This window comes from Natator depressus, chromosome 6 (assembly GCF_965152275.1).
Source record: "Natator depressus isolate rNatDep1 chromosome 6, rNatDep2.hap1, whole genome shotgun sequence".
Lineage (NCBI taxonomy): Eukaryota > Metazoa > Chordata > Testudines > Cheloniidae > Natator > Natator depressus.
The window spans coordinates 86,349,764-86,421,852 of NC_134239.1; the positions used below are offsets into that span (position 1 = coordinate 86,349,764).

Sequence of the window (72,089 nt, forward strand, 5' to 3'; positions counted from 1 at the left end):
GCAGCATGGCTCCTGACTGGGAGTCTGTGTGCCATTTTATAGCCAATTGATAGTGCAGCTAAGGTAATGAACTGAGATGCTGACAGCAACCAAATCATACTCTTTGTATGCCTGCTAAAGAAAAACCTTCTCTAAGGTCAGTTAATATGACCGGCAGCTGATAAGGTATTGCGGGCATTGGTGCATAATATGTAGTGGATACTACAGAGTTATACATGTCACTAAAGTATGACATGTACCTCATGACATTTTGTCTACATTCTTGGATCTATGATTTAAAAACAACATGGCCACTTTCTTTCCTGGAAAAGAGAAGAACTTCACTAAATACAAATAAAGGTTGATTGACACAGCATCTGGTGCTCCAGTTGGCAACTGCATGTGGAGTGGAGGGATGTCATTAGCAACACCAAATTTGACAGCAATAGTGCACATGGTAAAAAGTCCATTGGAAACAGCTTGGAAGGCTTCAGATGCATTAGTAAACCCTAGAGCTTGAGGAATCTGCATGGAATCTTCTCGTCAAGACACCTCTGTTATGTCTGCCACATGAGAATGACTACTTTAATGACAGTTCAAGGGGGATTAAAGCCATAGACTATCACAAGTAGTCATGAATCATCTGAACAACTTGTTTTCAATTATCTATTACATGAATCTCTAAAGAAACTTAACATGCAGTTAGTTACACACAATATCTTTTAAAACAGCTAAAAAAGAAATAGTAAGAAAACAAGAAACATCCAAAAAGGAAATTGAGAGAGAGTAAAAATCAAGGAAAAAGAGAGAAGAAAAAGGTATCAACAATTAAAAAGCATTATATTGTCAACTGAACTTCATCATGTCTATGTTGTTGGTAGCGCTGCTTAGTTGAGACTTTTATTGATAAAGTATTTCAATTAACTATAAAGACTTCCACAGCTAATCAGTTATAACTGACGTACATTTTGACTAAATACCTATAATTACAGTTGTTTCGCACCTGAGTCCCTGTTACTGATGTTGTGTAACAAGCAGTCCTGATTGCTGACATCAGCCCACTTAATGTGCTTGCATTTATGTGATAATCAGATAAAATCAAATAAAGACTTACTGGTAACTTCATAAAATCCAGTAAATGTATTGATTGAGATGTGTGTGGTTCCAAAGTATTTCATTATTTGTGGTGTCATGTTTTTCTTTTTAACTGTTGAGCACAGCATGAAAATGCTCAAGAAGCTTGATCTAGGAGTGTTATAAAAGTAACAGTGCACAAGTCTTTAATGACAGCCTTAGAATTTACAAGTGATCAAAGAAAGGGGTGCTTATAAGTAAACGAGTATGAAAATGACTATTTATCTAAATATAATACCTCAAAGATATTCTAGGGGCACAGCTTCATAATAAAATGTTTCTAATGTGTCAAAAAGCAGAGGTAGAAAATATGTGTGAGATAAATCAAGTAACTTGGCTGTGAGACCAACAAGATTTGTATTCAGTTGTAGATTTTCCTCCTTAACTATAAAGGGTAAAAATATGCATTTTTCTATGTGTTGTAATGTACATTTCCAGATAGCATATGAAATATGGAGGGGATCACTTTTAACAGGAGAACTAGGACAAACACATTGATATGCTCTAACAGTGACATTCACTGGAGGGCACAACATTCTTCACCACTTAAACCTCACAATATGGATGTACAGTGAGTGTGGGCAGTGGCCACGTAGAGGAGTCTCTGTGGACCCTATGTAATAGATTAGAGTGCTCTCTTCCAGCTGTGGTTTGGCTGGCCTGGAAGGACCACTATGTCCATGTATACTTGGTGGAGGCTAGCAGCCACTATTTATCATAGGCTTGTGTGGCAACTACAGGAGACTAGTGCTGCAACCATCTAGCCTGCCTGCAAGTTGGCAGTTAAATTACATCCCTTCAAGCTTCCGTTGTCCCTTGCACAAATCCCACCTACTTTGGCTGTCTGCAGGGGGTCAGGATTTTCTCATATTGCCAGCCCCTGTGATTTTATCATGAGTCTCACAATATGTATGGGGAGGGGGGAGGTTTTAAACTCCAGCTGCTGGGATCGCATGGGATCACGAGACTATCAGCTTAAGTTTCTAACTCTCATGAATTACAGAGAAAAGTTTGCAAATGTGAACCCTAGAAATGCAACACCAGAAGACACACAAAAAGAACACCACATTAATTATTTTTAAATGTTCATGATCTTAAAGCCAGTCTTGTGATTTTGGGGGGCCTGACTCATGATTTTTGAATGCTTTGGGTTGACAATACGGTTAACTGCACTTATTGGCTAATAATGTAGGGACAACATGGTGTCTATGTAGCTACTAGCTTAAAGCTAGCTATGATTCAGTCTGGCAGGGAAAAGGGAGAAGATGCCTCATTTGAAGCCGATGCCAGTGGGCCACGTGCTATATTTGTTCCAGGCACACAAAACTTCCTTTGAAATCAGGAGGGAGTTTTATGTATTTAAAAACAAACAGCACAAATTTGACCTATTATCCAGTGCATGTTTATCAGACCTATGCTTACATAGGGCAAAATTCATCCCTGTGCAGAGGGCCAACACAAGGCGCATGCACTACTTAAATCACACTTATGCCTTATTTTGAGGTCTTAGGTGGGATTTAAGTGGTATATAGGTCTTGCACGGCCCTGTGCACAGTCATGAATGTCACCCACTCTAAGATGAAGTCATCTTCCCTGTGGAAGAAATGGGGTGATGAGCCTATAATTTAAATTGCTAATCAGCCAAGTAGATAAATGGGTAGTGAAAAGCTATAAAGATTATTTATAAATATAAAGGTCTTAATTGTAGCATTTAAGCCATAGTCAGTGAGAAGGGGCTTGGCAGTTACACTGCATCAGTGAGATTTCCTGAGACACTGTACCGCCAGGAGCCCCAAGGAAGCACAGCTACCCATGTGGGACTAGCTCTTCTGGTCCGGGGGAGACTACAGCTACGTTCTCTTCCCAGACCTCTATCTCTTCTCTTCCCTGGGGAGTCTAGCAGTGATGGCCAAGCTAGATCCAAGTAGTCCTTGTTCTCAGGGAAGCATGAGGATTGGGATTATTTTTGGTCCCTGCACAGGGCCACAAGTGGAGAGACTCCTCCTCATACCTTGTCTCTCACTCTTGCTGCAGATTAAGTCAAACCCCAAATATGCAAGCACTTATCTTAACATTATTTTAGTAAACAGAACTTCAGATGCAAGCTAGGAAATCCAACAGTTTTTAAAGGCAGTCCTGGAATCCCAGAACATAAACAATATATGGTTTCCTTCTCAGTGCCTATGTCCTCTCTTCTATTGCTTTTGTGTCATATTTTTGAAATACAAATATCAATACACCAGTGTAGCTAGCTACTCTGATAGAGAAATGTACTTGATTCCCTACAGTTATTACAATTGGAGGGGAATCTGATTAGGATGCTTTACTTAATTAAGTGATATCATCTAAAGAGAGTTCTACCCACCATTTTCTGTTTAACTACTCTATAAAAATGACAACAGATGAGAATCATTTGGTTATTTTATTTTCTTGATTTCAATGACATTCCTCATTCATATTTTATGGAATAAAATTCCATCTGAATTAAAGAATTATGGTCAGTTTCCTACCCAGCTAATTATACACTATTATATACCAGATATATTTAGGGCCCAGTTCTACTCCCCTTGAATTCAAAGGCAGCAAGATTGGGCTTTAAGTATATAACTAAGGGCCAGATTGTGCCTTCCTCCAACCAAGATTCACACATAGAGTGGATCATTTAAGCACTAAGGTTGGGAATCATCCACCTCTGTGGTAACACCTCATTATGGAACCTACAGAGGATCCTCCGTAGGGCTGAGGATCCACACATGGGGCAGGAAACATCATGGGGGAACATCATCCACCCAACCCAGTCTAATACTGTGTAGAGGCACTTCCCTGCAGATAACCTTTGTTGTCCAGCAGATTCCCTAACATCCATGGGTGTGGGGTGCTGAACCCCCTGTACATTCTGTGTGTGTGGAGGAGGGGGTGAAACTATCATTCCATAGGGCAATCTGGGGAAAACACCACAAGATTCTCCCCCTGGTGCCATTCTACAGGTTTTTCCATGGTGGGGCTGGGCCTGGCCCCACATTTGGTGAAAATGTTGCTCACCTTAGTGACAGAAGTAGTTCCATTGAAGCCAATTGGCCAAACAAGCAAGGGTTGGCTCATATTTCCATAGTCTTTTAACTAAAAAATATCAGTTGTTCAAGGAAGGCAAATGTGGCTCTATATTTTAACAGCCCTCTCTCTTTAGGTCCCCATCGTGTTAATACACACGTGTGCATGCACACACACACAGACACAGAGTTGCATAAAAAATCACACTTGTTTGTTTAGATCCTAATTGTTGTCAAAAGAGAGGGACCTAAAAGAGAGGCCTCTTCCTGAAAAGGAAATAATTTGTTATGACAAAATGGCTGCTGCACTTTAAGACGATACCCAAGGTGAGGTATTGCAGTTTGGCCTGAAGGAAGGACTTTCAGTTGTGAATTTCAGATAAAAATGTTGGACCGAATCCTGCAATCTTTACTTAGGCAAAACTCCCATTTACATTGATGGAAATTTTGCCTAGTGAAGACTGCTGGATCAGGCCCATGATTATATATGTTTTCTAAATATAATATTATGTCACAATTAAACTCATTCATTTATTGTTTGTTTACATAATGTTCAAATGCATGTTTTATTCATAGATGCTCAGGAGGAGATTTTTCTCTTGATAATCACATGCAGAATACTTAAAAACAATTCTCTTTCTACTTCAGCTTTCCCATTAATATAATGATTTCATAGTTCTCATTTATTTCATTCTAATTTGTATGATTCTGTGTGCCTTATTCCTCCCACCCTGCTGCCTTTTGTGTTTTAATGCGTGCATGCTTAGCCAATAATGGAAAAATAAACTTTCCTGCAACTCAGTCTTTTGTTTCTTGTACTTCAGCTCCTGTTTTGTGGCTTCTGTTGTTTTTACTAGTTCTGTTAAATTAAATAACACACAAAGGAGGCAAATAGAAGCATAAGGGAAAGAGATTTCACCAACCCATTGACAAATGTTAATAAGCTTTATTAACGGTAATATTTACTATGACATTTAAAATACGGAAATAAAATAAATAACACAGGAGATCTGATTCTTTACTCACACCATGGTATACAGGACAATTCATCTGAAGTCAATGGTATTACACTGACATAAAACTCATGTAAGTGAGAGGAAGATCAGGCTCAATATAATTGCCAATTCCTCTAGTTCAGTGATTCTCAGCCAGGGGAACATGTACCCCTGGGGGTATACAGAGGTCTTCCAGAGGGTACATCAACTCATCTAGATATTTGCCTAGTTTTACATCAGGCTATGTAAAAAGGACCAGCGAAGTCAATACAAACTAAAATTTTGTACAGACAATGACTTGTTTATACTGTTCTATATATTATATGCTGAAATGTAAGTACAATATTTATATTCCAATTGATTTATAATTATATGGTAAAAATGAGAAAATAAGCAGTTTTTCAGGAATACTGTGCTGGGACACTTTAGTATTTTTATGTCTGATTTTGTAAGCAAGCTATTTTTAAGTGAGGTGAAATTTGGGATATGCGAGACAAATCAGACTCCAGAAAGGGTTACAGTAGTTCGGAAAGGTTGAGAGTCTTTACTCAGGCAAAATGCTGGGGAGAGTCAGCAGTGAGAATTTTGCGTTTGTAAGTATTGTGCTATTTGGCCAAATAGCATTAGAATGGTTAAATTAAAGAGCAATACTTTCTGTATAGAAGTGTGATAGAATGCCTATCATCAGCTTGTGAATTTGTATACATTTTTCATAACATTTTTCCTTTGAAATTATACATATTTGACCAAATTATGCTGTCAGCTTTATTGGTATAGCTGAGAAGAAAATTGGCCAATAAAAAATAGCACACTTCTGCTTAAAAACTGACCATACAATATAGCCTACTGGGCCAGATTTTTATCTGTTACCTCATTTTAAGAAATTCAATGTATACCTCTATAACTTTAATTTGTCCATATGAAGATCAGAAATATTTTTTACCCAAAACAGTTTTCTTTTCTATCTAGAGCTCTAAGAAGCAATAGCTACAAAGACAATGTTTGTGACTATTTTAATATTCATAGTTGGCATTAGAGCGTTGACATTTATTTATTAAAAATAGTATCAACAATATAATTTGTAGCTAAGTGCTGTTAATAAAAACTGCGGTTAGTATTTTGAGTATTTGCATCATTCCAGGCAACCAATATAAATTCATAAATGTTTAATTTAAATAGGAACATGAGGGGCACAATTGTATTACAGTCTGTTTTTACTATCTCCGTTAATAGGAACATTCAATAATTTTCATCAAGGTATACATTCCATATTAACAGAGCAAGATATTAAAGAAAAACAGTGTTTCAACCTATTAACTATCATAGTTACTTATTTGTTTAAATACAAATTGAAGCATTAGAGGGGCTAAAGGGCAACCATTCAAAAATGTACTTTATTCTACTTTTGATTTTTATTGTGTTTTTCCCCCCAAACAAGCAGACTAATGAAACAAAGTACTTTGCCTCTTAAAGCAGAAGCCCTTACACTCTCTCCCCTAATTAATCCTATCCCCAAATTCCATTCACTTTTTGCAATAAAGTTGGCTCCATTCATAATGGTTAGATACATTTACAACTGAAGGGTAGAAATTTTCTTAACATTATTTATTTTATTGTCCCAGAAATGAAGAACAGTATACAGCAAGAAGATAATAAAGTATCACTTAGCTTAGACTGAAGTATACATATCAGGTTTTTGAAAGCTCAAGAAAAAAAAAGATACTCCCTTTAAGCATTTTTAGCACAAGATTTTTGTCTGATACATCCTGTAATGTTCCAGAGCAGTATACAGCAAGAAGATAATAAAGAATCACTTAGCTTAGACTGAAGTATACATGATATCAGATTGTTTAAAGTTCAAGAAAAAAAAGATACTCCCTTTAAGCATTTTTAGCACAAGATTTTTGTCTGATACATCCTGTAATGTTCCAATTTAAAAATAAATAAATCTGAAACTGGAAATCTGTGTTCTCAACATTTTACAAATTTAGAAATATGTTCAAATTATTTTCCCACAATGAATACTAAACGGACAGTCCAAAATTTTAAAACTAATACATTTTTAAAACAAATATATGTCTGAGAAGATTGTTAATAGTAAACTGGTGGCAAGCTTTGTTTTTGCTACAAAATTTGATTGTAATCAACCCTTTAAAGAAGCTTTTTTGACAGTTCATTACCCCAGTGAACTGCAACATGAAGCATTTGCTGTATCATTTTTTATTAAAGAACCTGTACAAAATAATAAATGTTGCATACCTGTTTGAAGTATATGATGCAAAGAGTATGAATAATTAAGATAAGCACTTTGTACATTACAGACTAATGATGAACTCCATTGAAATAAAAATTGTTCATGAAATATGATGCTTCCCACTGAAAAGTAACTGCCCTTGCCTAAACCTATAACAAGTAAACTCTTCCATTTCCTCTGGACCAGGACATTGGTTGAATAGCTGAAATAGGAGGAGAGAATCGGATGCTTTTTAAAGGCATTAAGCAAAGTGTTAACTTAGATCAGGATTCAAGTAATATGAAAATAATTATTATAATGTTGCACTTCATTATTTGTAATGCATTAAATGGGGCATTTTACAGATGACTTCGCAGAACAGAAAGACAGTTATCTCTTGTATAATAAATAGAAAGAGTACATTAAAATTACAATAAAGACTACAGATCTTTAGTAAAAGCAATAAATGCAATTTGATGATAAAGACTAGATATTAATGCACAAAATGCTAAACAAACAGGAATACAACATACAATGTTCAGTGGTTTTAATCTCTGTTTTTATAGTCATGGTTTCAAATCTCTTTAACTAGTTGATGGAAAGATTAACTGAAAGACCTCCATATTTTGAATGACTAAACTGTACATTTTCTAGTTAATTTCTGCATCAAGAGTGTGGGAAATGTTTATTCTAAAGTTCAGATGGAGCACTGATGTGAGAAATGTTGCAAAGCATCCAGTGCTGACTGGAGCTAATTAACTTCAGTGCTCCAGTGTTGTTCTCATTTTTAAGCAGGAGAACACTACACAATACCTTTTATTTTGCTTTTCAATAGATTTTACTTAAAAACAGATTAATTCAATATCTGTGGGTTTTTTGGTTTTAGTTTTGGTGTTTTGAATCTTTTTTTTTTTCTTTACACGTTTTCTGGAATTTTTTCTTTGATTTTTTTATAGAACACATTACAATTTATGCTTAAACAGAGAGTGTTAAATCAGTTACATTAACGATACTGTTGTATCATTCATAAGTATTGTGCACGATCTACAGTTCATGATTGCATTTCCAAACTACAACTAAATTCCTCTTTAAAAGTTACGCATCAGAGAAAATGTGAGAGCTTGCAATTACACCCGCCCCACATAGATTCTGTGGTGTTCAGTTTCTTTCTTCTACCATATCAAGCTAATCTTGAGTCAGAAATACATACACATCTCCGAAAACACTTGATTCTATATATAAGTAGCTATAGATAAATTCAGGGTGTTGGGAGTTGGAATATTGTAGTGTGGTTTCAATGCTTTAGAGACAGGCAGTTTTTTCACTTCTAAATCAGATTGTTTTTAATGTCTGACCTGTGAAATGCATGAAAGTTCACAATTTAGTTTTGCCAATGTTGCTGAATTTTAAATCACCAGAGATAGGTAAGCACAACAATTTTTTGGAGTCTGATGTCTTAAGATATTTGTATATTGAGTTTAGCTCCTTAAGTGAGAAAGGTAGGAAATTAATCATAGACTCTAAACCCTTTACTGTTTGTATTGCTTTTTTTCAATCCTATTTAATGCTCTTTTTTCCTTAGGAACACACATACATAGAGACAAAGATACATGTATGTATACATTCTTAAGGAAAAACAACATTAAATAAAATGAATAAAAAGCAACACATTTTTTAAAACAGATGCATAGGGAAAGGCTCTTTCATATTTATACACCTACTGACCAGCCGCAAATTTAAGCATCAATTTCAGGGTGCTACTTTCCAAGGTTTTATCTGTCTCAGAACTGTAACTTAATTTTTCTACCCTCTTCCTACATTGCCACACATAAAAACTGTAAGAAGCAGAGATGGGGCAAGACATTGAAACCATAACAACAGTGGGACTTCTAAAGACTTTAAAATACAGTTACTGTTCAGCTTCTGTAACATTAAGGGATGACATCAATGAGAGTTGCCTCACACATTAAATCTGTAGCTTTTGAGGGCTTATACTGTCATTAATCTGCACACAACACTGTCACTGCCAGTGAGTTCTATACATTGGTGGTTATATATGTTCCTCTGGCTTGCTCACAAACAATGGATGCCTACTACAAAGCCTGTCTCCAGATTCCACATACAAGGTAAAACTGCCCATATGGCATGAGGCCATTCCATGTACAACACAAAAATAGTCTTCACCAAGAAGTCATGAAAAAGCTGCAAACTCCAAAATGGAGGCTGTGCACTTATGAATTGTGGAAGGAGTCAGGAGAAAGTCAAAGTACTACATACGCTAGCCTGGACAGAACTTGGGTCTCCTTGACCAATCTCCTTCCTCCAGGGCTGGCTCTACCGTTTTTGTCGCCCCAAGCAGTGAAAAAACTGCTGACAAATTGCTGCCGCAGACGGCAGGAGAGAGAGAAGCTGCCGCAGAATTGCCGCCGCGGTGGAAACTCTGCCACCCCTTTCTGACTGCCGTCCCAAGCACCTGCTTGGAATGCTGGTGCCTGGAGCCGGCCCTGCCTTCCTCCACCATCATGCCTCTCAGCCAACCATGCATACCCTGCATCCCCATGAAATCATGCCTCCATAAAGTGGCATTAGAGCTGAGGGACCTTTTCAGGCTCAGCGTCAGTAGCAGTGTGCTCCTTCTTTCCTTCTGTTTCCCTGCTTCTGCTGCTTTCAGGGTTTTTTAGATCCAAGAGAAGAGGGATAATCTTGTGGTTAAAGCATTGATGGGACTCAGGAGATCTGGGTTCATTCCCCAGTTCTGCTGTAGATTTCTTGTGAGACCTTAAGAAGTCACTTAATTACTCTGTGATTCAGTTCCCCACCTGTAAAATGGAAATAGTAATACTTTTCTCCCACCATTTGTTATGTTGGGTGGGGGCTGTTTCTCACTGTGTATGGTCAGTGCCTCTAGGTGCTACTGTAATATGGATAATTTTTACTTAATTTACTTCCCTTCACACATCACAGTGCAGAACATCCTACGGCTGTACATGTGACAGTGGGGTATCAAACTCATTCCATGGAGATGGCAGAATTCCATTTTTAATTAGGATCAGTGGGCCAGTGGGTCATTTTAGGATACATATTCCTCTGTGTCCTTAGCAGAATTTCTGCTGAACTCAAAGGGAGGTTCACATGAGGATCAGGGTAGAATATGGCTGTTAGGTAGTAATTAAACTTTTAGTTCATCATTCAGTAAGAAAATGTTCTTACCTTTATGAATACCTTTATTTCTGCCCTTTCATTTCTCTTCCTTCCCCATGCTCCTTTCTCTGTTTCTCTCCCTCTTTCCTATTCTGTTGTTTCCTCAGTTTTTCCCTCTTTTTCTTTTCTGTAGTAACTCACAATTCCCCCTACCACTGTTCTGATCAATTCCTTCCCCTACTCTGTTGAAATTATCAGCAGCAAAGTATAATGTTGATATACTGGTGACATCAGGCTTTAGCGTTAATACTGCAATGAAGTTCACGTTTTCTGTAATCATTGATTCAGGCTCTCTGCATAGATTTATACTCATTTCACTTTTAGATAGTTTGCTTCACATCTATGAGAACTAGAAACAGCCTAATTCTGTAAAATATAAATATAAGATTTTGTACAATCTGTATATGTCTTGTGGGTCACATAAATACATCAAGTGAGCCAGATCTGGCTCGCAGGTCACTTGTTTGAAACCCTTCTGTTCTCCAAACTAACCAAAGTATCTTCAAACTAACACAAGTCTAGAACTCCTCTGTCTTGAAGTACTCCAAAGCAGAGCATACCTTTTCTGTTTGAAGTACCTCTTGTGACGGGTTCGATCACGGAGACTCCCCTCAGGACTGCCACTCGATGAGCTGGGATACCACTGAGAACAACCCTCCTGCCAGAACAGGCGCCCCTCCACTCCTGTCTTGCTGAATTAGACACTCCACTCAGCTCCAGCGCAGACCCAGAGGTTAGGCCATGCCTCTCTCCAGTTCACTGAAACTGAGATTCACTCAGCCCAGAGGCTTCTCAATTAACAGGGACTTTCCCAGCACCCAGTGTTCAGCCTTTCTGGGAGTCTGAACCCCAAATAAATCCATTTTACTCTGTATAAAGCTTATACAGGGTAAATTCATAAATTGTCCACCCTCTATAACACTGATAGATATGCACAGCTATTTGCTCCCCCAGGTATTAATCACTTACTCTGGGTTTATTAATAAACAAAAGTGATTTTATTAAGTATAAAAAGTAGTATTTAAGTGGTTTCAAGTAATAACAGACAAAACAAAGTAAGTCACCATGCAAAATAAAGCAAATAATAATAATAATAATAAACCCACAAGTCTAAGCCTAATACATTAAGAAACTGATTACAGGTAATATCTCACCCTCAAAGATGGTCCACTAAGCTTCTTTCACAGATTAGACTCCTTCCTAGTCTGGGCTCAATCCTTTCCCCTGGTACAGTCTTTGTTAGTTCCAGCAAACATTTCAGGTGGTAAGCTGGAGTTTTCTCATGACTGGCAGCCGCTTTTGTCCTGCTCCACCTCGTTTTATAGCTTTGGCACAAGGCGGGAATCTTTTGTCTGTGCTTGTCCCCACCCCCGTCTCATCAATGGAAAAGTACAAGGATTGAGGTGGATTCCAGTGTCATGTGATATGATCAAATGTCACTGTAAGACCCCTAATCTCCATACTTCCTGGGCTGGCTCTCAAGTACACAGGAAGGCTTGCAGGTAAATAAACCATTTACAACCAATTGTCCTTGTCAATAGGAGCCATCAAGATTCTAAACCACTATTAATGGGCCACACTTTGCATAATTACAATAGGACCTCAGAGTTATACTTCATATTTCTAGCTTCAGATACAAGAATGATACATGCATACAAATAGGAGGAATATATTCAGCAGCTTATAACCTTTGTTATGATACTTTACAAGAAGACTTTTGCATAAAGCATATTCCAGTTACATCATATTCACACTCATAAGCATATTTCCAAAAAACATATGGCGTGCAATGTCACACCCTCCACCCCCGAAACGAAAGCTCATTAAGCTGCAGTATTATTACTTGACAAGGGGAAACAAAACCCATTCCCTATGCCTACTTCAAAAATCATCTCCAGGACCCTTTATTCCAGACTAAGGTCTATTGATAAGGAGGGGCAATTTGATTCTGGGAAATAGCTCATAGCTAGCCTAAAGCTATGTTTCTTTCTAATCATTTGGGGGTTCTGCTTTTCCAGCTTACCATGCCTGATTTTAAGAATTTCTCCTCACCAGTCATGTAAAGTATGAACTGATTCTCTGCTCCAGTCCACTCTCTTTGCACCACGTATGTGGCACATCAAGTCACATGGTTCTTGCGCCTCCCTCTCTGCAGCCCCATACACAAGGTTAGGTTGGTAGCAGCAAGACGCTTGTTGTGGGTAGCAAGAGGTAGGTAGGGAAAAGGCCAGAAAGCAATGCACTCTAGAAATTCCCAGTTGGTGTATAGTCCCTGGTGGACTCTGTCCAAATGGTGCAAGTTAGAGTAGCTTCCAGGCTAACTCTAGCTTGTACAGGAGTTGGGGCAGAGAATCTGCCTGTGTGTTTCCCTGTTATAGCTACATCCTCCAACAGAGCTAGTCTGACAGATAACAAGATGAGAGGAGTATTTTGATTTAACTCTGAGACAGCACATTACAAGAGGTATTGTGGATATTGTTGTATGGACCTTTTTGTGACTGCTGGTATTTTAGTACTTTCAACTATCAGTTAATGTCAGTTGCTGATACAGTAGAACCTCAGAGTTACAAACTGACCAGTCAACCACATACCTCATTTGGAACCAGAAGTACCCAATAAGGCAGCACCAGAGGACCCTCCCTTCCACCCCAAAAAAGCAAATACAGTACAGTACGGTGTTAAATGTAAACTATTTAAAAAAGGGAAAGTTTAAAAAAAAAAGATTTGACAAGGTAAGGAAACTGTTTCTGTGCTTGTTTCATTTAAATTAAGATGGTTAAAAGCAGCATTTTTCTTCTGTTTCAAAGCTGTATTAAGTTAATGTTCAGTTTTGAAAGAACAACCATAACATTTTGTTCAGAGTTACAAACAGCCTCCATTCCTGGGGTGTTCGTAACTCTGAGTTTCTACTGTAGATCTGTCCAGTGGTAGTCACTACGTAGTTCCTAGGACTGGAAGGGTTGTGGGATGCTTCCCGGGTAGATGACAAGTGACTGTGAGATACTGGTGGTGTTGGACTTTTACTTACAATGCTCTGGGGTTTTCCACTTGAACAGAAGTCAGGCTAGTAGGCAAGTGGTACTAAATTTGGGCCATTGATGTCCCTGTATTCATTGAGCTTGAGTATTGGCTCCTTTGGGGCAGAAGGTTGTTTTTGTTTTTCTTTCAATGGGGGCTTTGCAGACTTTTATCTTGTTTGTGAATATGTCCTAGGATGTACTCCCTACTTTTTTGTTTTAGTTTTGTAATTGTTAAAATATAATTCTGTGCTAAATTTGTCTTGATACCGAGTAAAGTCTTTTTAAAAATCAGCAGCTATTCCATATATGTGGACTGGTGGTCAGAGGCAAAAGGCAAGGATGATTCATAGGTTCATAGATTTTAAGGCCAGAAGGGACCATTTTACACATTTAGTATGTACTCCTTCACCTGCAGGTCATAGAATTTCACCCAGTCATTTCTGCATCAAGCGCATAACTTCAATTTGAGCTATAGCATATGTAGAGAGACAGCCAATCATTAGATCAAGATTTCAAGTGGTGGAGATTCCAGCACAGCCCCAAGCAAGTTACTCCAGTGGTTAATTACTCTCCCAGTTAAAAATGTGCACTTTATTTGTAGTCCGAATTTGTCTAACTTCATCTTTTAACCACTGGATATTGTTATGCCTTTTTTCCTGCTAGATTGAAAAGCTATTCGCTATTAAAAACGACTTCCCTGGGTGGTTACTTGTAGACTGTGATCAAATCTCCTCTTACCCTTCTCTTGCATAAACTAAATTGATTGAACTTCATGTGTCTTTCACTATAAGACATGTTTTCCAGAACTGAAATCATTCTTGTAGCTCTTTTCTGAGCTTCTTCCATTTTTTCAACATCCTGTATGAAGTGTGGACACCACAACTGAACACAATATTCCAGTAACAATCTCATTAAAGCTGTATATAGAGGTAATACCACCTCCCTACTCCTGTTTATACATCCAAGGATCACACGCATCCTCTTAGCTACAGCATTGCATTGGGAGATCATATTCAATTGGTTATCTACCATGACCTGTAATCCTTTTCAGTGTAACTGCATTCCAGGATTAGACGTGTCTATTGGCTTTCAGTCTAAACAATCTAGACATTTTCCTATACTGAAAATGGGAAAGTCTTGGGAATCAAAAAATATTGAAATATTAACTTATTGTCTTTGTCAATGGGTGCTGAAAGTGGAACCCCAGTATGATTTGTTATAAACATTATTTTCAATTGTACTGTAAAAACATGTTTAAATGACAATACATATTTTAAAAGCCTTTCATATTCCTTTAGTAAATTTAATTTGTTTTGCTACTTGACTAGGACAGAGGTGGATTGTACAAGAGACAACAAAACAGACAGCATTACAATAGCTGCAATGCTGGTTGTACTTTCAGTGAATAGAGTAGAATACACTGTGTTTTAAAGGTAGCAGGTAGCAAAAAGAGTTTTGATTGTGGAAAACATAGGTTGGTTTTGTTCCCAGATAGCAAATGAAGTACACAGGAAGAAGTTCCTCATACTATGGGAAGATTCGTAGGCTCATAGGACTGGAAGGGACCTCGAAAGGTCATCTTGTCCAGTCCCCTGCACTCATGACAGGACTATATTATCTAAACCATTCCTGACAGGTATTTGTCTAACCTGCTCTGAAAAATCTCCAATGATGGAGATTCCACAACCTCCCTAAGCAATTTATTCCAGTGCTTAACCACCCTGACAGGAAGTTTTTTCTAATGTCCAACCTAAATCTCCCTTGCTGCAATTTAAGCCCATTGCTTATTGCCCTATCCTCAGAGGTTAAGAAGAACAATTTTTCTCCCTCCTCCTTGTAATAACCTTTTATGTAGTTGAAAACTGTTATCATGTCCCCCCTCAGTCTTCTCTTTTCCAGACTAAACAAACCCAATTTTTTCAATCTTCCCTCATAGGTCATGTTTTCTAGACATTTAATCATTTGTGTTGCTCGTCTCTGGATTTGGGTGCGTCCTTTGCATTTTTATATTCCTCCAAGATATGCATACACTACCTAGAATATTTGTATAATCCTGATGAAAATTTGAATGATTGAAAATGCATACTGTAGGGTTAGAAGAAGATACTGATTATAGTTGTGAAGGGATTGGATATGGACTGCTGGACTATCAGGTGCACCACAGCATTGCTCATTGTACTTGAGAGGATGGCACAAAGGTGGTTTTCCAGCACCTTTTATCCCCTAATCCTTGGGGCTGCTAGGGCCAGTTCAGTCAAGGGACAATTTAGAACACTCCCAGGGCAGCTGTAAATTGGACTTGCTTGTAACAGCCACCAGCACCATTACCACAGGGAGGATTGCTAGAATGGAATGTGCTCTGACTATGCCAGCTTTCCAGTCAGGAATTTCCTGTGTTTAGAGCCCCTGTAAGTCTTTTTTGTGCCACTGGAGCAGCACAAAGGGAACATAGTATAGTCATGGTTTTATCACAGAAGATTTTCTAAGCAGAGTGGACTCCACTTTTCCCTTCTTTTCATAACTTTCAAGAACCATTAGAGTTTTTGAGGGCCAAATTCTACCTGATTTACAGTCAAGTCAATGAGATTGTCAGGGGTATATTTTGTCCTTGAGTGTATGAATAATTTATTGTAATCCCAAAAAGCTAACTCAGGTTTTCCATAACGCTGAAAATGAGGCTTGAGGCAATGACTTTTCATTTAAGATTCTCACATACAATCTTATTTTTGTATAATTGCATGGAGAGCGGAAGATCCCAGTGCCTGGGCTCCGACCCAAGCCCAAACATGTACACTGCAACTAAACAGCCCTGTAGCCTGAGCCCTGTGAGCCCAAGTCAGCTAACACAGACCAGCGAAGATGTTTAATTGCAGAGTAGACATGCCCTTACTGTATGCTGCCAATTACCGAAAGTGGGCTGAGAGGTGATATGCACCTTGAAGCTGAAGAACTGATTACCACGAGATATCACTGAGGCCAGGAACTCAGTGGGATTCAAAAAAGTACTCGACGTACATATGGATAAAGATTTCCCCTCTAGGCAAATTATTCCATAATTGTCAACTGTGGGGTTTCTTGCACCTTCCCTTGAAGCAACAGGTAGTAACCATTGTCAGAGAGGATACTGGACTATATGGGCCACTGGTCTGATCTGACCTTGCATTTTCTGTATGACCTATTAATTAAGACTAGCCATGGCCCTGGGGATAAATATTCTTATAAACTTGCCAAGATGCACATTTCCATCACTCCCATGCTTCTTCTGCAGCACCTATAGTACCTGCATTTTTGTCTCAGAAACCTTCATTTGTAATACCCTGCTGTTCCCTCTGATCTGTCATCTGCACTATAGGTTTTGAAGCTGATGTCTTTTACTGTGGCCCATCTTTCGAAGCACGAGCTAGCAGTTTTTTGCAGTTTTAACAACTAGCTAATCTGGGGAAAGAATGTTCTGAATACCCTGATAGCATCCTAGTATTATAGTACTCCCATCTCTAGGACTAGTGTGAATTCCGCCAAAAGTTCTCTTGTACTGGCACAGAAACTAATCCACCTGGGATTTATCTTCCAGAATGAGCTGGGCAGCACTTTCCTGTCTGAAGAAAGGGCAGCCAAAGTGGAAAAAAAAGCTGTAGAGGAGATCCAAAGTCTTCAGCACTATTTTCCGGTGTGTTTGAAGCTGCTTGTCTTTCTGGTGTCCTGGTGTCCTGTCTCAAGGCAGTGCTCTTCTGAACCTGGCATATGTTCATGATAAAATAGAATCCACTGGACATTGCTCTGCTTGTTATGTTAACTGTGGTACTCAAACAGACTAAATGGAGCTTCTCTATCTAGTCTTCAGTGGGTGATGTTGACCACAGATACAAATCTCTCTGGTTGTGGCATTCGTACAGCATGCCACAGAGTTTAGGAGAAATTATCCTAGCCAGAGTCAAAGCTCCAACCCATCCTTCTAAAACTAAAAGCCAGATAAAGAGCCCTGTTTACCCCCAGGGGAGTTCTCTCAGGGAAGTCAGTCCTAGTCCAGGCAGACAACACGTGTAACCTATCTGAACTAACAAGAGAGAACAAGGAGCCCTTGCCTCATGTCTGAATCCAGGCTTCTGCACGCCTGCCAACATTCTGTAGCAAAAAAGGATAGACTGTAATTGCATATATGTTCATAAATTCAGGCAAAACTCATTAGAAGCATGTGCCTTCCCACTTCTAAAGTTTTATGGTAACAAAACCCAGGCATGGAGAGAGATCTGCATGCATTTCCATGAAATTTTCCAGTGTCATCCTCATGCTTTTTTCATACTGACATATCCTAAGAGGGTGGGAGAATTGGGTCATGTTAACATTAACCCTAACTTAGTGCTCACTTAAACTAGATTAACATCAAAAGTAAATGTAGAAATATAAAACAATTTCTAAAGCTCTCTATTGGTGGGCTTAGAACAACTGGTAATGACATCTTAAGGCTGTACATTAGGAAGTCAAAGATTTAAAAAATGTATTTCCATAATTTCTACAGCAAAAGCGTGTGATGCCTCTGAGATGTATGTCTTGTGAGAAAGTTTTGGGCATCTGGATTTAGCTTCGATAAATTATTATAGAAATCAGAGAAGCAGAAGATAACTTTGAAACACTTTAGTTCCAGGGCTGTTGCTTAATACAAACAAATCATTCTCTATTTCATGTGAAATGCCCTGCACTGAGTCTATAAACCCAGCACTAGTAAAATCAATAGTTTGGTGACATTTCACATTAGACAAAAAAGCAGTAGTCTACTGGGAAAAGCAGTAGACTTGGCAGATCTGCTTCTATATTACTAGGCTGAAAGCTGTTTTATAATCCTAGGGCCTCTTGCCTGAAAGGAAAGGTAAATCATATTAAGCAGCATGAAGTACTGTCTAGAGTGTGGGGTAAAACTTCTCTGAGTGACACAGCAGTGTCTGCCATGAATAGAGCTGTTCACATCCCTGATTAATCCTGAAATTCTACACCTAGTACTCAGACATTCAGGGAGGGATTTTCAAATACACTTGAGGTGGCCTAGCTCTGCTCCTGTTGGAGCCAACATGAGTTTTATCATTGACTCCAGTGGAAACAGAGTTAGGCCAAATCTGAGCATTTTTTAAAATCCCATCCTCACCCTTCTTCGATGGACATATTTTTCATCACATAGTCTTTGGGGTTTTGTACCACATAACCTCCCTCTCCATTCCAAAGGTGGTAGCAACAACAACAACAAAAATTCTGGTCAGAAAGGACAAGTGTCACCCCTTGTGCCTGAAGCCCTGGTGTGCAGATTGTGCTTGACTGTCCACAGATAAAAGTGTCCTCCTTCTGATCACTGGTTGTCCAAATTAACTTGACTTATTACCCTCCTTACATAATGATGAGGTAACCCACACATTTCACAGTAGGACTATTGTTCAGCATTATTATATTTGAAAAAAATAATGCCTCTCTATGGATGAGAGACTGCTATAAAGATCAAAGTAAATTGTGGACTGAACTTGCATGGGACCTGATCCACTGCCCCTTAACTCTAATGGAAGCTTTAACTCTAATGAACAGGGTCCCTGGAGAACAGACTTTTTTTTTTTTTTTTAACCTGTAATGACATAAGCTTTGACCACTTTAAACTCCTCCCCCACCCCGACCTGCCCACCACACACACAGGCTATTGTGCTATTAATTTGTGCTTGATACCCTTCTTGTTGCAACCGTCCCAACTATGCAAAGTATCCTTCTTTGTATTATGTCTCTTGTAAAGCTGGGCAAATAATAGGGGAGAAATCTAATATGTTATTTAAAAAATAATGCAAAATTTGTTGGAAAATATTGCGTCATTAACATTATCTAGCAGGCTGTAGTCTCTTGGTTAACACTTGTCCTGCCGCTGGATTTAATCTTCCTGTTATTAACTTGCAATGCCATAAGTTTCCATTTCCCGTTGTCACTGTAGAACTTTTGCTTTGCTATCTTCGCCTTCTCTTCAGTTGTTCCTTTATTTTGCAATCTGTGAATATTCCATCTAAAGTACTATGGCAGCTGCTGGTGAGGCTGGGAAGGGAAGGGGGCTACAGACACTGGAAGATGCTTGCATTCACACCCCAAGAGATCCCTCCATTCCATTGCTCACTCATGCCTATTGAAGCCTGGCATGAAACTCATTAAGCTGTGGACTGAGCTGCTTTCAGCTGAGAAATATCATTTACAGGCAAGAAAAACTGTCTGTTCTTTCGAGATCACAGAAAGAGATGACATTTCCCTGCATTTTCTACTATTTAAATAAGAACAGTTTTCTTGGCATCAAAATGAGTAGATTTGGGGCACCCCATTTTCAACAAAGAATATGCTTGGGTCGTACCGTTTTATTTTCCTGTCTGATAGACATTGTGGGGTAAATGATCTACACACACATTATTATCTGAGAAGGCTGCAGAGGAGTTTAGCCTGCAGAGATATCAGGGTGAGTCAGGGTGAAGCTCCCTCATTAAAGGGAAATTGTGTCTGTGTTTATGAACCAAAGAGGAAAAATACAAACTGAGGGTCATTCCAGGTGCAGGAAATAAATGAAAGAATAAATCTATTACAAATAATCCGGCAAGCCTGGCTCCAGGTTATGATTTCGGCGAAGAATGAACAATCGCCAAGGGAATATCACGCTCACCGGCTTCAAAGCGGCAGAGCTGGAGTTCTCAGCACACACCGGAAAGGACTTTATCAGACCAACAGTGGGAGGCCTAGGCAGCAAAGTTGATGAGCAAGATGTGGGGTCCTTTGATTTCCCACCATAGGGCTCGGTCCCACACTCCTGGGTCAGGAGAGTGATTGCAAATCTAATAGTTAGCAGCTTTTAAGTCCTATCATCTTGTCCCCGGCACTGGAGCCCAGGCTGAAATGTTCTGCTAAGAACAGTTTAATGGGTCTCAGTGCTGCACACGTTATTGTCATTTATTGTAGACTACACTGGGGAACTGAAGCGATGGTGTGCAGAACTGGAGCACTGAAATTGCTGCCTGCCAGTTATTCTGGGAAGCTCCAGGTGTGACAGATTCCTGCCACCATCAAGGGACACCTTGCCCAGAGAGGTGGGAAGAGAGTGAGGGAAGTCCATTAAAATGAGGGAGAGGGTTGGGGGCTGGCTGTGCTGATAATGGGTGTTAGGCCAATTGTGATGCAGGAAACTTGCATTAACGTCAAAGGACGCTTCAAATCAATGGGAGTTTTACCACGGGCTTAAGTGGGAGCAGGATTGGGCCCAAAGCCCCTTTGCTATGGGGCAAATGACCCTAACGGAAAACAATCCCAGTGAGTCAAGGGAAGGACTGCAGTATTTAAGAGGAGTAACACATCTTTGGGGGATCCCTTTTGTATTCAGAGTTGTAACTGGTAAAGGGTTTCTGAAATGATCAAGACTTGATAAAGAGAATAGGAACTGCTTCAGTTTAAGGGCTATGTTAATGTTAGGAGCAGAGGCTATTTAAAAACCGTAACTATAATCATGATTATTATTAAAAAGCACCATTCACAGGCTAGTGGTGCAAAAACAGAACCCAAACACAAAGAAATTGTCACCAGGGTAAAAAAATACTCACAAGTGTCATTTTGCAGCAGCCCTCCCCTTCCGACCCACCCACACACTTTTTCGAGCCCCAAATAAAAAAGAATTGGACAATCACAAACCAGTGCCACGGTTTGTGGGTTTGTTTGTTACAATAAGTCACAAGAACTATGGTATTTAAACTCATATCTAACTCTAGGAAGGTAAACTGTCCCATCATTTCTCAGGCAATAGCTGTAAACAAACAGGGGAACAAATGTGTTAGCGTAACAGAATTTTATGCATGTCTCTTACAAACCAATCATAAACTTCAGCAAATAATAATTTAAAAAAAACAAATCATGGACCTAATCCTTATGCTGTTTTGCCTCCCTAAGAATGGAAGTATCGAACACGTATATTTGCCCTGAGATTTTCCTTCTTAGGCTTGTATCAGATACCTTTGGTTATAGTAATATAAGGTGCAGAATTGAACTGAAGTTTGAATGCTTGGTTTAGAAATGGTGAAAATACAAAGTACATTCCCCCGATGGGTCATACTGTTACTTCGCCTTGTTTTTTTACCCTGTGTTTTCCTATTAAATTCTGCACACACAAGTCGACAAGTGGTTTGAGTGTAAAGAGTCGAATAAAGGGGCAATGATTATCAAATTCAAGGTTTAAAAAATTCTGTAATGCCTATCACTTTTAAAATGCGCAAAAATATTCTGTAGCTTTTTAATTGAAGTAAACAAAGTGCAACAAATCCTAACTCAAATATGATTGCATTGAGATTAGGCTCTAATTGCTTAAGGTTCAGGTGGAATCTGCAGGCTAAAGCCTATAGGACCAATCTGAATTTCACAATCATTCTGTCAAAAGCAAAGAGATGAGAGCCCACACGCTTCCTAACAAGTCATTTTTAACAGTTACAAGCTTCTTACAAAGACCACACAGGGAGTCTAAGAGATGCAAATCTAATCCTTGGTCATTCTACAGGCCTTCAACAAAGATGTGCTAAACCCTAATAGAAAAGAAATCAGTTCTCTGTCACCAGCTCCTAGTAAAATCTATTAGAGAAAGTACAGATCTTGTATTTACAGCAGTTGCTTTTAAAGGTTAAGGACAAGTACATATAAAAGGTATAAAAATGTTCGTGTGAAATATTTAACAAAACCTATCAATTATCTACTCATTTTATTCCTAAACATGCTTTGATATTTTAGTTTGTATTCATTGGACAAAGGAATTATTGTTTTCATCGTTCTTAAATACATTGAAAACAAAAGTAAAAAAAAAATTGTTTCATAGGATAGAGAAATACGGAAGGGGTTTAAAAAGAACATTTTCTTTTAAAAAGACATCCAGATCCAGAGATCATGGACATTACCACTACAATAGGAATTCATTGGAGTCAAAATACCTGGAGAAAATCATCGCTAAATTGGTATTTTGATTAATACCCAGAATAATATCTGAAAAGCATCACAGGAGTGGATTTTTAAAATAAGTCCGAAGTCTAGCTGAATAAAGTGGATCAGCTGTGTACGACTAAAAGACATATACCAACAACAACAAAATCTTGTTCCGTATCCTTTCACTTGAAAACTTTTATTTTTAGTTAAATAGATTCTTAGCGCTCTCACTTTCTCTCTTTAGAGAATTACTTATTATCATCTGGCAAATCTTATACTGATTGTATCTGACTCACTATGGCATGTTTAAACCATGCAAATAAGCTCACACACAAATATAATCATTTATTAATATACTATATGTTTTAACCTTGTTTCCAGAAAATCTGTATGATCATGGAGGGATATTTTTTGTTTTTGTTTTGTTTTGCTTGTTCAGCTTTCTAGCTAGTATTTTAAAAGTTCAGTGCTTTTCTTTTGTAAGACCTTTATGTATTCCTTTAGCTAACAATGACTCTCAATAAACCACGATCAAATCTAGTATGTAAGTAAATGAGATACCAGTCCTGCAGTGCATAAGCAACACTCCCTTTGGATTAACTGGGATTGTTGCCTGTGCAAGGACTGCAGGATCGGGTCTTATATTACTCCTTGAGAAAAATCAGTGTCATTTTTATAAATTAGTTAGTAATATTCACTTGTTGATGGATTGCCCGTGGATATATAGAACAAAGTATAATATTGATAAAGGGAATTGTTGCGCTATGTGTGTTTAAATAAATAAGTGTGGAATAGTGCATGTTACACATGGTAGGTGTTGTCTCTGAAAGCTAAGTCTGACCGTTTTGATAAGAACCCACTTTTCAGTACCTAATTTAAAATTTGGCTTTGAACAATATTCAGCTAAAATAGCTCCATAACCATAATAATAAATGAACAACTGTCTAGGAATTGGTATATGAAGGCAACTCGGGTCAGTGTCAATTTCCTTTTCCTAACTATTCTTCAATTTGGGAATGTGATAGATTTAAAAATGTGCCATAAAAATGTACAAGGAACCCTAAAGGAAAAGCAACAAAACAGAAAAAGTATGACTTTTACAAGAAATAATTAGAGCCAAATTCTGCTCCCTTTACTCATTTGAGTAACCCTTTGGATTTCCATGGGACAACTCCCGAGAATAAAAAGGAGCTGGATCTGGACCATAAACTTATAAATTTCCTGAGCAGAATGGTGGCTTTTCTTTTCTTTTTCTTTTTTCCTCGGTAGCACTTGGGGCGAATAGATGAGGTACCAGCCCCTATTTTGAGGTGTACAAATTGCTCTTATGAATTTATATCATGTAAGTTTCATCTGGTTCCTGTGGAAAAAAACTCCGTAACTAAAAAATTAATTAAAAAATGAAATGGTGTTGTCCCAACTGTGTGCGCAAAGCTGGCAAATGGCACCTGTCTTGCACAGGCACCTGTACTTTTACTGCATTTTGCTGCTGCTGCACGTTCTCATTTGTGCGCACACCTCCGGCCTGCTACTTTTCTTATTGTAATGACTTTATACAAATAACACCCAGAGCTACTGACGTATGAAAGGCTTTTCGTTGTAAACATTCCTTCCAATTGCTGTAGGAAGTTCTCTGCTCAAATTCCTTTTCATTTGTATTTGGAAATCCTGGAAATGTTCTTAATTGTGACTTTGGATAGTTCTTCAGAGTTAAACTCTACGTAACTTAGAACTAGCTGATTTAAATACACTGGGGACACAATTTGGCCCTTAGTTTCCTGCATCCACAATAACAAGGAGAGTAAGTTTATCCATAAACTGCAAAGCTGACCCTGCCCTGAGGTAGCCTCCCTCCAATTACATTGTACATTTGTCTGAATTTAAAAGAGAATGTTAGGTATCATTATGAATCAATGGCTAGAAGTCTAGACTCCTGGAATAAAGAAGATGTTCGTCATGCTAATACTTCATATGGGGTATTTCAATAAAATGATTCATAGCCTGCAGGGTGTCAAGAACAACAAATTCAGTTTTATGGGGCCTCCACCCATTCATTTCAATGTGCATTTGGCCTGAGTGAAAAATGCAGGATCTGGTCCTAATTAGGAAGCTTACTCTCTGCAGATTGGAATGGAAAAGTATGAAATAATATTTGAGTGAAGCTTGCTTCTCTTCAGTGGCTAAAATGAAAACATTTGCTCACATTTACAGCATCTGCTACGATGATGAGACTTTAAAATAATGCACTTAAAATACAACTAATGTCAGAAATGTGTTTTTGTAGGTTGGAGTAAAAACAGAGGAGAAATGTTTCTAAAGATAATACAGTAGCTCTTGGTGTGTAGAGTGTGAGAAGTGAAAAGGCAAATGAATTAACTCCAATAGCAATTTGTGAAGCTGTCCCTCCTGTCCACACTTGAATCCCTTTTCTCTACTTATTCTTCGCAGATGGTTTAAATTTAGTATCAGAGGGAAATGCAAAAACATCTGAATACAGCACTCTTGTTTTTATTGCATCGGTCCATGTATTTATCACTGCTCCGGCTTTGACAGGAAACAGAGGTGATAGCAAAAGATAAAACCAATAATTGTTGAAGATGACTGGATTCTGTGTTTAGCAACTATGTAAACCCATCCAACATCAAGTGAAATTTGTGAGTAATATTTTGAAAGTAGGTATTTACTTTTTCCACACTAAATCAGCTTCTTAGAAGGTTACATGTTCAGGGCTGATTTTTCACTTCCTAGTGGTGGAGAATAAAATTGTGTGTATGTCAAAGAGGGTGGGAGTTTGAAGAAAGGGGTGCTGAGTCCAGAACTTAGTACTGTATTTTAGCTGCAATTAGCAAGTGTCTCCCATAAAACTTACTGCAGGAATAGTTAAGGACTATGATCAACTCAATTCAGAGCCAAGATAGCTGACTACAGTAGATTTTATTCAGTGCCCCCCTGCCAAAAAAGAACCCAGAAAAAATAAGGTGTGTTATATCTTTTCAATTATGAAAGTGTTTAATTTTCTCTTGGTTATATGCAGACAATCCTCAACTCCCATCACCACTCCCGTCATAAATTATGATGATTACTGAGGTCCTGTAGGCCTCTTATGTTCTGGCACTTGAATAGTGAGGAAAAAAAGCTTTACAGAATGCAGAACTGAAAATATTATCAGGCTTGTAAGATGACTCTCTTAAGAAGTGGTGGTGGTGGGATGTGTCTGCCTGGAGGGGCTGTAGATTGTAATATGCCATGGAATCAGTGATGCCATATTAGGGTGTTATGTCTGTCTGGTTTTTACTTTCAGGACAAAAAAAAATGTTTTTGTTAAGAAACAAAACATATTGCTTTAAATTGCAAAACTTTTCACCTTGTAGCATACAACTGTAAGGTGTATGTGTTTGTTTTCAGAGGCTTGGCACAAATACAATAATAAAAATGACCTTTCTCTGGCAACTGCATCTCAGCTATTTCCAACAGTTGGATCCTGTGCACTTATTCAGGCCCTGAAATTCACTGCGAGAACACTTAGCTACTGGAACTGAGTGTTTCAGAAGATTTTGTTTCTGAAGAAAACTTCCTGTCTGTATCAGTCTAGTTTCAGCACGATGTGTCCTTTATACTTTTACATGTGTGTATAGTAGCTTCTATTTATAGCCCTGTGCAAATGTTCTTCATCCAGTCCTTACTTTAAAAACAAGTTAGCATTTTCCACAAAATCATTTACCCAGCGTACTCTTGATTAAATGACTGTTAACCCTAAGAGACTAGTAGGACAATCAACATGCTTTTTCAATCACCGTTCTTTCTTGTATTTCCCCCCCCCCCCCGCCCTTTTTTTTTTCCACCAGGGAGTCTCGCTGTGGGTCAGAGCTTTGCTTTCTAAAGCAATTAAGTCATATTTTCAAAAGGAATATTAGATTAAAAATACATCATGATTAAAGTATAATGTAAAAGGTCTGAAAACTGGGAGAAAATATTTAGTGCTTGTCTACAGATTCTATCACCTACCATCTACTCTGAATGCATTCTGTATCTTTCAGCATGTCCGGCTCTCATGATTGCAAATAGGCCTGTTTTCAAATGGAAATAGGACTTCCAAACTGATTATGTGTATTGAATCGGAATCACTCACTAGATCCTCTTGTTTAAAATGTATTGAAAAAGGGATGATGGCTGCAGACCTCTGTATCCAGCTCCTTCTCATCTCAGGGAGGTCGATCTATTTTGCAACTTTTTGCCATTTGAGAATGTTTCAGCTAGATAATTGCGTGATTATTGTACAAGGGCGGTACACTGTCACACAAATACCCCCAACCCTCCTCCCCCACTACCAACTCATACACCCCTTCAACTACCCTTCTCAACCCTAGCCCACCCCAACACCGCCACCCATCCAGCACCAGCCCCAACCTCCCCAACACCGACACACACTCATCACGCCTTCAGCTACCACCCCACCCATCTGCCACAACACACCAGTTCCACTACCACCCCTAACGTCCCCAGCGCCGTCACAAACACTCAGGCTGCACCCCGACCGCACAACGGCCACACAAATGCGGACTCCACCACAATAGCTCCAGCACCCCACCACCTCCGCCCCAGTCCTCCTCCCCCAAACAAACTCTCAAACACACACTATTCTGTCATCCCTTCCCCTAAACTCCACACACACACACACACACACACACACAATGCGGTGCCCAGATTTTCTGCTTCTCGACCTACGTTACTCTACATTATTCCAGGACAACACACACGCGTGTGTGTGAGAGAATGAGCCATGGCTCACACACTGAATATTGACGATGGTTTCCATTGGAAGGATCCCTCCAGTGATACGCGGTGGCAGCTTTCAGACAAGTTGTATTTTCCAAAGAATAACCAATTAAAATACAGAATGATTAAAAGATTGAAAATAGCTGGAATTGGCAGAAAGTATTCAATTCACAGTCATCTAAATGCCTTGTGCATGTGAGAGATATTTTAACACACACCCCCACCACCACCCACCCACACAAATTCAGAAACAAGACGCTTTGTATCACACACATAGGTAACTATACTATAAATATAAAATTATTCACGTTCTGATATGAAGCGATAGAGGCCACGCCTAGGTCCTAATTTTTGACAAAAATCTCAAGCATATTCATTTTTAAAGGGTGGTTTTCTTTTAAAGGACAGAAATACACGGCAGGGCGTAAACAAGCAGTTATAAGATAAAGCGCATGTAGCAAAATCCTGGTAGGACCTTTGCGTCTTATTCGCTGTCTGGATAGAATTAAAAGAGCTCGAAACGGGCCAGGTTGTGCTGGTTTTACTCACGCACCTAATCCCACTGAGTTAAATTGGATTACTTCCGTGAGGCAAGCCAGCGGGATTTAGGTAGGGCTGTATTGTTATCAGTGTACCTGAGCACATTTTAGTCCCATGAAAAAGTATGCAAATCGAAACATTTGTCAGCTATTAACGTTTAGCAGGCGACCGTGCTGGGGTAGTTGTAACCTGCCCACATTGCTTCAACAGAATAATTCACGCTCGGTTTTTTAGGAGGCACAGCTGGTGTGTTCATTCTGGTGTACCACTTCCTTCTTGTTTTAGCACACTAGCTAGGACAGGGAAAGTCTGTTCAGTTAATGAGCGGTGTTCTTCGTAAACCTTTCTCTCCATAACTTCAGTACTAAGCAATTGTTGTATATGTTGGGCCATATACTTTTGAGTACATTAGCCATAAGCATACTTAAATATGATACCATGTTATTAGCCATAAATAATACAAAGCATCACAATTAGAAGAAATTATTACTTGGATTTAGGGTTAGCATTTGCATTTGAGTAAAACAAATGATTAGTTTGGTGTTTTTAATCTCTTTCTCTCCCCTTCTCCCCCACCCCCCACATGACCATTTACCCATATATGATAAGCAGTAAAAGAAGCTCTCAATTTATACTTTGGGATTTTCCATTGTAGTACCTGCAACAATCCAGTCTAGAATTGGGCTTTTTCCCCTACTCCATAAATAATTAAACAAACAAACAAACAAATTAAATTAACGAGCGAAGCACTTTACCTACAAAACTCCTTTGTTATTTATTTTAAGGCTGCGCATAGATCACAACAAATTGAACTTCATTGAAAATTACCACCCACTACTCCTGAAATCTGCCTGATCACTACATTAAATGAGCAGAGACTCTTTCAGAAGAATTATTTCTCAGTTTAGTGAAATTATAAATGATCATTTTTAACCTGCTCCTACTTCCACTGAAGTAAATTACAAAACTCCCCTGGGTTTAAATGGGAGCAAAATCTGGCCCTCTATTACATACTGAGGGATATGTTTTAAAAACATATAGAAAACTTTGGCATACCATGTTTTAGCTGATCTTGAAGGCCTTTCATTTTATGAAAAAAGAAAAGGAGGACTTGTGGCACCTTAGAGACTAACAAATTTATTTGAGCATAAGCTTTCGTGAGCTACAGCTCACTTCAACGAAAGCTTATGCTCAAATAAATTTGTTAGTCTCTAAGGTGCCACAAGTCCTCCTTTTCTTTTTGCGGATACAGACTAACACGGCTGCTACTCTGAAACCTTTCATTTTATGCTCCATTTTGTTTTTATTTGGGAGATAACCCTCAGAAAAAGATTACCTGTCAGGAGAAATGGAGTCAATTTTTTCTAAACACACACCCAGTGTTGAAGTGTTTTAAGCATAACCCTTTTAAAAATATAAAAATGTTCTTAGGAGCTAGAAATGACGAAATAATTTTAACAGATAGTTTAAATAATTAGCAATATATGTTGGGGGGAAGAGGAGAAAAAACAGAAACAAAAACAAAACCCCACCTCCACTTAACGATTCAGTTTTGTTTCAATGTAACATTTTCTTCAACTGAGCCTGCTTGGGTTCTGAGTGGTCCACAGATAAATCAGCTTGTCAGAGCAGCATCGATATGGGCTGTGCCTAGTATATATATATATATTTTTGAATGTCCATGTTAAATAGTCTTTTTTTCTTTCTTTCAATAAGATAAACTGATGCAGAAAGAGGAGAGAGCTAAGGTGGCTATATTGTATTACTATCTTGATTGATTGTATTCTCGTTTAATAACACTAATAAATATCTTAAGAAATCGGCATGTTGGGAGTAAATGATCAAAACAAAAATGGAGACAAAAGTATATTATTTATAAGTGCTTCTGAGAAACAAAAAAAGTTTGCCAAACAGAAGCACCGAGAGAAACTCCAAAAGAGCGGCGTCCTGGAGTTACATTATTAGGTCACTAACAAACTGAAATGAACTCAGCCACTTCAGCTGCACCTTTAATATGAAACAGAAAAGTTTGTTCCTTCAGAGTTCCCAGGTGTGCGCATGTTTGGATGCTTTGGGAAAATTCACTTTCTCAAAGAAAAAGGCCACTAGATCTCACTCTTTCTTCAGTTTTCTGTATTGAAACTATGTTGTCTTATATCAGCGGGGTAGCCGCGTTAGTCTGGATCTGTAAAAGCCGCAAAGAGTCCTGTGGCACCTTTTTGGCTAACAGACGTATTGGAGCATGAGCTTTCCTGGGTGAATACAAGTCGACGTGCATCCGACGAAGTGGGTATTCACCCACGAAAGCTCATGCTCCAATACGTCTGTTAGTCTATAAGGTGCCACAGGATTCTTTGCCGCTTTATGTTGTCTTAATCTCTTATATAGACATTTTCTGAATATCTAATCAATTAAGTGCTTCCCCGAGAAACACTTTAAAGAACCATTGCAATGATAAAGCAATGTATGGAAAGATATTAGCAGTTCTGATCAATCGAATACAAGAAAACTTTTAAGTGTAGCAAGATCATTATGTAAATTCATTTGCTAGGGAGATGCAACCCACACATGGATTAAAAATCACATGAATAGCCCCAGTGTGTTTATCAAATATTTTTAAAAAGTATATTAATCATTGTCACATCTTGTTGTTAATGTGAGATATGGACGTAAGTATTAAAACGGCTTAAATATTGCTAATTACATTGTAAATATTTTTAAAAATTAAACATACTACTTTAGAGAAGTTTATATATGGCAACTCAGGTCAATGAAGTCATACTCATAAAACTTGTTTTCATATCTTTGCTATTATTATAAAAATTATCACGTTTTTTTTAAAAAAACCCGAACCTTTAAATCTAAGCTTGAATCTCACAACTAACTTTTTCCATTCTAGGTTTTCGAAGCAGTTTTCTGCATGCTCAGTTACTTTAAGCATTAACATTATTTTAATTTAATTTTATGACAACACATCTTACTCACTTTCTTTATCCGAAACTGAGCAGAAGCCTTAGAGAAAAAGACATAATATATAAAGCTTTGACCTTACCTGATCCCTAATGTGCTTGCAGCCAGAAACAACCAGCTCTCATTTCGTGTTAATCATCAATTTGACATAGAAGACAATATTTCTATCTTTGTACCCATTTGATACATATATACAATATTACCATTTACTTGTTAGGGGAGGGGGCAGTTTCGATGGGAATCATAAGAGGAGCAGCTGGTCAGATAGAAAGATAGTGTCAACTTTGCGCCAAACATTGCCATGAAAGGATTGAAATTCTTCAGGAGCCATTCAGTGTTTACCTCCAAGTTCCCTTTGTAAAAGCAGTCGCCATGAGTAGTTAGAATAGAGCTCACTCCCCAGCGAGGCCCTTTTACCCGCTGTCTGCAATAAAACTGCTAATATACTTTTTTCTGTGGCAACTTCCCTTGGTGTCATTTTAGAACTGTCTCAGATTACATTGTTTGGGACCTGCACTTTAAACAACTAACTGTATTAGGATACTGAACTGCCTTTTGAACTAAAATGCAGGCAATACACATCTAGATTAGCATCCCGATTGGTTTTCTCGTGTGTATAATAATCATCCCTGCACTGCTTCTTATTCTGACTGCAGGGAACAGAAATATCATCTTGGCTCAGACCCCAAGATTGGAGATCCTTCTGATTGTATTTCTTTCCGAGACTCCTCAGCTACTGGTGATAAAAGGACGTTGGTTTGAAACAAAAATGTGCTCATACCGAACAGCAAATATGGCGAAGCCCTGATATTTTTTTTTCTCCAGCCTGCTGTGCCACTACATCCACACACTTCATGGCACTCAAGCATGAACTCCTATTTACAGCAGGGGAAAAAATGCCCTCAGCAAGTCTCATACATCTATAGGCAGTGCCAGGGGGGAGCGGATGGAGGAAACAGCCATTCTTTATTAGATCTCTTTAACTACAAAATATCTATATGGTGCCCGGGGTCTGATTTCTATATGTGATCGGAGACATTTGGAAATGTATTTCTCTTCCAGCATTTCAAAGATTTTAATCACTGTTCTAGCTCTCCCCCCCTCCCCCGCCTTTTTAACGTCCCATTATTCGAGTTCTGCATTGATTAACAAGCGACTGAAAATCAGTGGCACGGGAAGAGGCAAGGGTTTACATAGTAGCATATATTTTAATTTAGGAAAGCTATACAGTGGGTAAATTCCCGCGAGTCTGCTCAAGGGAAATTTTAGATTAAAATGTTTTGAAAAGTCATTGGAATATCTTGATCGTAATGGAAGACGTAACTGGCTGTACAAAGAAGTCTATGATAAAAGGCTAATAATACGGTGTCATAAAAAAAAAACCTCTATAAATTTGTTAAAGAGGCAGTTTGTTTGCATTTCTCCTGATTGATATGTAAATACAGTTTGAATTGTGTTTGCTTGGTCTCTAGTGCTTTATAAAGAGATGAATTCACCTTTCTGTGGAACAAGTAAACAGACTTTAAACTAAGCCGACATCAGACAAAGTGGAAACGAGTTTATTTAATCGAAACTAAATTTAGTTTAAGAAAGATAAGCCAGTGTACATAATAATCCATTACAGTAATTACACCCACCACCAAATATGTGTTTATGAGGTTGTCTAGATACAATAAAATTCATTTATTGCCCAAAGTCTATTATGTTAAGTCGCTAGCTGGTTCCACACTAAACATGCCAACTTTATTTCTCCGTTCCATGAAAATAGTTCTCGGATTTTCCAATTATTCCTAGTTCCCCTCGAGTTTGAAAATTACCAGTTTTTGGAAGGATTCTAAAATAAATCCCAAGAAAGGGGAACTGTCGATTTAAGCATAGCATTTCACACCTTTCGTGTGTATTTTAAAATTGGGAGAGAGGAACTAGACCTACTAAAAAATGTATAGCATTAAACAAGCACAGGTCTCTCCCTTGGACCAGGACCTAAGAACAGAAGTTTAACACTTCAAAGAAATTCCAACCAGTTTCCCCCGTGGAGTTCTATTTTAAATGACAGCACCGAACACTCTGTTTAGGCTCTCTGAATGCTAGCTTTGACCTATAGTTATAAATTTGAAATAAGTATTCTTAATAGAGAAAAAAAGTAACGTTAAAATATGTTCTATCCCATTTGATAATCTTCCTCTATCAACCTACGGAATACTATAAAAATGGAGGGGCTTGAAATTCCCGCTGACACACGTGATGTCCTCCAGTTTAACAGAAGGATCAGATAATCTTTTTACTCTATTTCCTTTTTCTTATCCAAGCTCCCTGAGTAACACTAGGGTAACTAAGATGATAAAGCCCTCCGGCGCTGCTACAAAAACTGTAGATTTGTTTGTTTGTTTCCACTCCCTTTCTCGCTAACTCCTTTCTCGCTCCCTCTCAAATAACAGGCACTGGGTTCGTGATTCTTCAGGATTTCAGAGATCTTTGAATTGTGAGATGTATTTCAGCGTTTTAATGTAAAAATCGGAGGGAAAATTACAGCTAAGCAGTGGATTTGGAGGAAATTAAGGTCTGGAGTCCTTGATGAGATAGGTTAACACTGGGCACTTTGAATTTTCAGTTACACTCACAAAAGGGATCATGTTGGGCCAGAAAGCTTGTGAATTTAATGTGTTTGTTGATTGTCCAGTTAAAAACTATTTCACAATATCTACTTTGTCTATTTACACCGAAGTTAACACGTACCTCTCTTGAATCCCTATAGTGTGTACATCACTAACACATGCACGTCTGTTTCTCAGCTACACACGTACCTCCCCCCTTCACCTGTTTCTTTACAGCCTAGTCCAGTCCCCAAAGCAAAAGCAATCTGCGTTAAAACGAAATGCGTCCGCAGCAAAGTAGTTCCCCTCCCTGTTTTGTAAGAATGAAAGCTGCAGGACAAACTGAAGTGATGCGTTTGCGCCTGTGTGTGTATATAATGAAATACATTTTTATAAAGAAAGTTAATTCAGACTACACGCCGGACACAATAAACTATCATTTTATTTTGATTATAAATAAGGTGACTGTACTTTCCTTAAAATACAAGTACATAATAAAACCTGGTAGAAATGATCTTTGTACAAGTTATTAAAACTGGACACGCCTTAAAACGGTTGCATTTGCTAGCCTGTCAGTGGGTTCCTCATTAGTTTGTTTCTAATACCCTCAGACATTTAACTTCTCCTAAATGCCTTTTGGAATTTCAGTGACTACTTCTGGAATACTTTCCTTTCTCTATGAATAACTATCTGCTGTGGGCTCCCTACCCTGATATCTGGCTAATCAATTCGGACTCGATTTCTTCATTAGAATATAGTTTATATATTTGCTTATCACTTCTCCAGACCATGGGCCTGATCCTGCTTCCCATTGAAACCAATGGGCCGAACTCCCCATTTACTTCAATGGGAGCAAGATTTGGGCCTTTTTGCTTTTAGTGTCAGTATTTATTAGCATCCCCATTTGTTTTCGGGTGTGGGGAGAGAGACCTACGGGGGAAAGCAAAGGGAAATAATAATAATAATAGTAATAAAAAGAATATTTGTAATGTGTATAATTTATTAGAAGCTTCTTAGGAACTATATTTAAGCCAAATATCTACATAAGTTTACAACAGAAAGAGGAGACGTGCGGAAATAACAAACTGCCAAAGGATTTACACGGATCGTTCAATGTCCATAAAAAAGGTCGGATGTGTGTTTTGGTTTGATTTGGTTGATTGTATTTTTTTTCTTTACAACAAAATATACAGGTTACTAAAAACTATGGGTTTAGTCCAACTTTTGACAGCATTATACAGCTACAGGTTCACATCAAAAGTAAGGGAAGAAAAAAATGCCAAGCTGTGACGAATCAATATCTCCATCCGCGGGCTCTGGCGGCTGGGCTGGGGGAGTAGAAAGGGGGCCTTTCCTTTTCTCTGGGCGACACTAATGTTTTTGTGGGGGGGGGGGAAGCCTACCCCTCCCCTCCGAAAATCTCTATATTTACATGCAAGGTCTATTCGCTGGCAAAGTGTACATTTGAAATCCAAGCCTTCAGACTATGACCACTCATGGGCTCCATTCTGCAACTGCTCCATGATTTATTTTTTTTTATTAAATACTCATTTAACAACCTAAAAGTCACTCTCTGTCTCTCTCTGTTAGGGGTTCCTCAAAGAACCGCTCGTTAAAAAATAAAAATAAAAAAAATAGTTTGACCAGGACAGAGATTTGTGTGACTGGGCGCATCAGAGCTTTCTTTAAAAAAAAAAAAAAATCCTTTCACCAGGTCCTACCGTAGAGCAAGGTAGAGCAAGACATGGCGGTGCCATAGTCAGAACTAGAAGAGTTTAAGTGAGACAAACTGGAGACCTGGCTCTGGAGAGACGAAGGGCTGGCTGAGTGCTGTCCCAGGTCTGGAGACTGCCCTGCACTGTTTGGCTGGTGGTTCTGATGCTGTCCAAGGCTGTTGCCATTGGTAGCCACTGTGATTGCTGCCGCTGCCTGCTGCTGATGGGTCTGGATAGCTGCCGTCGGTGTGTTGGAGCCGGCTTGGCAGGGCTTGCCATCCTTTACAAGCACGGGCACCGCCACTCTTCTGGGAGACTGCTGCTGTTGGCAAGAGCCGTTGTCCTGTTGCATCTGCTGCTGCGCGGCTTTGTCTTTGGCCTGGCGTTTCATCTTGTAGCGGTGGTTCTGAAACCAGATTTTGACCTGAGTCGGAGTGAGATGGATCATGCTGGCTAAATGCTCTCTCTCCGGAGCCGAGAGGTATTTCTGCTGCTTGAAACGTCTCTCCAGCTCGTAAACCTGGGCCTGGGAGAAAAGTACCCTGCGTTTCCTGCGTGGAGTGCTCTGGAGAGGTGCCATGCTCTTGCTAACGTCTCCCAGCGAGCTCAAGCTCCCCATGCCGCCCATGTTCATTCCAGAAGACGGCCCCATAAAGCGGGATACTAAAATCAAGAAGATCACACATTTTAAACAACACGGTTAGCGGCACGGGACTGCCTGGGCGAGACACGCTTTTCGACTATTGACTCCAAAGCCAAGATCCTCTCCCCGATTAATAATCACCTTCCCAGTCAAAATCTATTCCACCCCCACCTAAGCCGGTTGCACTGGTACTAGCCCACCACCGAGCCAGGCAGGGCTGTAGACCGCCGCACGCTGTGTCCCTAGCAGGGAAACAGTTTGATAACGATTTACGCTTCTTTCCCCCCCTCTCCCCCCCCCCCAGTGCTATTCCAAACACTTAGGGGTCATACGGAGCAAAACCTTCACCAATAACTGAGTATGTGCAAACACGGACTATCCGAGAGCTGGAACACAGCGAAGAGAACGAAACAAAAGCAGTGCTAGGAACATACAATAGCTAGTGCAAGTTTCCATCTTTAAACGGGTCTCACACCCCTTTCAAACCACTCTCCATAAGAAGGAAACATCTCGCTCCGTATAGCCGTATTAAAGGAATACACGTGAGTTCCCCCTTCCACCACCTTCTGTGTTAAGCAGGCATGTGGGGGGCTGAGACACGACAGGTCAATAAGTAGCTTGATGTGCCCATTTAGTTGCGAATTATTCTGAATTTAGGTTGGAAGGTGTCTGAATTTATTTAAACGAGTCCCTTGCCCTGATGACAGTGTTTGCCGCGTTTCCGTTCTCTGTCGCCCTTATCTGCACGGTTGTTTATTGCAGGAGGGTTGGGGAGAGGGACCCCCACCCCCAGGACACAGCCACCCAAATGTTTCCTCTCCTACAGTGAAATCGCTCCTATCGTGGGGCATTTTCCCCATCGGTTCTCCTTCGGCAATGGAGCGCTGGCTCACTGGGACCAGACAACACCTTCCGTCTCAGCGAAGCAACCCACAAGCCGGGGGTGAAATGGAAAGCGAGAGACAGGGGATACCGAGAAAAAGCTAAAACAGGACAGGAGCCTGGGAAACCGGGGGAAAAACATACCGATCGTATCAATCCTAGAAAGCCCTGCCGCGATCCAGCTCTTTGAGCTGACCCGGTTTCGACTTCAAGCCACTTTCCCCCCTTGTCTTTCGCCCCCACCCCCACCCCGCTCCAAAACCCGCACTGTACCGCAACCGACATGGTTTCTCCAAGTCGCTCATTGGAAAGGCTTCCTCCCAGAGCTATGCGTAAAGTTTTCCCCGCTGGCTGCGGGGCTCACTTACTTGTAGAGAAACGGGGGTCCGGGTTGGCCCCGTACCATCCTGTGGCTGAAGCACTGTTCCGCATGGTCTCCTGGTAAGGTGGAAGCTCGCCCATGTTGCCTAGGTTGCCGTTGCAGTAGCCCCCCATAGTGGTATGGGAGAGTTGGGGGACGCCTGCCGCTGTCATATGGTAGGCAGCAGTCACTGTCCCGTTGTGGCCCATGGGGTGCTGCTGCATTGCTGGCTGAGAAACCTGAGACTGCCTGTAGGCTGCCAAGGGAGCCCCCAAGTTGCTACCCTCCATGCCCACTTTCTTGTAGCTTTCCTCCAAGGGACTCAAGATGTCAGACACTGAGAAAGGAGTCGTATGCTTTGGGCTCATCGACATGATTCGGCGGCTGGAAAAAAAAGGGGGAAGGGGAGGCCAATCTTTTTTGCCAAATATTCTGGTGTTGCCTTAACGCCGATCTTGTTGGATGTACACGTAACCGAGTGGACGAAGTCCGCCTTAATTGGATTGAGTGGAGGCTCAGGGCTGCCTTTCGTTTGTTTTAGCCAGACGCCAGGTTTTAGGCTGCCACCAGAGGCGGGGCATAGGCACTAAAGCAACAAGACAATAGAAGCCTACATCTTGCCCAAGATAATTAGCTTACATGCTGATGACAAGGTAAACACCTTTAAGTTTTACTTGTCAGGATTTTTTATGTATTTTTTTGAAAGACCCCGTGAGCACAAGTAATTTTATTTTATTCTTCTGGGGTGGCAGCATTATGGGTGGGGAATTTCATGTCATTTGTAAAGACAAATTTGCTGAGTTAAAGAGAAATGATTTACAATTCTATTCCGACGCCTAACATTATAGCCTCAGCCTTTGTGAGGGATGGCTAGAGAGAGTTTAACATTATGGAACAAAGGGATTTATTTCCCCTCGCTCCCCCCCCCCCCTTCCCCACTAAGTTCGAGTTTAAAGAAACATTGAAGGGAGAAATCTCTCCTAGAATAGTTTGAGGAGCTAACGTTCATATCTGAGGCACCGTTTCCACACTGGGCATTGCACAATACCAAGGGTCCTAGAGATGCCCAAAAGATTGTCTGGTAGAAAAGCAGTGAACAGCACCTACATTTTAACAACGTTGCAGAGGAGGTTTCTCTATAGCATATATCATAATAAGTCTTCAAATGCAACGCCACAGTCAGCGTCTGGTTCCTGTACATTAAATCATCAGATCGTTTTGCCTAGCTTTTACTTTAAAGAGAGATGGAAGCTTGCTTGCAAATATGTAAAGTAATAATAGGTGACAGATTGTTGAAAAATATCTTAAAACAAAATGTCATTTGTCATTTTCTGGTAGGAGCAGTGTCAGAAGCTTCCTATGGCACCGCTAAAGATGGTTTCTAAGGTTATTTATGAATCAAGGAAGTTAGGGATGGAAAAGACCTATTTGGTCATCTGGTCCATCATCCTGCCAATGAAGGTTTGGTTCCCTGAATTTTGTGATATTTTGCCCCGTCGAGTTTTAAGTAAATGTAGAGTCCATTCATATTAATACATATATATCTCTAATAGTTAATGTGACTCAGATTATTGCCAAGACTTTGAAGGAATCTTCCAACTTTTACAGTAACTACAAATCACACATATCAGTGTCTCTCCTGAACGCAACGAAAAACCTTCCATGAATTTTAACATACTAGCTCAAAGGATTGGGAACTAATTTAATAAAGGGATTATCTGAATATTAAGAAAATTGCAGCAAAAGGTGCAGTTAACCTAGTGACTTTAAAGCATCAAATAACCATTTAATAATTGCACTTGTAAATATGTTTGTACTCTGCTTGTTCCTGCTTAAAAATGCAAAAGTGCACTTGCTACCCGGGAATAACTAAATATCTTTGTCTAAAGTGGCAGCATAAATGGCCAGTCGCTTTGTGACTGTGCTTGATATTAGACATAAGGATCATTTTACTTCAATTGGGAGGCTCTCATTCAGTAGGCAAGAAACGGTTTAGGAGAAAGTAGGTTCCCGTATGAGAATTAACACCCTTCAAGTATAAGCCTGCGCCTTGATTATACTTTAGAGCTCTGCAAGAGGTGAGCTTTTCCACACAAATATAATCGGTGGAACTTTTTTTCAATCAGGCCCTCAGTTCCTCTGAATCAGTTCAACTGCCTCTTTAGGCACCAGGTTATCTCCAGCCTTAATACCGAAAAGGGGGTTTGTTGTGAGTCTGTTGTGTCGCCTATAGCACATCTTAATCAGGGAAGGACAACTTTTGGTTAGAAATGGGTCTGCTTTGGAGACGTCCTGTTTTCTTGTCTTTCGCTCTTGTCTTTCTAATTAGGTGGAACATTTCCTTCATTGGCTTTGCCAAGGGATAATTGCTTTAATCTGTCATTTTTTACACATTTATTTCAGTGCTTTCGTTGATGAGAATATTCGGTTAAAAATTCGAAGCTTTTTTGAGGATTTTCCACATAAATCTCGTGCGTATTTTATTACGTTAGCAAAGGAACAGGACATAAAAGTATATGGAAAAATACAAATTCTGCAGCACAAGCAGGCAAGAAAAATATATTTTTGAAAGGAGTTTACATTACATTATACCTAATTCCAAAACCACTCAATTATTAATCTCAGTTTAATTATTGCAAAAAGTTATTGTTGGTGGTAGGGAAAAGGGATGTTTTCTATTCAGGATATTAGCTATGCATATGACACGTCTAAAAATCTTCCTATTTTGCCTTTCCTACGAAATATCACTGGAACCTGTATCTTTCTGAGTAATGTCTAATTGCCCGTTTAATATAGCGCGGGCTTCCTATTTGACGATAATTCTGCACATACACTAGAGTAGTGGGTCTTGGTGCAGATGTGCCTTTTTAATGTGTTGAAATTATTTCCTTTTCAAAACTTTTGTGGTTAATCATTCTTATTTGTCCCCCTGTTCGAACGAATGCATGTCAAATGGCCTCCAAATATTCCTCAATTAGATTAACCCGATCAGTGCGGAGGTAGATTGTGCTGGATCCTGGAAAGGAAAGTTGATGTGATTGTTATATCTGTCCTGCGTCTCTGATATGTATGAAGGTAAAACTCGCTTTTTCTCATTGTAATTTAGCTTACACACACACACACACACACACACACACACACGGATTGTTTATTGCAAATCATATGACTTGCATACACTTTTTAGCAAAATGAGTTATCCTAGTGGAATGCTATCACCGAGCCACCCAGGTTAATTACAGCAGGGTAGTTCAGTCTCCTATGCAACTATCAGGAAAGTTTGTTTTTGTTTTTAAACTGCCTTTCCGACCTTGTTTTGGGAGAGCTGCCTTCAGAGCAATTGAAGTCCAGCCTTTCCGAACTCCCTGGTTTGATCCTACCTAACTGCCTGGCAGCGGTGAGTTCTTTTACCTGGTGAGGCTGTCTACTAAAGCGCTTGAGTTAAAAGGAAATGCTAAGGAGGAGGAGGAGGAAGAAGAAAGATGAACTGCATTTCGCCTGTTGGAAGCGTATTCATAAGAATGCCACCGTCTGCACCCTATGTCTGCAGAATGCTTTATTCTCTTCTCTGCGGCTACACGGACGGTTCTTCAATAGCTTGTGACCCCACACAATCCGTTTGATAACACTCAGGATGTGGAAGAATGGGAGACTTCGTCAATCAAATGGTGCCAATCCCAATGGAAACGGTGCCACCATAACCACAGCGCCTTTCCTCATCAGCTGGATTGCGGGGGCTGGGAACTCAAGGAGCAGCTTTATAAAGTGTGCCCAGGGCTCTTCAAATTTAACAGTGTCTTTTAAAATATGTGCTAGCATGCCTCCCAAATGGGAATCAGATGAGCTAGTCTAGGCAGATTCAACCCAGGGGCTAGAGAAAAGCAGAATTTCCATACATTTCTCTGCATGGGAAGGGGAAAGATTTCTGCGCGTTGCGGCGTCTGGTTTAACTGGTTTAACGTTGTTTGATGTCAAATCAAGAAGGGTGTATTTCACTTTTTTTTAACATTTAAAACAAAAATGGATCGCTCTGCAGATGTTTTTCATGTGCAAGCGGAGCCAAGGTAGAAGCAGCGAAAACTAAGGAGCCGATTCAGCAAAGCACTCGTTTCAATGGGACTCCTCGCGTGCTCAACATTAAGCACGTGCTCAAACGCTTTGGTGGATCAGGCTCAAACGAGTACCACACTTACAACAAAAGGGTGTCGAACAATTTCCAGACAGGGTGCTTGTTTCTTCACAACGGGTTTTGAAATCATAACCTGAAAAAGCCAAAGGCGCCTCCTTAAGTCCCAGCTGTGTAGGCTCCACAAAATTGCTGGCTGTGTAAGGTCGGTACAATTTACCCTGTGATTTACAAAGCACCAGACACACCTTATCCAATTTCCCGACCTGTTCGCGAATGATAGATGTCAGTGTCTTACGCGCACGCCGTCTGTGAAGTTTCCATTTCCTTTGGGAGAGAGGAAAGGCGCTTTACGTTTTTCAGTTAGAGCGAGATTCATTGCTTAGACGTGGTTAACTTTGGTGGGATAGTCCCAAGGCAATGCACGAGCAAGTAGAACAGTGAGTTTTGCCTTATAGGTAACATTCTATACGAAGAATAAAAAATAATTACTCTTAGAGCATAGAGGGTGGGTGGAAACACGAAACCACTGCCAACATAAGGCGCTGTGCCGTGTAATGGAATGTCACGTTATCTATATAAGGATCATTACAATGTAGTGTTACCTTTCGCGCTAATTATGTAGTGCCATCAAACGAGCTTTGTTTAGTTTAAAAGAGTTAATAACAAAGGTAAGATTCAGATCCAGTCTTTAGAGGCGACTTCCTATTAATATATTGCCTGTTCATTGAATAACCCGCTTCTCCTCCCACAGCCCAGATGTCTGAGGAAATTAAATATGGACAGCAGAAACAAAAGAAACCGTAATAGAGCGGTTTAAACAGTCTAACTGAACACTGCTAGAACACTTTAACACACGTTGCAGTCAGCTACTCCTGAAGGGTAAGATGAATGGGTGTCCGGGTAAGTAAAGGTTATTTTCCACAAACACACCTTGTAAATACTCCCTTGAAATCTATTGCCCTGGTGGGAGGAACTGCCGTTAGGAATCGTCGGAAAAAGCTACATCTTTCCCTCTGTTGAAGATGCTCACTCCACTGGTTACTTCAGTGGGACCTGAGAAAGTCTGGTGGGTTGAAGTGAATGAGTCCACATTTCCCCGGTTTTGAGTTCTGAAAGGGAAACCCTCACTTCATCGTCTCAGGAGCTGAGGCTGTGTATGAAAATGAGCCTTTTTGAGCGGGGACTCTATAGTGCCTCTTGGGTGCAGGTCCCGAAGATAACCTGGGGCTTTCCAAGAGCTGCTCTGGCCAAACGGAGAGTCCCCTTTGGCTCATCTTGCACCGCGCTCTCGGTGTTTGGTACAGAATTCCATGAGCTCCCCACCTCGGGCTCGTAACGCTTATCCTATAATAAAGTGCCCATCCTCTGCCCCAAAGCCCAAGTCAATGGCTTTGTCATTTGCCCAGAGACCGCTGTAAGGGACGTTTATTTTATGCAGAGGGCAACATTTATAGGCGAGAGTCTCCTCTGTTCTAGGACAGATTTGGCCAGGGTGCTGGTGCCGCATTGCTGTGCCGTTATGGATTGTCCCCGGGAGACACTGACCTCCGCTTTACCTAAAACGCACTTTGCTGAGGGGGGAGAACTTCACGCGATGAGGGGGAAGGGAGAAATGCCAACCCAGAATCAGGGGCTGAGTGGAAGCCCCTTGCAGTCTGGACAGATCAGCTGTTTATGGATAGCTTTGGCACATTAGGATCCGAGGGGGATTATTACCCTAGGGGAAGGGGCTGTTGCCAGCATTTGTGAAGGATTTTATTTTTAAAAAAAAACAACCACACTATATTTAAGACTCATCTCAGAAAAAAACAATCAGTATTTCCCCCAATCCTACAACTGCCACCCTAAGCTATTTCCACGCTAATCATTGCAAATGCCAGCAATTCTGGGGAGCCATCCTGCAGCCCCTAGTCTGGAGTAGTATATAGCTTGAGCAGAGAGTGAAGGAGAGTCTCTCCCCATCCCTCCCCCCCCCCCCCCACCGCCGAACAGTAATGTTAATTAGATTTGTTAGGCCACTAAACATTTTAGAGCCGCGGTGGATTAAAACTCTGGGGTACAAAACCTCCCAGGCCCGCTGGGACAAAGCTCCCAAATGGATTATGTTTCAGCAGTTAGGTTTAGGATGAAAACCAAGGGAGAAAGTTGCCAATAGGTATATATTTGCTTTTAGAAGTGAGTGAATGAAAGAGAGAAGGCGCAGGACCAAAATGATTTACTTGTGTATTTGTGTGCCTGTTTTTTGGTTACAGTTCTCCACCGATTTTAATTAAGCTTGTGAATATGGAGGGCAGTGGGGGAGGGGGAAAAGAGACCTTGCCCGTTTGACTGTTTCTTCCCCCAAGACTCAGAGGCTAAACTTATTCGCCTTGCTCCGGCAAATAGTCCTATTGGTTACACATAAAGTGAGCAAGTTTTGATTTTATAATTTAAAAATATATTTTCTTCTCTTCAGTTACCGAAAGTATTTGACTTCAAATATGATTACGTTTAAAAACTAGACAATACGTTCTGCATTTATTGTACGGATGCTGAGGTTGAAAAGTCTGTATATTAACAGAAAGTGCCTTCCTTGTACCCCCAATAACACCTATTTAAAACGGAAAGAATGAAAACAATCCGATGTCTGTTGTCCCTGGGCGCTGCACAGTTTCCGCTTCGCACTTTACTCAGCTGGGACAACGCAAACGACTTCTTATTTTCAGTCAGATGTCACTGTTCACTATTATTTGTGTGTTGTGCTAATTTCGCTCCCCAGCTGGCGTGCACTAGCTGGCTGCTGCAATGGCTGGGTGGCAGGCACTCTCAGAAACGGGAATGTTTGATCATTCAGAAAAGTCTCTTTCCATTGACATTTTATAATCCGATAATAGGAATATTTCTATTGATCTTGTGGTTGCGGAACTTGATTTTTTTTTGTAACACAAACTAAAACGGAGGCCAAATTAGACCTGCCAATGTTCCTTCAAACACCTGTCGTTTAGGTATTGTGATCCACCTTCAGAGCTGTTGCCTGCTGACTTATCATCACACTGAACTCCTTGCTTTGTTTCAAAGAACGCTTCTACCTAAAGCATTAATTACATTTATCAGACCTGCGACTCCCCACCAATCTTACATGGATCCCCTGCGAAACTTGTCATCTCAGACGAAAAGAATGCTGGAGCCGACCAAAGGACTCATTCACTGTTGCCGTGTTATAATTTCCTTCTGAACAATCAAGCAAAAGCTCTCCAGTAATTTGCCCTGAATTCTTCCCTGCCATCCCCAGCAAAGAGTTGCTTGGACTATGATCGTCAGGGAGCTTTAATTCAGAGGGAAAGCTCAGAGATCTCCCACTGCGCCCTTGTATCTGAAAGTAGTTTTTGTGGTAAGCACAGTCATGTTAAGGACGGACGGTGCATTTGTGCTCAAGAGGATTCAATGCGATTTGGAGGATGCTGGGCTTTTCCGACCTGCGCAGAGAAAGATGTAGTAGGACTATCTACTTCCCTCGGGCGCCTCGAATTGATGCGATCTACAACAGCCTCTACTGGCCACCGTGAGAACCGTGTCACTCCGGAGACAGGAAGGCAGAGGCCTAGCTTGACCGTTACTCAAATACATTTCATTGCATAGGTGCTGGAACTAGGGGGCACTGCGGTACACTCTGGCTTGAAGTGGTTTCCATTATATACAGGATTTACAGTTTGGTTCAACGGCTCGCAGCACCCCCCACCAGAAAAATTGTTGCAGCACCCCTGTTTCATTGAGGATGATTTTTTATTTAAATTCTCCTTAAACAAATTGTGGCTCAGGATAAAAACCGTGAAGCAATTTTGACCAGTTCTTATGTATCATGATAATAGTCTACATTCTGCATTGCTCCATCTGGATATTTCTCCAGATCTATAGGAAAGGATTAGCTCCTTTTAATTTGGTTGGCCTTCATTTTCTATTTTCAACTCTCCTTCATTCAAATAGCTCAGTTTCCAAACCAGAGATAAGTCTTTTCCTCGCCTGAAAAGTATCGGGTACATAAAATATCTGGTCTTTTCCTCCCCTGAAAAATATCAGGGATCAAGAGAAGGAGGAGGTTGTTAATCTGTGACCATTTATACTTTGTTTCCAATGTTCATTTCCGCAAACCAGTAAAATATTCTCAAAATGTGCTCTTGGTAAATCCATGTGGCAAAAATATACTGTTTAAAACCTCTCCTGCCTAGGAGTGGATTTCCTTGCTTTCTCCTTAGTTCCCACCATGACATGACAGAATGCATCTCCCCATCCCTAAGTGGTAGGCCTTATAGCACTTTTCACAGTAGTCCTTACCAGTGGGATAAGGCTTGGTAAGGAATGAGACCTGCCTGAGTCACTGCCTATACCCACTGAGTTGGCAATGTGGGCCACTATGCTGGGGGCTTATTACTCAAGTGAGAATTAATACAAAAAAAAGCTTTTTTGTTTAGTTTTCCTGTTTCAAAAATATCATGTTTGAATGTACATATGATATAATCAGAGACAGCCATATGCTAGGATCTTCCGCTGTTCAGTTAATGGTGAAGTGGGAACTGGTGGTCTCATGGGCAAACAGGCCATTTCAGAGACCCAGAAGGTCTTTTGGGGACGCTTCAGAGGTCCTCTTTCACTTGAAGAGGTCCTCTCTCCTGGAAAGATTATGCCCTCGCTCTTGCTAGAAGAACTGATGGGTACTGTTCAAAACTTATGTAAAGTGCTTCCGTAAAAGGAATCCGTTTGCAGTGTCCAGAGAGAATGAAATTTTTTTGGTTCTACTACCTGACCCCTAAACAATGCTACATATTCTTGAGAGCCATCTCCTGGCACATTTTCTGTTAACTGATTATTGATGTATAGAGAGAGACACAACACTCTGGTAACAAATAAATTCCTCTTTATAGAAGTTCAACTGCTTGTACACTAATGGCCCTGTTTTTAAGTCCCAGTGTTCCAAGGGGTTTATACCATACAATATATTTTCAAGATTATTCTTCTATTGATATGTGATGAGATCATATGGCTAATTAAATAATGCTAAAGGGACCTACATGTGGTCAAGTCTCTGCAAGCTTATATGAGAGCAGAACCTCTTTAGTCTATACTATAAATAGAGGTGGGTGAATTGTAAAATATGACCCTTCCAGCTCCTCTCACGAGTACCCTGTAATAGGGATCTACTCTAGGGGTAATATGGTGGCCATGTTTCTCTGTTACTCTGCGTATCCTCTAACATCCTAGCACAAGCATTGGCATTTTCCAGCGGCTGACATTTAGTTAATCAGAGCAAATTTGTAAAGTGGTTGCATGACTCAAATATACTGGATCTGCTGGATTGTTGTTCCTGTCAGATAGGAAGAAGAATATGGCCCACTGAACTGAATTTTGAAGGACAGGCCTGCTCCCAAAGCAGGTTATTTATAGTAGTTCATCTTGTCCCCTCTTAATCTCCCTTCTTAGTAAATCAAGTCATTTTAAGCAGTAACCTCTTAACGTTGTATAATCTTGGTATGAGCTCATTTCCGTGAGTTTTTCTCCCTGTGGGCAACTTCCAAAAACCCTACTATAGAGGCATTTTATGATTAGTTTTGGATTCTCTGTGGAAGGCTGTCCTGAAGATTGATTTTCTGCTAAGTCACTATGTATAGCTTTTTCCTGCTTGTATGTCTCAGAAGTTTAATACATTAAGATTGTTATAAGTTATATTCTATATTGTAGAATTTTTAGAAAGATCTCACCTCTCTCTCCAAATACCACCCTTGTTTTGTTTTCTCATTTTAAAACAGGAAATTCATTGCAAAAACAATATTAGCATGACTCATTCTGAGTAAAAAATAAATGTTAAATACTGACTTGGGGGGCCAGTGGGATTGTTTGAGTGTTTGAGGAGAGCATGATGAATAAGGATGGAGTCATGAATTTCAGAATTATGATGTTTTATTTTAAAAATGTCCATGACGTTTGATGTTTTAGAGTTTCATTGTGCTAGTAGTGAGGGAGGGAATAGGTGGCATAATGGAATGGATGCCAGTCTGATGAACTTTGATTAGAAATCCTGGGTAGAGTTTTAGGGTGCAGAGCAGACATTGTCAACAAAGAAAGCAACTCCTTCTGTGGGGTTTTAGTAGAATAAAGATTTAGGTCTAAAATCACTGGTAGACTTTGGCTTCTTTGTGCATATCCAATGACAGAAAACAGCCATAAACCTGGCTTAACTGGCTGATAAACCTGGGTTTACAGCTGCTTTGCATTGTCAAAGTGGTGCAAAGTACTCTAGAGTGTTTTGGTGAATCTGCCGTTTCATGTCTTAATTTATCTCCTGTTGTCTTTTCTATCTCATACCACAAGGACATCACTTCTCACAGATGGAGAGTTTGGAGAGGAAGGAGTGGGGGAATGTGGTCAGACTCAAAGATTTGGACAGGTGGAGTCAGACTGGAGCTCTACCCAATAGACCTCCAAGGTAGTACTTGGCAACTAGCTGAAAGAAAAGAAGAGATGGCAATTTTCATAATTTTTGCCACACTTTCAATGACTTGTGACACTGTTACCCTAGTTCCTCTACATTATTCAAAATTTACTATGAAAATAGGGAGAGAAGAGATCAAAGACAATATAGGAGGAAGTGAAAACAGAAAATCCAGGCAGTAGAGACACAAGAACAGAATGACAAAGAAAATTTATTCCATGAGACACAGTGCCTCTTAATGGCCTCTGACAAGAAACACTGCCACCAGGAATGAAGGCGTTGAAGAATGACAAGAGTGGTGGGAGAAAATCAACTGATTTGACCTAAGGTAAGGGGTTAAAGTGGGATGCTGTCCTGCTTCAACATATCTCTGAAATGAACCCTGGTCTCTTTTCCCCAGTTTCTATACATAAACTGAACTAGCATCTCCTTTCCTCTTGGTCTTTGTTGTCACACTGGTATCCACCCTTGTTCCTCTGTTTATTCCATTGTCTCTGCCCACTTTGTTCTTCTCTCTGTCCCTTTTTTCTTCATCCTTTACATCTCCATGTTCTGTTTTTCCTTCATCCCTCTTTTCTATTGTCTTCTCACCTCTTTCCCTTCCTCTTTGTCCCTTTCTGTGGTTTGTGTTAGTCCCATCTGCTTCATTCTCTGTTGTTTTTCTCTTCCACAGATTTTCCGCCTCTTCATGGTTGGTACTGCCTTCTCCCCTGCCCCTGTTGAATCTTCTCCCTTTCCCCCTTCCTGATCACTCTCTCAATTAGCTGGTTGCAGGCCAACACTGTGAGAATCCGGCACCTGCAGCATTATGAAATTGGCATATATTACATTACAGTGTCAGTGTGACGTTGCACTTGGAGCCTTTAGGTTTGAATAAATTAGAAATTCAGGGGTTGCAAATCCAGTGAACTGAACCAACTAGTTCTGATTTCCTGAAACAGTGCTGGTAGGTTTAGCTACATTCCACTCATATAGGTAGGTAGGTACTAGTCATAAGCAAAAGTACACATGCCATTTAACTAGCTGTGGCCTTCAGTTTTTTTACCAGTATCTTGTAATATAGTACACATTATATTCATCCACCTGGGGGCCCGTCCTACAATAGCATGTAATCCATAATTTATGAGCCAGTTTTGGTTATTTTGTGTATCCAATCAATTTCTGCATATACAGTGTTTGTTTTTATTTCTTGGCTATTTCTACTGGCTTGGTGTTGATTTAAGTAATTGACAGAAAAACAAATTAATCTGTTTCCACCAAAGAACTAGGAGAACTAGGAAAGCTCCATTTGCTAAACACTACTTGCTGCCATCTATAACTTTGTAAAAGAGGAAACTTGTGCTCACGATACCTCTTTTGGATATACCAGCTACCTTCCTGGTTAGAAATCAGCACTGATGATGTCAGTTGTCCTCAGTTTCAGTAGATAGATTTGGAAGACCAAAACAGCTTTTCATACCTAGAGAATACAGGCTTCCAATTAGCTAAAAATTAAAGGCCTATATTTTCAAATGCAGATGCCTAAAGTTAGACATCTCCATCTGTCTTTAGGCACCTGAATGAATGTTGTCTGACTTTCAGAGGTGCAAGCACCAGCTGTTCTGAAGAGAGAGAATACTGAAGGGAAAAGAGATACACTGAAGACCAAGGTAGAATCAGAAAAGTGGTTTGAAGAGAAAGGAGAGATGTCTGTCTGTCTTATTTTTGTAGGCATTTGTGCCATGCTTATTACTAGGGTGGGTGAGCATGGTGTCTGAGATGTAAGAAGAATGGACAGAGAAAAAAATGAAGTGAACATTTAAAAAGTATTCAACTGAAAAAATGAACTACATGAACTCAGACACTGAGAAGATGAAGAGAACATGCCAAAATAGAGTACTATGAAGTGAAATTCCAGGTGTGTACCCACATAAATGGAAGCTGGAGCAAATGTTCAGATAAATCCCTGGGAAGAGAAATCACCTAATATTGTAGAACTCTGTTGTAAAGCCTATTTCCTTCTGGGGCCCCAAGACAAGGAGTTAGATTTTTTTTTCTTAGTCAAAGTACAGTTCTATTCTGAAAAATAATTTTGTAAATTAGCATCATCATCTTACTCCATAAATCTGCTTCCCATTCAGAGACCTATCTGCTTATTTTAGTGGCAAAAATAAGTTTTTATTCCTGCTATCAGTACAGAACACAGATATCATATGAGAGAGTGAGCTGGATTCTTTTCCAGCATGTACATCACAACAGAATTGTTAACTGATTTCTAATTGTAGCACCAATCCCTTCCAACTGAGTGTTGACAAAGGTGTTTCATAGATGTAATGGAAGACAGATTATGGCTTGCAGAATCTTTAATAGTGGTGTTGATGAGCAGGAAAGAAAGAATGCAGCTTGGCTTTCCAATCTCAAATTGTGTTTGAAGGATTGGCAGTTAGAAAAAAAACATATTTTTATTGAAAACTGAACAAATGCAAAGTAGAAGTCACTGAGGAGAAATAAATATCACTCTTCCAAGTAGAATAGCACTTTAGAATTGTGGGGGGAAATCCATTAGAATGACAACATGCCTTCATTGACAGGTATATTTTTTGTACACTCAGATAGTAGTCATTATTAGCATTCCAGTCCAAAAAGGCTCCATGTTGCAGGACTACCTTTTTAATTACTTTGGATGTTGGAGATAATAAAATGAAAAATTTCACTCAGCTGTGCCCTATAATAAATGAAAGCATGTTATATGTATTCAAAAAAAGCGAATTGTATAGTTGGGTTCATTCAGATTACAAGTTCAGTGTACAGAGTAGCGGCCGTGTTAGTCTGTATTCGAAATTCTTATCCTGAAGAAGGTTAGCTATCTTTATAGAGCTAGTTTACCCATTGTAATAGCCCATTAATGTATTTTTTTCCTTTTGTATAGTTTTTAAGTTTCGTTATCTTGTAATTACCTGCTTCCCCACTATTTTATGTATCTTGCTTGTTTCAGATTCCAGGCAATGAAGGCTGCTGAGGTAATACAATGAGATACTGTCCTGCATTGGAGTATGGAAGGACAAGATTGACTGCCACCTACATCAGTAATTATATATGCATTGGTTTCCACAGCTGGATCCAGAATAAATAATTTACAACATTACCTTGGAATAAAGTTGTCTTCAGAAGCAAGCAAGTACCTCAGGTGAACTTGTTGATGTATTATCACTGGATGAACAGATTGGGTAGAAACCTGAGCTAATGGTGCTTATGTCTGTTGAGCCAGATTTGATCATTGTACAGTAGCTTGTGTCAAGTCAAGCTGCACTTGGCACAGGGCCTAAGGAGAGGGAAGGTTTCTCTAAGCCCCTTTTCCACTCCCCTGATCCTGCAGCTGGTTCAGCCTCTGGCATAACTTTGGGAGGGTAGAGATGGCTGTGCCAGCTGTATGGCACCCAGTGATTTCCCTACATGAGAGGAATCCCTAGCGGCCCCATTAATGCAGATTTCCAGTTGCTTTGCCAAGTAGTCAGATGGAGGAGGACCAAGGATCTGGCCCATTGTGAGTTATAATAATGTATAACAATAGTACTTTTCACTTACACATCACCTTCTATTCCAGGATCTGAGAGCACTTTACGAATATTAATGAATTTAGTTTCACAGCACCCCTGTGAGGTAGCGATATAAGTGACTTGCCCAAGGTCATATGAGAAATATGTGGGAGAGGAATAGAGTAAATCCTGGTCTCTCAAGTATTGCTCCTATCTCTTAACCATGAGACCTTCCCTCCCCCAAAGTTCAGTTTGGTTGACCCCCTTCAAATGTTTGTATTAAGACTTATGTAGGTCAGGTCTCATTTTTCTAGGGCTCCCCTCTGAAAACAGATATTTTGTTGAAGGATGAATAAGTTTATGCCCTTTAGGGGCAAGACTTTCCCCTGCCTATTTGGTTGCATGTACTCCCTTAACAGCAGAGCCAGTGCAGTTCTGCTGCCTATGGAAGTGGGATTTGGCGGAGTGCAATGTGGATAGAGAGTGCAACTCCATGTTACATACAGATCAGTCTCTGAGAGCCACCTGCCTGCAGTGCATAGGGGGCTGATGGAAAATTGACATAGGTGAGAAGGGGCAGGGTGAGCCAAGGGATCCACATCTGCATGAATCTTCCCATCCTCCTTCCCACGGAGGCTGCTTATAGGGCTGGGGAACCTACTCCAACATTAGCATAGTCTTCACAGGATTACTAGGAAGCCACATCTTGGCCTGCAGAGAAGATTTGCCTTCCCCTACACTCTGTCCAGGGCTCAGCTAGAACGGGCAATGGGCAGGGCATGTGACTTCAAAAAAGCAAGATTTGGCACCCAGCCTCTGATGCTTGCCCTGAAAAAAACCCATAATGTATTCATATGGTTTTTTTAAAAATGCATTTTGGTTCTGTTATAATAAAATGTGTATTTGTGGAATACGAATGCTCCATTCTGTTAGGGACCAACAACAGTGCCACCCAGAAACATCACATTAGCAGACAAATATTACATACATCCCCACCCCACCTCACTACAAAAGAAACATGCCGTAGAGGATCATACACAACCATGAATTAGAATGATCAGCCATTTCAGACAAATACAGTCCGGACAAGACAAAATGGGTGAGAAAGAAGATTGGAAGGCTTTACCAGTTAGTTGCTTGAGAACTGTGACTTCTGGAGGAACTGTTTAATGAACTCTTTATACAATGCTTTCTGTGACTTGTTCCTTCCAAAGGACGACACCTAGCTGAACATGCAGTCCTTTGAGTTGATTTCTCTCATTTTTCCTTGTTTGAATTATTCATCGAACACCCTGTATTTATTGCAAATGGCCATAAACAAATGACTTTCCCTTTGTCTCTCTTTACTCATGATTTCTTTATGCAGGTTGAAAATATTTCCCTATGTTTATTTATTTTGCTTTTCTTTATAACCAATTAGACTGTTTTCGTGATGGCTCAGAGATGAAAATGGCAGTGCCTGTCTTGCATGCAGCTCTGTTCCTGTTCAGTTTCATTTCCCTCAGGGTCACTGATGGGTTATGATGCACAGTAATGTCCCCGATGAGGTGTTGTTTCCATTAGCTTTCCCCTCCAGAGGTGGGCAGAGGTCTGAATTCTTATGTATGATTTGTTTTCTTGGCTACCTAGGAAATAATGTTCAGTTTTCAGCCCTCTTCTGCGCAGATGGTGAACTCACTATTTGCAAGAATTGCTTCCTCTCCTTTTAAAGAGGCTGCTGTTACGCCTATTTAAAACAAAGCACTGTGGTCTGGTGGATGATTTTTCTAATTAGTATTCATTACTATTTATCCTCCAAAACACAATGCATTTATGTGTATTTATACCTCTTATTAAGAAAATAAGAAAAAATTAATAAGAAAATAAGAACAGCCATACTGAGTCAGACCAATGGCCCATTTAGCTCAGTATCCTGTCTTCCAACAGTGCCTTATACCAGATGCTTCAGAGGTAATTAACAGAACAGGGCAATTTATCTAGTGATCCATCCCCTGTTGTCCAGCCCCAGCTTCTGGCAGTCAGAGGTTTAGGGATACCTAGAGCATGGGGTTGCATCCCTGACCATCTAGGCTAAAAGCCATTGATGGCCCCTATCCCCCATGAACTTACCTAATTCTTTTTTGAACCCAGAAATATGTCTGGCCTTTTCAACATGCCCTGGCAATGAGTTCCACAGGTTGACCGTGCATTGTGTGAAGAAGTACTTCTTTGTGTTTGTTTTAAACCTGCTGCCTATTAATTTCATTGTGTGATGTGAAGGGGTAAATAACACTTCCCTGTTCACTTTCTCTACCAATCATGATTTTATAGATCTGTATTATATCCCCCCTTAGTCATCTTTTTTCTAAGCTGAACAGTCCCAGTCTTTTACATTTCTCCTTGTATGGAAGCTGTTCCATGCTCCTAATAATTTTTATTGCCCTTCTCTGTACTTTGAGCAGATGTTTTCTGAGAACTAACCGCAATGACTCCAAGATCTTTCTTGAGTAGTAACAGCTAATTTAGGCCTCATGATTTTGTATGTACAGTTGGGGTTATGTTTTCCAATGTACATTACTTTGCATTTATTGAATTTCATCTGCCTTTTGTTGCCCACTCACTCAGTTTTATGAGATGTCTCTGTAACTCTTCACAGTCAGCTTCGGACTTAAATTACTCAAGATAGTTTGTATCAGCTGCAAACATTGCCACATCACTGTTTACCCCTTTCTGCAGATCATTTGTGAATATGTTGAACAGCACTGGTCCAAGTACAGATCCTTGGGGGGACTCACTATTTAGCTTTCTCCACTGTGAAAACTGACTATTTATTCCTGCCTTTTGCTTTCTATCTTTTAACCAGTTACTGATCCATGAAAGAACCTTCCCTCTTATCTCATGACTGTCTACTTTACTTAAGAGCATTTGGTGAGGGACCATTGCAAAGACATTCTGAAAGACCAAGTACACTGTATCTACTGGATCACTCTGATCCACATTCCTTAAAGAATTCTAATAGATTGGTGAGGCATGAAAGGTGTGTTGAATCTTCCCCAGCATATTGTGTTCATCTATGTGTCTGATAATTCTGTTCTTTATTATAGTTTCAACCAATTTGCCTCATACTGAAGTTAGGGTTACCAGCCGATAATTACCATGATCACCTCTAGAGCCTTTTTTAAAAATCAGTGTTACATTAGCTGTCCACCAGTCATGTGGTACAGAGGCTGATTTAAGTGTTAGGTTACATAACACAGACCTAAAAGTCGCGATATTACAACAAAAAAACTTCAAAAACAGACTCCAATGAGAGACTGCTGAATTGGAATTAATTTGCAAACTGGACACCATTAAATTACACTTGAATAAAGACTGGGAGTGGATGTGTCATTACACAAAATAGAACTATTTCTCCCTCCGCCCCTTTCCTCACACGTTCTTGTCAACTGCTGGAAATGGCCCATCTTGATTATCGCTACAAAAGGGTTTTTTTCTCTCCTGCTGGTAATAGCTCACCTTAACGGATCACTCTTGTTATAGTGTGTATGGTAACACCCATTGTTTCATGTTCTCTGTGTATATAAAATCGTCCTACTGTATTTTACACTGCATGCATCCGATGAAGTGGGCTGTAGCCCATGAAAGCTTATGTTCAAATAAATTTGTTAGTCTGCAAGGTGCCACAAGTACTCCTGATCTTTTTGCGGATACAGACTAACATTGCTGCTACTCTGAAACATAACACAGTTAGTAGTTCTGCAATTTCATATTTGAGTTCTTTCAGAACTCTTGGGTGAATACCATCTGGTCCTGATGAGTTATTACTATTTAATTTATCAGTTTGTTCCAAAACCTCCTCTATTAATACTTCAATCTGTGACAGTTGTTCAGATTTGTCACTTAAAAGATTGGCTCAGGTGTGGGAATCTCCCTCACATTCTTTGCAGTGAAGACTGATACAAAGTCATTTTTGGCCTGCCTAATTACACATTTATACAGTACTTGACTTGCTAGAGTTTATATTCCTTTCTAGTTTCCTCACTAAGATTTGACTTCCAATTTTTAAAAGATGTCTTTTTGTCTCTAACCACCTTTTTTACTCTGTTGTTTAGCCATGAAGGCATTTTTTTTTGTCCACCCACCATTTTTTTATTTGGGATAACCCATAGTTTGAGCCTCTATTATCATGTGTTTAAAAAGTTTCCATGCAGCTTGTAGACATTTCACTCTTGTGACTGTTCCTTTTAATTTCCATTTAACTATCCTCCTCATTTTTGTGTAGTTCCCCTTTTTGAAGTTAAATGCTAGTGTGGTGGGTTTCTTTGGTATTCCCCCTCCTCCCCCATAAGGATGTTAAATTTAATTACATTAGGGTCACGATTACAGAGTGGTTCAGCTATATTCATCTCTTGGACAAGATCATGTGCACCACTTAGAACTAAATCAAGAATTACCCCCTGTGGATTCCGGGACTAGTTGCTCCAAGAAGCAATAATTAATGGTGTCTAGAAATTTTAACTCTGCATTGTGTTCTGAGGTGGCATGTGCCCCATCAGTATGGAGATAGTTGAAATTCCCCATTATTATTGGGTTTTCTGGTTTTGTAGCCTCTCTAATGTCCAGAGCATTTCACAATTACCATCACCATCCTGATCAGGTGATGTACTGTTCACACATATAATAATACATTAATAAAACTAATTAGCATTTTTCATCATAGAGCTCAAAGCCCTTTCCAAAGGAAGGTAAATATTATTAGCTCCACTTCACGAGAGCCCAACAGGCCCAGAATAAATTATTTTTGCTGAATGAAGCATATCTTAAAATCAAGAATGGATGTAATTATATTTTTCCAGTGCCATTTCAGTTTCGGCAATGGTCGATGGGGGCAGGTAACCAGGTGCTGCAGGTTCATCTAGTTAATTTTTCTCCTCTGGAGAAATGTCATGTAAATGTTTTGCTTAGACTGCTCTTTTCCTGGTTATGGAGCTATTTATTTTAAATGATCACTTAGGCTTATTCACCAAATAAATATTCTCATATTTGTGCTTCTAACACTTCAGGCTAATGCACCTCTCCTTTTGCACGTTTTTCATATTGGACTAAACACTTGTTGTGTAAAACATTTCCAAATGGATACTAACATTGACTACAATGTTTTCTTATGCTCACTCAGCTGATTGCATTGTGTTCCAATTCCATTTGAGATAGACTTTAAATTCTGACATGCCGTGCACTTTATCGTCTTATTGCACCTTAACTTACAATAGTGGTTAGAGTTAATGCACCTCTGACTCTTTAGGTTGGCTCTTCACACCACTTGAAAAGCCCATGGTGGGGCTGTGCAGTGGAAACTGCAGACAAATGTTCTGTACCCTGCAGCCATGGATCCTGAACAGGCTATTGTGTAAGTGGACTGGTGACAAGCCAGGGGTAGTGTGACAGGAGCCAGGGTCTTTAGGATTCAGTGGCCCAGAAACTCTATGGAGGGATTGTGGAAAGGCAGTGGCTGCTATTGCAGTCTGTGGAAAAGTGGCTGCAGAGGGCCTAAAACTAATACTCCCAACCTGTGAACAGGCCACAGGGCTGAGGTGAACTTTCACTCACCGAGTATATTTCTTTCATGCCCTTTGTTCTGCTGCTGTGAGTTAATTAGCCTTTTCATAGGTTCACTGTAGGAAAATGAAGCCTAGGCCTCTTGACTAAAGAATTGCTTGTGGACATTAATCATAGAATCATAGAATATCAGGGTTGGAAGGGACCGCAGGAGGTCATCTAGTCTAACCCCCTGCTCAAAGCAGGACCAATCCCCAACTAAATCATCCCAGCCAGGGCTTTGTCAAGCCTGACCTTAAAAACCTCTAAGGAAGGAGATTTCACCACCTCCCTAGGTAACCCATTCCAGTGCTTCATCACCCTCCTAGTGAAAAAGTTTTCCCTAATATCGAACCCTAAACCTCCCCTACTGCAACTTGAGACCATTACTCCTCGTTCTGTCATCTGGTACCACTGAGAACAGTCTAGATCCATCCTCTTTGGAATCCTCTTTTCAGGTAGCTGAAAGCAGCTATCAAATCCCCCCTCATTCTTCTCTTCTGCAGACTAAATAATCCCAGTTCCTTCAGCCTCTCCTCATAAATCATGTGCTCCAGCCCCCTAATCATTTTTGTTGCCCTCCGCTGGACTCTTTCCAATTTTTCCAGATCCTTCTTGTAGTGTGGGGCCTAAAACTGGACACAGTACTCCAGATGAGGCTTCACCAATCCCGAATAGAGGGGAATGATCACGTCCCTCAATCTGCTGGCAATGCTCCTACTTATACAGCCCAAAATTCCAGTAGCCTTCTTGGCAACAACGGCACACCGTTGACTCATATCCAGCTTCTCGTCCACAGTAACCCCTAGGTCCTTTTCTGCAGAACTGCTGCCTAGCCATTCGGTCCCTAGTCTGTAGCAGTGCATGGGATTCTTCTGTCCTAAGTGCAGGACTCTGTACTTGTCCTTGTTGAACCTCATCAGATTTCTTTTGGCCCAATCCTCCAATTTGTCTAGGTCCCTCTGTATCCTTGATACCGGCTGCCAACTAGACATGGAACCATTGATCACTACCCACTGAGCCCAATGATCTAGCCAGTTTTCTATCCACCTTATAGTCCATTCATCCAGCCCATACTTCTTTAACTTGCTGGCAAGAATACTGTGGGAGACCTTATCAAAAGCTTTGCTAAAGTCAAGGAACAACACGTCCACTGCTTTCCCCTCATCCACAGAGCCAGTTATCTCACCATAGAAGGCAATTAGATTAGTCAGGCATGACTTGCCCTTGGTGAATCCATGCTGACTGTTCCTGATCACTTTCCTCTCCTCTAAGTGCTTCAGAATTGATTCCTTGAGGACCTGCCCCATGATTTTTCCAGGGACTGAGGTGAGGCTGACTGGCCTGTAGTTCCCCAGATCCTCCTTCTTCCCTTTTTTTAAAGATGGGCACCACATTAGCCTTTTTCCAGTCATCTGGGACCTCCCCCGATCGCCATGAGTTTTCAAAGATAATGGCCAATGGCTCTGCAATCACATCCGCCAACTCCTTTAACGCCCTCGGATGCAGCGCATCCGGCCCCATGGACTTGTGCTCATCCAGCTTTTCTAAATAGTCCTGAACCACTTCTTTCTCCACAGAGAGCTGGTCACCTCCTCCCCATGCTGTGCTGCCCAGTGCAGTAGTCTGGGAGCTGACCTTGTTCGAGGTAGGTGGGAATTTTCCACAAACCTTTTTGGCAGGAAAAAAAGTAGTTTTGCTGTTTTTAAAAATTTTCTGTCAGGAAAACCAAAACTAGATATTTTGTTTTGAGTTGGGTGGGTTGACTTAAATCAGAACATTTTGGTTTGTAGAACTGAATTGAAATGTATTGACTCATGTTAATTTGATATTAATTTCTGTCTGCTTGAGCTGAAGAAGAACATCATGGGAGTTGTAATTCGGATGTCAGTTCTTTTCTATGGGCTAGGCTCCCTGATTAGGGTTGCCAACTTTCTAATCACACAAAACTGAACACCCTTGCCCTGCCCCATCCCTGCCCCTGCCCCTTCCCCAAGGTCCCACCCCTGCCCCGCCCCTTCTTCAAGGCCCCACCCCCCACTCACTCCATCCCCCCTCCCTCCATCGCTTGCTCTCTCCCACCCTCACTCACTTTCACTGGGCTGGGGCAGGGGGTTGAGGTGTGGGAGGGGAGAGGGTTCCAGCTGGGGCTGCGGGCTCTGGGGTGGGGCCAGAAATGAGGGATTCAGGGTGTGGGACAGGACTCCAAGCTGGGGCAGGGGGTTAGGGTGCAGAAGGGGGCTCAGGGCTGGGGTAGGGGTGTGGGAGGGGGTGCGGGGTCTGGGTTCCAGGAGGGAGTTTGCGTGCAGGAGGGGGCTCAGGGTTGGGGTTGGAGTGCAGGAGGGGGTGCAGGCTCCAGGAGGGAGTTTGGATGTGGGTGGGGCTCAGGGCTGGAGCGGGGAGTTAGGGTGCAGGAGGGGGTGCAGGGTGTGGAGTCTGGGCTAGGAAGGGGTCTCAGGGCTGGGGCAGGGGGTTGGGGTGCGGGTCTGTGAGGGAGTTAGGGTGTGGGAGGGTGTTCCGACCTGGGGCCAGGGGTTGGGGTGCAGGAGGGGATTCAGGGTGTGGGCTCCAGCCAGGCGGTGCTTACATCAGGAGGCTCCCGGTCGGTGGTGCAGTAGGGCTAAGGTAGGCTCCCTGCCTACCCTGGCTCTCTGTGGCTCTCAGAAGTGGCTGTCATGTCCAGCCCGGCTCCTAGGCACAAGGGCAGCCAGGCAACTCCACACCCGCAGGCACCACCCCCACAGCTCCCATTGGCCATGGTTCCTGGCCAAGAGGAGCTTTAGAGCCAGCTCTTGGGGGCAGAGGCAGAGCGCAGAGGCAGAGCTTCCTTGATTGCCCCTGTTCCTAGAAGCTGCAGGGACACACCGGCCACTTCTGGGAGTCATGCAGAGCCAGGGCAGGCAGGGAGCCTGCCTTACCCCTGCTTCACCACCAACCGGACTTATAACAGCCGAGTCAGTGGTGCTGACCGGAAGTGCCACAGTCCCTTTTCAACTAGGCATTCTGGTCGAAAACCAGATGTCTGGCAACTCTACCCATGATGTACTGTGGTCTCATCTCTGATGGAACGTCATGGGAGTCAAATGACCATACTTTGCATCATTGGAGACATAGTCCAGCCAGGGACCCCAGCTCATAGAGGATAATGGGGGCATGAGGCGTTTGAACTACAACTCCCATGAGGCATCACAGCAGCTCAGGGGGACACAGATTAATTTCAAACCAACCCAAACTGAAATGTTTCAATATAGTGCAACGAAATGAAATACAATATTTCAATGTGGGAATATAAAAAACATTTTGTTTCAAGTGGACTAGATTAAATTAAATGTTTCAAATGCAAATTCTTCTGAACTTTCCATCCCATGAAAAAATTGATACTTCAAATTTTTGGCCTGTTTTGAGACTTAAACCAATTTCAAAATATTGGAATTTTCTGCAGGTTAGAAATTTCAATTTTCAACCATCTCTAGTTGTAATTAACAACCCAGTTGGTTAGAGTACTTAGAATTTTCTTTCCAAAAGACAGAGAGTTGAGAAAAGCAGTTGGTCTGGGATGTGAACCTTCTAGCATGATCCAGCACCCTGACATAAACTGCTTAGCCTCAGCACAAACATTTTCTATTAGTACAAATTTTGCTTTCTATTTTTGATCATATTGTCTATGGTGAATGTGTAACTCAGTTTCCTTCTGCATCATTAATTTCTGTGGTCTCCTGACACATCTGAACTTCCTTTGCAACTTTGTAATCAATTAGCTCCCCGACATCTAATATTGCCTATTGGTTGGGTAGGGGTCCTAAATTGTGAGGCCCTTTGCTGTACCCTAGCAACTTCCTATGCCCAGAGGGCAGTGAGGTTTCACTCCCCATTTCCACGAGATGAAGCAGATGGTGTACAGTTTGGAAAGGAGGTGTCTGGGGAGCCACCTGGAATCAGATTATTTTCTGTACAAAGATTTTATGTGGATGTACGGAATAGCCATGAGTGAAACCAAGAGATGCTACCAGTCTTTTGACATAGACACCATGAGCAGTTGTCCAGATGAACACTTTTGGGGATAGCAGATTCTGATTAATATATATTGTTTCATTGTATTAGCAGTTCATTCAGCTGATCATTATGGTGAGATGGTTATGCTCTTTATAGATGTAGCAGAACTGGTCGGAGTTGGTCTCACCGTGCGTTGTGTTTTTCAGAGCCCTGGGCTTCTGGGGGACTGTGTTCCCATATTTGGGGCTGTCTTGATTTCTGAGGAGGGTGTCCACTGTCTTCTGGGTCCACTTGTGGTCATGTCCCTTCACCATCTTGGTTACATAAACCAAATAATGTGGCTGTTGTGTCATTACTGACAAGCTATGTCAAAAGGACAAATTCTGCTTCTTCTACGTGGGTACTAGCCTTTGCTTTCTTTAGGGACCTTCTCCTTGAGCATTATCCTGATGGTGTCTGTGGCCACACATTGCACAATATTAAGAGATTATATCATGGCATTTCGGGTCCAGGCTGGAAGGTTATCATGACTTTGCAGTGTTGCACATATGGCATGGAACTTGCTTTCCTTTGACATGTGCCTCATTCCAGCTCTTCCAGCTTAAAAATAAGCAAATCCATAAAACTTGTTTCCCCTTCAAAGTGTTTTTTTAACCACTGCCAGCTCCATGTTGTTATTGCTCTCTCCCATCATTTTTTTTACTTTTGCTGCATGTTTTATGTTATTATATTTTAAAATATGCTCTTCAACACACACAGCCCGACAGGAGGGAAAGTGGATGCTTTAATTGTTATGGATTCTCATGGGACACCAACGTCCTGCATATCCATAAGAGAGATATTCAGTATCTTTTTATTTTACAAATTGGGCATTATTGTACTGTCACTTTTTAAGCAGAACACTCCATTGGTACCTTGCATGATACAGCCCCATATACTCACAATTTACTGCCATAAAACATACATTAATGTAAGTTTTATAATGCCATTTTAAAGCCCCTTTGTTTCTTGTTTTCAGGTCAAAAGGTCCCAAGGAGCATAGGTGAGGGGTTTTTTACCCTTGTTTTCCAGCTCAGCAAATGTTTTCCACCAAGTTTCACAATAGGCATTATTCCTTTAGCCTACTATAAAAGTCTTTCTTCGTCCACCAACACTGCTTTAAATCTCTCTTTAGAACAATCTTCCAAATGAATAGAAGGTAAACCTCTTCACTTGCAAATTCCACTCTCTTTGTGTGCATGCATAACTTCCACTGATATCATTGAGAGTTGCATACACATAAGAGGAGACTAGAGCCCCAGTGATTGTCACCATAGCAATTGGCAACACACAACAAAATTTCTTCCTTCTTTCTTTAAATTTGAATGTGACTCATAGATGTTAGGATTTTAATATCCACTATTGCCTCCTTTAGTTGTATTCATTATTTTCTGCAGCAATTTAATTGTCAGCTAAGCCTATATGCCCCCAAGTCATGCTGCAGAGGGGAGAAAAATACCAGGAATTCTGTAAAAAGCAGTAGGATGGCTGTGAGGAGGGGAAACACAGCTATGTGTCATGTTCCTTCCTGTGCCACCCATCTACCACTCCTCATGCCACATAGCTGATGACCCATATAGGAAAGAGAGTCAGGGAGCAGGGGACCAAGATGGGAATAGACTATTTCATAGGTCAGATTCTCCAGTCTGCGAAGGCCGCTTTGCATAAGCAGTGCAAAATGGCCTTAAAACAAGGGGAGGTGGCCAGAAGGGACTTTCCCCAGTTCCAGAGAACTCTGCTGGAGAAAGCAGTGCTGCCTCTCGCTCAAGCCACCCCTCACCCCCAGAGTAAGGAGAGGTGTGAGGGCAATCCACAGGCAGAAGCAGGATTGAGAATGGAGTGGGCTTGACAGAGCAAGGTTCCACCACATCCAATTCTCTGCTGGTATAAGCTCCCTGTATCATAACTTTACAGCTCTGTCTTGACCTGGAGGCACTTGACTCCAGATGAGGGAGCTACAATCTGTGGCCTCACATTTCCACTCCATCTGAGCTCTGTTAGGGCAGAATGGAGAATCGAGCCCTCAATGTGATGTTCTCCATCCTACACTGCTTAAAATGATCAGTTAGTGCAGATTCTAGCAACATTAATTACTCCTCTGTACTCTGCAATTCCCAAGGAAGGAGTGCAGCCCATAGCTTGGTAGACAGGTCTAGGAACCAGCTATATCTGGAGATGGGAGAGGCCTAGAAGACTTGGGGAAGGAATAGCCCTCTGCATGCTTGGCCAGGGATCCAGGAATTTGGTAAAAGAGGGTTTTGTAATAGAGCCATGGGGTGACATCCTGGACCCATTAAAGGCAATAGGAGTTTTGCCATTGACTTCAGTGGGGCCAGGATTTCTCCTCATGTCTTTAGTGCTTTCCCTGACCCTGCTTTCTGATTTGCCTGCATCCCAAGAAACGAAAAGGAAAATGTGCCCCAACAGCTCTGAAATCCATGTGAATTGATTAATTTGTTTCCTTCCACTCATTTTTATGTGAGAGAGGCACATAGAGGCTTTATACAACACACATTTGGATGTATTTTAAATGTATTTACAATTGCTTGTCTCATTCAAGATTCACTTTTGATGGTTACCTGTTCTTAAAATTATTTTTCCCTCTAGTTATATCAGATTCTTCCCTTTTATTCTTAATATCACACCCATCACATTTTTCTTCAGTAAACTGCATCTTTTCCTTAGATGAAATTGTAGCATAAATTAGGGTTGATTCTGAGCTCCCACAAGTACTTTACTTTACAAGTACTTTACTGGTCTGTAACTCCACTGGCTTCAACAGTTATTCCTGATTTTCACTAGTGTGCCTGAGAGCAGAACGAGGGCCAGAATATTTCTAATTACAGTACAATTTAATTTTGCTATTCTTTAAAAGTGTTTTGGCACAGTTTGGAAAATGCATAGCAAACTAACAATTTTAACTAGATTCTTTCCTTTTTACTGCAGCCTACTACCAGGCTGGTGATCTACTAACTTTTTGGATTTCTCCTCTTCAGTTGGTCATCTGGTCCTTGCAATTTCAGTCTCCATTATTTCTGGATAAGAAGTTCCTCTGTGATTCCATTATATTGGACAGGGTCCAATTCTTTCAAATCCCTGGATTTGGTAGCTCTGCTGGTTCTGCTGGCCCTGTCTAATTTTTGTATATGCTTATAGATCAGTACATGGATCTGTCCATGACCAAGAGAAACCAAATTTAAACTCTGTTGTTTCCAAATAGTCAAGGTAATGTTGTGAGCTAGGGACTCTGAATGAAACATGCAGACGCAAGAAGACTCAGAATTAAAGCTGGAAGTTCATTCTTTACTCACTGCCATGTGCAGCTTGGATATTGAAGGGTTACGATAAACATCTACAGATACTGAAGCGTTGAAAGACAGGATAGAAAGAAAGCATCTGTAACTAAAAGTAACAGGATGACAAAATGTCAGATTAAGAATAACAGGATGAAATTTCAAAAAAAGAAAACATAGTCTTAACGTTCAGAAATGTTGTGGAATAATCTCCCAAGGGAAGAGATGAAAGGCCCATCAAGATTGGACAAGGCACTAGAAAATACATCATAGAGAACAATCCTATGCTGGCAGGGTGATTAAATAGATGATCCAATAGATCTTTTTCAATTCAAAGTCCTTTGAAAAATCATTTTCATGCCCACCTCATTCCATTGCCCATTGTAACACTGTGGCATGACATCAGAATTTATCCTGATCTTCAAAAATGGCAACATTTTTGCTTAACCAGGATATACATATTTATTTCTTTTAATATTTCATCATAAATCCATTCATCCAGCTCCCTGATCATTTGTGTTTCTCTTCTCTGAACTCCCTTTAATCTATCTACATCTTTCAGGTACTGAGGTACCCAGGAGTAATCACACTATTCCAGGTGTGGTCAGGGGTGCTGGAACAATTTGTATAGTGGGGAAGCTGAGAGCCATTGAACTAAACTGTAAACCCTGTACAGGAACTCCTCATTTAACGTTGTAGTTATGATCCTGAAAAATGCGACTTTAAGCGAAACGATGTTAAGCGAATCCAATTTCCCCATAAGAATTAATGTAAATGAGGGGGTTAGGTTCCAGGGAAATTTTTTTCACCAGACAAAAGACTATATATATGTATATAGACACACACACACACACACACAGTATAAGTTTTAAACAAACAATTTAATACTGGTACACAGTGATGATGATTGTGAAGCTTGGTTGAGGTGGAGGAGTCAGAGGGTGGGATATTTCCCAGGGAATGCCTTTCTGCTAAATGATGAACTAGCAATTGGCTGGGCCCTCAAGGGTTAACTCTCACACTCTACAAGGCAGCAGGAAAGGAAGGAGGGCAGACAGAGACACACACCTCGTGTGTGTGTGAGAGAGAGAGATGTGCATTTCCCCTTTAAGTACACTGCCTTGTTAATTAGATCAGCAAGCTGAGCCGCAGCTGCTGCCAGGGCTGCCAAAGGACATTAGAAGGAAGCATTGCACAACTTTAAACGAGCATGTTCCCTAGTTGATCAGCAATGAAACAACGTGAAGTGAGGAGTTCCTGTATATAATGGAAACCACTTCTAGTCAGGGGGTGCTGCAGCACCCCTGCACCTGTCGTTCTAGCACCTATGGGTGTGGTCTCACCAAGCTTAGAAAGACCCAAATCCTGTTCTAATTGCCATTATTAGCAGACTCCCATTGGCTTTAGTAGTTGCAGGGTTAGGCCTCTAGAGAGGATGTGTCACTTCCCTGCCCTGTGACATGACATCAATATATGTTCAGTAAGATTGGCCTTACTTGCTGCAGTGTCACATTGAAGATATATCTCTATTTTGCTGTTCACTGTTACCCCTAAGTCTCTTTTAGCACTACTGCTTAATGGGGTTTTCCTTCCAATTGATTATTTCTGTGTTGAATTTCCCCCACCCCAGATTTCCCAGCTTACATTTTCTCCAGATGAATCCCATTTTGTTATTTTCTACCTGTAGTTTCAGACTCCCTTTGTATTATAACCATGGCCTCAGTGAGGTTTGCAAGATCTCCCAGTTTGGTATCCTCTGCAAATTTCAGTCATGTCTTATTAACCTCTTTTTCCTGAAAGATATTAAATAAAACCAGAGCCAACACTGATCCAATTTATTACATGACTGATTATCATTACCCTTTGCAGTCCATCAGCCAATTTACAATCCATATTATAGTGCTCATACCCAAGTTAATTTGAATTAGTATTGCAAGTAGGCTTCATCGTTTAATACTGTATCTAATGTTTCTGGGCTTGTCTATACTTGAAAGTTAATTTGGATTAACAGAGGGTGTGAATTTTAAAGTGCAATAGCTATTCCTGAATAATACCATCTATTATTCTGGAATAAAAATGCCTTGTTAAATGGATTAAACTAAACAGGAACAAGGCATTTTTATTACAGCAGAAGCATGTCCACACATGGAGTTATTCAGGAATAGCTGGTCAGGAATAGCTCCATGTGTAGGCAAAGCTCTAAGTAGAATCTAACTGTATTAAATCTATGGCATTCCTTTCAGCTATTAATTTATTTTGGCACTATTGCTCTTTACAAATGCATGCTGTTTTTCACTCAGGGTCTGTTATCCTCCATAGGCCAAATCCAACAGTGTTTAAGTAGGTGCAATTCTATTAAATCTATAAAGTTCCACCCACTTGCACCAGTGATGAATTTGGCCCCATATAATGATAACCGATTTCTCTATGTATGTAATATTACTTGGGATTGAGATTTAATTTATCAGTCAGTTTTCCTGTTTTGAATATTGGTTCCACATTTTTTTTCCCCCAATCATCTAATATTTCACCAGTTCCCTATGACTCTTCAGATCAGTCACATGCTAGATCACTCCTCTCTCTCTCCCCCCCCCCCCCAAAGGGACTGAAAACTTCTCACTGAGCTTTCAGGAAATCATTCTTTCCAGTTGGAGGAGTTCTTTTGCGGGAAGGTGCAGAGCAGATAGTGGGTGAGGCTTCCCAGTCTTGTGGATCCTGGAGTTTACAGGGACAGGCTCCAAGATTCAGGAGGGCAGGAGCCATGAGGCTGCATAGGTAGCCCTCTGTGCAGGTGAAGCCATGGTGCCACTGGCTGAGACCCTCAGCACCTTTCCTTGGCACATAGGTACCACAGTGATTGAAGTTGCCGTGTGTGTGTGTATATATATATGTGTGTGTGTGTATAAATAAAAACATTTAGGTGGGATTTTCAAAGCTGCCTAGAAGATTTAGACGTCCAATTTCCATTCATTTTAATGAGATCATTTACAGATTTCATTTTATGTGTCATTAGTCTCCTTTTCATGAGCATACTAACCATGTTAAATAAGAACTAATTCCCTTAGGCAGCTTCGAAAAACTCAGCCTTAATAACCAGCCATCCTCAAGCTCTGTTCACTTGGTTTCCTGTAGAGTGACAAAAGCAAGACCCCAGAGCAGGACCAGACCATAAAAAGTTCCATATCTCATCCATGGTAAAATCACCATCTGTTGAGTCAGTTACAAATGTGTCGTCATTCATGGACTGTACTAAGCATTTACGTTCTGATGTCTCATTTTTGTAACAATGACTCAAATAGCACAGAATAAGTCCATTCTTTCAAGTTTTTGTTCATTATCCGTGAAACCTAGCACTAGGGTTACCAGATAGCAAGTGTGAAAAATCGGGGCAGGAGGCGGGGGAGGAGGGTAATAGGCACCTATATAGCACAAAGCCCCAAATATTGAGACTGTCCATATAAAACCGGGACAGTTGGTCACCCTACCTAGCACTACTGGTGTTAGTAATGAGCATGATACGTATTTATTCTATTTCAAGGTCAAGATTTCCTGAGAGAACAGAGAGGCACAAATAACCTCTATTTGATATGGTTAGGTATTCAAGCAGCAGGTCTATTATAAACAATCTCAAAAGGCAATTTAAGGCTGATGCTTAAGGCCAGAGCAATTTGTTTCTGAGTCCCTCGGTGAAAACATAAATAATTATCTATTTTATCTTTTTTCTTCAGCTTAGTGTGTTTTATTGACATTTCACCATCATGTAGGCAGCCCTGAAACCAAAAATATGTAACCAGAAGGTTGCACATTTCATTGCCTCTGTCAGCCAAACTCATCATGCACATTAGGGGCTGCTTGCATCCATCCATTTCCTCCTATAAGCTCCCTCTGTGCCCACTTCCCTCTATTTCAGGGACTCCCTGCAATGCCCCCCTCATGCCAAGGGCTCTGTGAGGGCCCCTCACCTCCTTCCCCCATATCAGGGTCCCCCATTCTCCCACCAATGCCAGGGGTTCTGTGTGATCCCCATTCTCCACTCCCCCCATACTAATGTACCCCATTCTACCTCCCTGCCAAAATTTCTATGTGCACCCCATTATCACCCCCCATACCAGGGTCTGCCATTCTCTTCCTCCATGCCAGGGGCTCTGTGTGCCCCCATTTCTCCCTTCCCCCCATGCCAAGGTCTGTGTTGTGATGTGCATACCTCCCTCTACCCCATGTAAGGACCTGTGTCCCCCTTTCTCCCCTTCCCCATACCAGTGTGTCCCATTCTCTCCCCATGCCAGGAACTCAGTGTGCTCCCTATTCCCTGCACCCACATACCAGAGTCCTCCTATCTCTTCCCCCACCGCCAGTGGCTCTGTGCATCCTCATTCCTCCTTTCACCACAGGCCTACCCATTTCGCTCTCCCCCTGCACATTATTATTTATTTTGTTTCTGTTTGGAAGAGAGGTCAACATTTTAAACTCAGCTGAGAGGATGGCAGAGCAGGGCGTATAGAGGAATGGCTGCCATCAAGCTGGTGTCATAAATATAAAGGGAAGGGTAATCACCTTTCTGTATACAGTGCTATAAAATCCCTCCTGGCCAGAGGCAAAACCCTTTCACCTGTAAAGGGTTAAGAAGCTAAGGTAACCTTGCTGGCACCTGACCCAAAATGACCAATGAGGGGACATGATACTTTCAAATCTGGACAGGGGGGAACAAAGGATTTGGGTTGTCTGTGTAATGCTTTTGCTGGGAACAGATCAGGAATGCAGCCTTACAACTCCTGTAAAGTTAGTAAGTAATCTAGCTAGAAAATGCGTTCGATTTCCTTTTGTTTAAGGGCTTGTAAAATAAGCTGTGCTGGAGGGAATGTATATTCCTGTTTTTGTGTCTTTTTGTAACTTAAGGTTTTGCCTAAAGGAATTCTCTATGTTTTGAATCTGATTACCCTGTAAGGCATTTACCATCCTGATTTTACAGAGGTGATTCTTTTACCTTTTCTTTAATTAAAATTCTTCTTTTAAGAACCTGATTGATTTTTCATTGTTCTTAAGATCCAAGGGTTTGGGTCTGTGTTCACCTGTACCAGTTGGTGAGGATTCTTATCAAGCCTTCCCCAGGAAAGGGGGTGTAGGGCATAGGGGGATATTTTGAGGGAAGACGTCTCCAAGTGGTCTCTTTCCCTGTTCTTTGTTTAAAACGCTAGGTGGTGGCAGCATACTGTTCAAGGACAAGGCAAAGTTTGTACCTTGGGGAAGTTTTTAACCTAAGATGGTAAGAATAAGTTTAGGGGGTCTTTCATGCAGGTCCCCACATCTGTACCCTAGAGTTCAGAGTGAGGAAGGAACCGTGACAGCTGGACTTCAATCTATAGATAATTGCAGCCTTGAATAAATCTGAGGGGTCTGCTAACCTGATTCAAGGGGGAGTATGTGCCCCCCATTTCTCCTTTAAAGCATTTTGATTTCCCCCAGAATTAACAGGGTTCTCCCCATTGATGCCTAGAATATTCCCTGAAATTTTGGAATTAACCAGTCAAAAGATATTGCATAACACCCAAACAGAGAAGTGCCATCAAGCTGAAGGTAGGCTCTCACTTTGCTCAGCCAAAACTCTCCTATGAAAGAAAATGTTGAATTAAATATTACTTCTTGAAAGACAGCGGTACCCAGAAATCATTTACATTTACCGCTGTCTGAAATCTGAAACATTTTTGTTTGTGGTGCAGTACTGAGGCACTTAAAAAGTATCACTTAATTATTTTGACCTCATTTGGAAGCTAGTTTGAGATTTGTTTTGTAAGTACAGGTGTTAGGGGTAACCACCTGACCTCTTGCTTGTTCTTTGTGTAGTTGTGGTCAGTTGGAGTTGGGTTTTCTAAACAAACAGCACTCCTCACATGCCCTTTTATTCCTTTCCCGCTTTTTTTGGTTTGCTGCTTTGCTTGGTGCCTTTTCTTTTAGGATATCTGGGCATTCACAAACAAGGCAAGATGCTGTGTATTGGACTGAGCTGACGCTGATCTATCCTTGTGATGTGTCTTATGTACTCCTGCTGTCACGTGCAGTCAGCAAGTTCATGTGAGATCATGACAAAATTAAAGTTATTTTTTAAAAAGCACTAAATTCATTTACCTCATTGAGGGCTAAATTATGGCTCTGGGAACCAGTGAGCCTCAGGTGAAAGAGACGGGCCAGGGCAGTTATGAGCAGTTATAGTGCCCATAAAGTGGTTGAAGGAGCCATTCTGCTAGCTTAAGGTAAGATGCCCCTGGGGTTGCTGGGAGAAGCAAACTTAGCAGTGTAACTTGCTACAAGCTCCTGTACAAACAAATATGATGTTTTTTTCCCTCCAGCACTCCTCCTGGGTGTGGGAGGCTTCTAGAGGCGGTGTTGTGGCACAAGTCCTCTTGCACACGTCAGGGGAGCAGTTTAAGGGAAAGAATCCATTCTGCGGTGGAGGGAGGGAAATGGGAACAATTTCCCTGCCCTCCCTTTTTTTTCATCCATCTTCCCAAGACAACCAGCTGGTGAAAACTGCAGCTGCAAAACCGGTGAAGTTTTCAGTTCCTTATAAGGAAATAACTCATAGACGGGACAATATGCCACTAAAATATACCAACTTGTTTCCATCTATATCTCTTTACATGCAAATCCTTTGCCTCTTGTTGGACTTCACAGAGTCTCTGCCCTCTATTTTCTGATCTCCCCCCGCCCTTTTAAATAATTTTTTTCATGGTATCCTCTTTCCCTGAAAATGTCATACTGAAAGAGAAAGAAAGGAAAGCGGGGGGCTGTATGTAGGGACTGTAAGGGTAGCTGGAGGAGGAAGAACATGCCTTTATTAAAATATTCACACCAACCTCTATTGCTCACCAAGAATGGAACATTTTTGATGTTGTGAGATCGCAGGTTCTATATGTTTTCAGTCTTGAAGGTTATTTTATTTTATTTTCTCCTTGGTCTTTAGATCAGCTCATCCTAGACCATCGGGAAACATCGGGAACCATAAATGTTTCATCTGCTGGTATGATGATGACATGGATGTAGGAGAGATGGGAGCATTGGCAGAATATGTGACATCCTATGCCCATTGTTAATTCTGTTCCAGAATGTGAGTGAGGACTTTACTCCTCCTTCTGAGAGGATCAGCAAAGTGAACCTCACCGTGTGGTACCTCATCTTTCCTTGTTACAGGGATGCCCCAATAAGCAGGACATTGCCTCCACATCACTGAATTGGCCTGGGCAGGATGTGGCGCTCAGTGTGCATGTGAGAGAGAATATGTGTAGAGGGTACAGGAGGAAGAGTAGGTATCAGAGTGAATTTGGAGGGGAGAAAGAGGGCACAGAAACCATGGAGAGAAGAGGTGAATCAAGGAAGTGAAAAGGAAAAGAGAAATTAGGATTGAAGCCACACACCCTGATACAAAATGCTTCAGCCTGTCTGCTTGGCAACACAGGTTACCACAACCCAGCATCCCAGGGATCTGCTCTCTGCATCTGCTCCCCATTGAAGACAGGGGCCAGTTCAAGATCTCTGTACTCATATTCAAATTCTTCTATGAGGTTTGGGACCCAGCTTCCTGAGAGATCACCTTTTCCTCCTTGATCCTGCCCTGTCACCACAGCTACATTCCACCAAAACAACTCAAGCTATTGACTGATTTGGGGAGGCTTATGAGTGCAGGGGACAGAACTTTCACTTTCACAGGAGCTGGACCAAGGCTATGGAACTTGCTCTCACAAGAGAGAAAAATGACCACAGACCTCATCATTTTCAGAACTAAATACAAAACTCAGTTCTTCCAGTTAGCTTCCCTTCAATAATCTTTTTCACATACACATTGGGATACACAACCAGGGCCAGCTCTAGGCACCAGCTAAGGAAGCTGGTGCCTGGGGTGGCAAATCAGAAGGGGCAGCACTTCGGCCGTTCTTGGGCCATTCATCTTCCCTTCCTCGGCAGCACTTGGGCGGTGGCACTTCGCTTTATTTTTAATTCTTCGGTGGCCTCTTTTTTTTTTTCTTTTTTTTTTTGCTTCGCTGCTTGG

The 72,089-nt window shown here is 40.8% G+C and overlaps 1 protein-coding gene and 1 long non-coding RNA gene across 2 annotated transcripts; one reads left to right on the forward strand and one right to left on the reverse strand.

The window, feature by feature from the left end:
• Nucleotides 1–32,949: 32,949 nt before the first annotated feature.
• NKX2-1 (NK2 homeobox 1) lies at nucleotides 32,950–37,587 on the reverse strand. Its single transcript, XM_074957099.1, has 2 exons — nucleotides 37,053–37,587; nucleotides 32,950–35,822 (listed from the first exon to the last, which is right to left on the reverse strand). Exons 1-2 carry the CDS (start codon nucleotides 37,417–37,419, stop codon nucleotides 35,152–35,154), a joined length of 1,038 nt encoding a protein of 345 aa, XP_074813200.1. The 5' UTR covers nucleotides 37,420–37,587; the 3' UTR covers nucleotides 32,950–35,151.
• LOC141990133 (uncharacterized) lies at nucleotides 37,558–50,955 on the forward strand. The gene is made up of 3 exons (XR_012640089.1): nucleotides 37,558–37,698; nucleotides 47,514–47,962; nucleotides 50,609–50,955. It is a non-coding gene; the product is annotated as an uncharacterized LOC141990133 (long non-coding RNA).
• Nucleotides 50,956–72,089: the final 21,134 nt, after the last annotated feature.

Coding starts and splice junctions, on each gene's coding strand:
- NKX2-1 (XM_074957099.1), bottom strand. CDS start 37,419: ATGTCGATGAGCCCAAAGCATACGACTCCTTTCTCAGTGTCTGACATC. Junction 35,823..37,052: donor GGACCCCCGTTTCTCTACAA/GTAAGTGAGCCC, acceptor TCTTGATTTTAG/TATCCCGCTTTATGGGGCCG.